Below are 72,089 nucleotides of genomic sequence, written 5' to 3'. Positions count from 1 at the left end.
AAGATAAAATAAAGGAAGAATGGTGAGACCCAAACAGTCAACTAAGACAATGATCAATCAGTCTAGACATGGATTAACTAACTCGGCCAGTCCCTGACATCGGTTTTCTAAACAAGGACCAAGGGTTACTTTTTAACAGGAGAAGCGAGCAGCTGAAAAGGCAAAAACATAATGTTTGCCGTGTCGCCTGAGTGAGTGCAACACAAAATGGCGGCTATCACAAAATGGCGGCTGACTACGAAGCGAAGTCGAAAATCACGGAACCTCAACTGCATTTCATATCAGGAGGATCAGGGTATTAAATCTACTGACAATAAACATAAAAACTCCTTTTTTAAGCAAAACTGAGATCACAGGTGGATTTCTTCTTCCACCTCAAGTTTCAGCAGGTACTGAGGTATTCTGGTTAAATTCTTCTGAGAGACCACCTTTACTGGTCCACCTTGTTGGTTCATTGGGAACGAAATGTGGACGGTAACTGTAAAATTAACTTGGTTACATAAGGAGACATACCAATCTTGCCCATTTCCCCAGGGCAACTCAAGCATATTAGTCCAAATACCTTATTATCTTTTTGCTGATGTATATTCAAGAACACCCTTTCCAGCCAGGGTACAGAGAAAATACAATTAAGCTTACTAAAAATATCACTACCTAACACATTTGTTGAGAAGGTTGAGCTAAGCATTAAGGAATGCAGGAGGGCGCTAATGGGCGCACTACAGAATGGCCGCCTGAAGGTGAGGCTCCTGTAGCCTGGATGGTGATCCGGCAATTATCCTGACGAACCGGTGACGGAATCGGTGGCAAACTGCATGAATCGAGACACCATAACCTTAACTGCCCTCGGTGAAAGTTTGGTGGTGATTGGACTACGGGTGCAGCTCAGTGGGTCGCTGAAGTTCAGCCGGACTTAGCACTGGAGGTCCAGGGTACGTTGCAGACGGCGATAAAATCCAGGAGAGGCCGCGGCTGCACACGTGGAGTGCAGGCCGCAGGGTCCGTGGACGGACGTGTGCTGGCGGCGGAGGACGCGGTGACCATGAGAGATAGCGGCGTTGCTGAACCAATCTGACCGGCGGGGTGATTACACCGCAATCAGGTAGAGCGAGCACGGCAAATCGGGTGCTGAAACCGGCAGGAGGAGAGACTGAACCGCCGATACATAAACTGCCGGGACTGAGCTGCGTACATTTCTGTGCCCGTCCGCAGCGCTGCACAACCGTAGGCGCGCCGAACTCGGGGTATGCAGGCCTGAGTGATTGAATACGTCTGCTGGGGACACAAAAGAGGCAGCACAGGTAGCGGGTGCAGACGGAGTGGAGGGATGGGGCCCGGGAGTGTTCGCAATTTCAAATATCAACCCACACGGAGGGAAAGAGCTGACGTTTATCACTGGCACTGGACTGATGGGAGGCTAACCTCCGATCCCTGATACTGGTTAGTGGAACGTGAAGGGTGCCTCGTACCGGGACTAGACAGCTCGGAAGAGGTGACGTGTGCCTGGCTTAGATCCATCTTTTTTTAAGTAACAAGGGAGACCCAACAGATAGCTAAGTACCATGGGTATAACAACGTTATAGTGAACAAAACGGTCCTTAGCTTATTTCAAGATCAACAAACCAATGCTGTATAGAAACACAATGGAAAACTATACGTGTTATAAAATTTCCAAACCCAGCCGGGAAAGGAGTTTATTTTATAAAGAAGCAATGTTCAATTCAGTAATACATTCGTAATCACAAGACACAAGCCTGTGTCGTACATGGAAAGAAGGAAACAGAAAGATAGCATAAGGGTGAAAGGGGTGTCTATCAGGCAAAGAGCGAGAGCAAAGACAGGGTACTGTTTATAGGTAAAAAATCAATCACAGTATCGCCTGGAGTGGAATATAAACAATCTTATTGATCAATGTTGTAAATATGAACCCACTCATGGGTGTCGACGTTTCGATCCCTATTGCTCAATAAGATACATGGGATCATCATCAGGACATTTGTAATGAACAAGACATGCCTGATTGTAAAAGAAGCCACGCAGAGAAATGACAAGGTGGTTTCTTCGGGGGTCCGGACGCAATAGGTAAGGCAGGATACTTAAACCGTATTGGTCGTTTCTAAACGCGGAGGTGGCGCTTGAGGTGCTCAAATTGGCAAACCAGCCGGAGTTTATTTTGAACAAAAGAAATAAAATAAAATAAAAAATATGTGTAGGTATCATGGACCGTACACGTGGGATCCCAACAATGGGGATTTGGTCGTCAGTCCCGATGAGGACTCGTCTTCCCGTGGCTCCTCGGTCGATGCCTCGGTCGATGCCGAATGCCATGATACCTACACATATTTTTTATTTTATTTTATTTCTTTTGTTCAAAATAAACTCCGGCTGGTTTGCCAATTTGAGCACCTCAAGCGCCACCTCCGCGTTTAGAAACGACCAATACGGTTTAAGTATCCTGCCTTACCTATTGCGTCCGGACCCCCGAAGAAACCACCTTGTCATTTCTCTGCGTGGCTTCTTTTACAATCAGGCATGTCTTGTTCATTACAAATGTCCTGATGATGATCCCATGTATCTTATTGAGCAATAGGGATCGAAACGTCGACACCCATGAGTGGGTTCATATTTACAACATTGATCAATAAGATTGTTTATATTCCACTCCAGGCGATACTGTGATTGATTTTTTACCTATAAACAGTACCCTGTCTTTGCTCTCGCTCTTTGCCTGATAGACACCCCTTTCACCCTTATGCTATCTTTCTGTTTCCTTCTTTCCATGTACGACACAGGCTTGTGTCTTGTGATTACGAATGTATTACTGAATTGAACATTGCTTCTTTATAAAATAAACTCCTTTCCCGGCTGGGTTTGGAAATTTTATAACACGTATAGTTTTCCATTGTGTTTCTATACAGCATTGGTTTGTTGATCTTGAAATAAGCTAAGGACCGTTTTGTTCACTATAACGTGGCTTAGATCCATCGGCAGGCGGTGGCACTCACAAGTATAAGCCTGGAAGCCCCCTGGACATGGCGGCTCATCAGGCTGACTGAGAGGTGACCAATTTGCGAGATCTGCGCCGTGTACTGGATGTCCTGTTGTACAGGTGGGAGCTGCTAGAGGCCTGCAGTAAATATCACTAGGCGCGTACATCTGTGCAGTTTGCTGTTCCCCCACTGGACTGGGGCCCTCAGAAGGGATTGAGAACTGTGGCTAAGAGTTTGCATACGGCGATTACTGCACCGGCAGAACCTGCACCTGGGAGGGCCACAGCAGCGGCAGTGAGTTGCATTATAAGGCGCAGGGCATACAATAGACAATCCACTTCGGATCCGATCTTGACTCTAACTCCTGAACCACGTACATTGCAGGCTGCGGCGCTCTATCCTGACATTCTCATCTAGCCCAGTAAAGCTCTGAGGAAAAAAACCTGGGAAGGCCGACGCAGAGGGAGTAGACGGGTCTGCGCATCACAGTCCACAGTTATGGGGCGACCTGACTCTCGTCAACCGAAACTTACATTTGACAATGCAAAGAAAGGCCCGAATGCCAGTCACGCCACTACATCGCCACGCGGAGATGATCAAGCGGCGGGAAGCTCATCCACCGCTGATTCGCACAACCAACAGCTACTACAAGAAATCAGGCAAGGGTTTGCTACAGTGGTGGACAAAGTGGACAAAATGTCGTCGGACGCCATAGTCCACAAAATGTATCAGCATGAAGAGCGCATTGTGGAAACGGAGCTGCGTATATCTGCTACTGAGGATGTCACGGCGGGGCACACAGCACAGCTAGCACGAATGGACAACTTGCTGAGGGTCATAGCAGCCAAAAACGAGGATTTAGAAGCCCGCAGCAGGCGCAATAATATACGCGTCACAGGTGTGCCAGAGTCCACAAATACTGGTCATATGGAAGACTATATTGAAAAACTGCTCTTGTCTGCGATTGGTGCTGAAGCCTTTTCCACCCAATTCATAGTTGAATCTCTCGGTCCCGTACTAAAACCTGGGACCCCTCCCAGACCCATAATTGCCCGGTTGCTGAACTATAGGGATCGGGATGTGGCACTTCGGATGGCTCGCACTAAACAAAATCTGACTTATGAGGGAGTGACGTTCTCCATCTATCCGGACTTCACCCCGATGGTCCAGGCAGAGAGGCGTAAATTCATAGAGGTGAAGAAAAAACTCAGGACGGCACAAATAGACTACGCATTACTATACCCGGCCCGGCTCAGAGTGACCCACCAAGGGAAGCGACGATTCTTCACTAATCCGCAGCAGGTGGACGACTATCTGCGATCACTGAAGACAGTGCAGCGCGGACCGGCGGGTCGGGGTCCGGCGGACCGCGCCCACGCACCGGAGACTGATGAGGAATCCTAAGGCTATTGGTCAAGACGGAGAGGTACCTCGCCGTGGCTCTACACTACGGTTTGGACATGGTTAGACTGTGGTACCGAGGGCTGAATACGTTTTGCAGTCCATGCAGACACCTGGTTCCGGGAATACTGGTGGTAAATTTTAATTCCAGGCCCCACCTCCCCTCCCCGGACTAGCCCGAAGGTCCCCCAGGTCGAAGGGCTGGGGGAGGAGAGGTGGCTGTGTGGCCAGCTAGAGTTGTTCCCCAGCGGGTGTTCCCCATAGTTGAGTAATTTGAACTGAATGTTGTTGATGGGTATGCAGGGTGGGGGGGGTTAATGAATGCTGGCCAGTTGGGGATGCTGCAGAGGGAGGGGGGAGGGGACGGGAAGATGAGCACGCAGGACGAGAATGCCCAGGGACATTGTGGTATTTGTTCGATAATGGGCGAGACTGAGTTGGGACTGTTTGGGGAGCGGACAACGGTAGGGGGGGATTATCTGACATGATTGGGGTATGTCAGTGGGAGGGGGGTGGCTGAGCGGGGTTTGTGATGTTATGGCACGAATTCATGCACAAGTACATATCTCTAGAAGAGTGAAAGTCTGTGGAGGCGGAAACATGATCGACCTCCTGCTGTGGATAGGATATTACATGTCGTCCAGCAAAGATGCATAGCAATGAGGTGGGGAAAATATCGATAATGTCCTGGAATGTACGAGGGCTGAATGACGCTAGGAAGGGCAGAAACGTCTTGGCATACCTAGATAGACACCATGTGCACATAGCTCTGTCGCAAGAGACACATATCCATCCAAGATCACGTCATACATTTGCGAGTAAGTGGGCGTCAATTAGGAAGTTCTCTTCATACTCTTCATATGCAAGGGGGACAGTGATATTGATAAATAAAACGGTGCAGTTTCAAGCGCTTGGTGACATGCTAGACCCGGATGGCCGATATGTATTGCTATGGGGCAGGCTTGGCACGGACACTATTACAATTGTAAATTGCTATGCCCCGAATGTGGACACACCTGGGTTTTTTACGACACTATGGGGGAAGGTGGTCAATATCGGATCCATGCACATTATATGGGGGGGGATTTCAACATAGCGTTGGTACCGGGTATTGACAGATCTGATGGTAGTCCACAATATAACAGGCAGGCCAGGAACGCGATGAGAGACATTATAGAGGAGGGTGGACTGATAGTTGGCGTTTTACACATCCCCTACGGACAGAGGGTACACATTTCCCGACACATGCTAACACATGGGCTCGGCTGGATTACTGTTTCATATCCAGAGGTTTGAGTGTGGATTTAGGGACGGTCGTTCATCTGTCCAGAACATATTCAGATCACTGCCCAGTGTTGGTGCAACTGAGCATACCTCGCTATGGTGTACGACGAGCGCCATGGCGTCTCCTGCCTACGGCATTGCTTGATACAGTCTTTAAGACTGAACTGGGTGAAAAGATTGCAGTATTTTTTCCCAGGAATAAAGGCTCCGTTGCTAGTGTAGAGACAGTATGGGAGGTGTTTAAGGTCACGGTCAGAGGTTACTGTATATCCAAGAGTTTCGGGGGGCTCAGAGACATTCAGGGTACTATAAAGAAGTTGGAGCAGGATTTGAAGGGATTGGAAGCACAGATGGCACAAGGGGCTGATACCAGCATACATAAGGAATTTAGGGACAAGCTGACTAAATATGAGGAAGAGGCAGCCAGGCAGGCAAAATTCAGAGGTAAGCACTGGACTGCGAGACGCTATCGCGAAGGGAGAGACCGGGCAAAGCGCTAGCAGCACTCACAAGGCACCCAAGGTTTGGAACACACATATTGGAGGTCAACACGCCAGAGGGCGGGTTATGTCAAGACACTAAGGGAATTCAGGACATATTCGTCACACACTATGAGCGGCTGTACACCACACAACAAACAGGAGACGTGCGAATTGGCGACTTCCTAGACGATATTGCAATTTGCTGGCTAAGCGACTTACATAGACATTTCCTTAGTGCTCCACTGGAGGTAGATGAGATAAGAGACGCGATAATGTCGCTAAACAATGGGAAAGCGACTGGGCTCGACGGCCTACCTGCTGAATTTTATAAATGTTACATAGACATTATGGCCCCTGTGCTGAAGGAAGTATTTGAGGAATCGTTGGAAATCGGAATATTGCCTTGCTCAATGCGTGAGGTTGTGATCATGTCCCTTCTGAAGCCTGGAAAGGATCCTGCGGAATGTAACTCATACCGACCACTGTCGCTCATTAATTGCGATGCAAAAATCCTGGCTAAAGTACTTGCGACTAGGCTGTCTCTCATTATGACGAGAATAGTGTTACCGGATCAGGCCAGATTTGTCCCTGGTAGATCCACCAGTCACAACCTACGCACCCTCTTCTCCCTCATTCAAACTATTGCTCCAAATATCCCAGTCGTGCCATCTTTCTTGACGCTACAAAAGCGTTTGATTCTGTTGAATGGAACTACCTTTTTACTATCTTACATAGAATGGGATTCCCCAAATTGTTTGTGGAGTGGGTACAGCTGCTATATACCAGACCCAAGGCAAGAGTGAGTATTAATGGTGAATTGTCCACACAGGTGTCTATCACTAGAGGTACTCGGCAAGGGTGCCCTTTATCCCCACTGCTTTTCGCTATCGTGATCAAATCGTTAGCTTGCCGCATTCGGCAACTGCATAAAGAAAGTGCGTTCAAGTGCTTCCAACGACAGATAGGGGTCTCCCTGTATGCGGACAATCTGACTTTATACGTCACGCACCCTCAAACCAATCTTAATCCTATATTGCGGGAATTCCTGGTCTTCGGACGCCTCTCGGGAATCCAAATAAATTCCGAAAAGTCGCAATTCTTTCCGCTTACCCCTGCGGTCACGCGTTTCCTCTTGGATTACCCGCTGGAATGGTGTAGCTCTGAGCTCCGCTACCTGGGCATCATGGTGTCCTTGGAGAAGGACGAAACTATTAGATTGAATTACGGTAAGGCTATTACCAAACTTGCGGAGAATGTTACCCGATGGATGTTGTTGCCACTGTCTATGGCGGGCAGAGCATCCCTCATAAAAATGGTGATACTGCCGCGGTTCTTGTATCTTTTCCAAAATATCCCATACTATCCTTGCGCATATATCTTTAAAACGCCGAGGGCAGAGCTTCTACGCCTGTTTTGGGGTGGTAAGCAACCACGGTTGAAATGGTCCATTATTACTCAGCCGTATGCCAAAGGGGGTTTTGACGTGCCGGATTTTGAAATATATTATATGAGTGCCCAAGCGCAATACGCATATCATTGGATTATTCCAACGCCATGTATGCCGCAGCTAGCGGCGGAGGACTGGATTGCTCGCCCTCTCCCTCTCAATGGCTTGATTCATGGCCCACAGAAGCATTGGAAACGCCATTCACTATGGTGACTTGCACGATAGACGCCTGGAGGAGGGCAGCGAGGACCCTGCATACCACATTACTGTACTCACCACGCATGCCACTTACGTATCATCCCCAGCTGACACTATTGCAGGAAAAGGGCTTTCAATTAATGTGTGGGCGACTTAAGATCACTACATGGGGAGGTCTGTTTCTGAATGGGCAATTTCTGACGCAGGCACAGCTGTTTCAGGAAGCGCAACCCACACCTTTGGAGGTCTTTTATTATGTTAGATTGAGACAGGGACTGAGGGACATACTAACACAATTCCCGGAAGAACCGGCCGTAACGTTGCCGCTACACTATATGCTGACAACATCGGATGGCCGTCAGTTGGTATCCAGACTGTATAGTACTATTAGAGCGCAGCGCACAGGTACTGAGAGTTCTGCATGCAGGGCATGGAGCGCGGACATAGGAAACAAGATATCTGAGGAACAATGGCAATACTGTAGTAACATCACTGCCAACATAGCGTCGAGCTGCAGGCTCAAAATTATTCATTTAACATTTTTGCAGCGGTTTTATTATACTCCAGCGAAAAAATTACGCTTTAAACTTTCAGACAATGATAGATGTGAAAGATGTCGTGCAGAGGGGGCGGGATTCATCCACTTGGCATGGGAATGCCCAGGGGTATACGAATATTGGGGTCAGGTACATGCAGCATTGCAGATTATGTTGGAAGGAGAGATTGATAAAGCCCCCCTCGTTATGCTACTGGGATATACGCGACTGACCCCCCAAGACCACCAGAAAGTTTCTTGACATTGCTTTACTGCTTGCAAAACGAAGGGTTGCATGTCGCTGGGGGAGGGGAAGAGCACCGAAATTTAAGGATTGGCTGAATTATGTCATATATTGCCAAGATCAAAATAATATTTATGCCGAATTACAGCCGGTTCAGAGCAAACCTAGCGACATTTGGGGCCCACTAAAACTGTATTTATTGTCACATGCAACACGACAGAATGAAGAAGACCTCAACGGCAATGAGGCTGTTGCACAGATTTAGAGCCGTGAGCCTTTCTAAACTATCAACTGCCGTGGAAAGGCCGCGTTGGCTGAATAGCAAACACACACTGCTATGTTTTCATTCGGGCATATGCCCAAGTACCCGATTAATCTTTCTTATGCCAGTTATTTAATAGTGTATATACAACACTATAGGATATCATGGATAGACTTGCATGAAGGGACAAGGAATGCTGAGCATTATTATTATGTATTGATGTACATGTGAACTACTGTACTAGCCATCCCCCAGAATTTCAAACCCAGCATATTGATCGTCCATATAAAAATGTCGTCGGTGTTGTAGTAGTACACCGATCCACTTTTTCCTCTGCAATTTCTAAGTTGTCAAATATAGCAAACATTGAGAGACTGTCCTTCACTATTGCCTTGGCACCTTACTATTTATCGGGGGTCCTAATTTATAGACCGCCAGACTGTCCAATGATTCCCTCTATCTACTTATAGACTTGCTAGGTCAGCTGTTGCTTCTCTAGTCTATTTTTATAGTGTTAGGGGATTTCAATTTACATGTATGTGATTTGAGTAGTAGGGCTTCTAAACAGTTTGTGACTGCTTTAGAAGGATTTAATCTAGAACAATTAGGGAGTGGCCCTACAAATAGGACAAGTCATAAACTGGATCTAATTTTATAAAATTTTTCGATGTTTAGGTTAAACCTGCCCTAATCAGGTGTGACCATTTTCTGATAACTTGTATGGTCTCCACAACCCGGTCCAATAGGTGGCAGGATGTATCACATAGAACCTTAAGAGCATGGCACAACATTTCAGAATCTCCCCTAGTTGAGGCTCTCCTATCCACCCATATCTTTTTAGCTGGGTATTTAAATATGGATGATGCTAGCTTTACTGGTTGGTTATCTTAGGCCTTAGTTTGTTTTGCCCCCCAAAAAAATCTACCTCTAGGAGATCTAAGCCATCTGCTCCATGGTTTTCGTCTGCCTAAAAGGAAGAAAAATATCAATGCAAACACCTGGAACAATAATGCACGAAATCTTATGAAAGAGATGCTAAAATTGTCTATAAAACGTCGCCCAAAGTTTTTGTACATCCATTTGTAGGGCCCCATAAGGATTGTATTCCCTCCACTATTGCCTCCGCAACTAATATATCTTGTGAACTTTTTAGAATTGTAAGTTCTTTTGTATCCTCCACGCCTCAAAAAAACTTACACCACCTGCCAGTTTATGTGAGGAACTCTCAGATTTCTTTTTTAAGAAAATCCAAGCAATAAATGATCAGTTTCCAATTCAAAGTTCGATTGATTAGGTAGAGGACTTCAGTCTACCTTCTGGTTCTCCACTAACTGCTTTTAACTATATATATTTAGAAGATTCTGCTGCCAAATTAGTTAAATACAAATCTTTAGACCAAAGCCCTCCCGACATCTTAAAGCTTGCGTTCACTCTTGTGAATCCCATCCTAAATAAATAGATACATACATCTCTGGAACTTGCTTTTGTTCTGAGGAGTTAGGAATAGGCTCTTTTGCTTCCTTTATTAAAGAAACCTAATGTAGGCCCTAATATATTAAGCACTTTTAGACCCATCTCTCTCCTACATTCAGTGGCAGAAATGTTGGAGAAGCAAGTTAATAGACAACTCTCCCACTTTTTTGGAATCCAATCACCTCTAGCATGATTCACTATCTGAATTCCATTCAGCATTTAGCACCAAATCCGCCTTGCTTAAAGTTACAGGGCCCGATTCACAAAGGTTAACAGAGACAAAAGTCTAAGTTTAGACCTAAAGTCAAACTTTACTAGAAGTAAAGTTAGACTTTTGGTCTAAGCTTGACTTAAGTTGTGGTCTTAATTTAACTTAGACCAAAAGTCTACCTCTACTGCTAGTAAAGTTAAACTTTAGGTCTAAACTTAAACTTTTGTCTCTGTTTACCTTTGTGAATTAGGCCCACAGAGTTTATTAAGGAGAATCTTGATCAGAACTCCTCGGCGATTGCGGTTTTACTTGATTTGTCCTCTGCGTTTGACACTGTCTCTCACGCATTCCTTCTAAATAGGCTCTGTAGAATTGAAATCCAAGGGCAAGCAGTTGGCCTGGCTTAAATTCTTTCTTGAACATAGGACACAGGTGGTAGTTCCTTCTCCTTATACTTCCACCTCCAAACCACTTGAGTGTGAAGTTCTTCAGGGCTCTGCTCTGAGCCCCACCTTCTTCAATGTTTATTTGGAGCCATTGGTGAATCTTGTTGAACTATGTGGCCTGCGTGTGATTTCATAAACTGATGACACACAACTCCGTCTGTCATTTCAGAAGAATGATGTGGAAGTTCTGAGCTCCTTTAAACAGTGTCTTAAGTCAGTCTTGGAGTGGATGAACAGTAATTGTCTGAAGCTCAATTCTGGTAAAACTATTTTTGAAAATTAACTCTTCCATGATTCTTGCAACTTGTGGCTATCCAAGCTAGGAACCACTCCTACGCCCATTCTGACAGCAAGAAATTTGGGTATTTAATTTGATTCTGATCTCTCTTTTGAACCCCAAAGCAAGTCAATTTCTTCTAGCTGTTTTGCTACACCCAAATCTTTGAAGAGAATAAGAGGATGCTGCGTGTGGTGCCTGAGGATACCTGTGAGATTAGTGTTCACTCTTTGGTGACCTCTTTATTGGATTGCACAAATAGCCCGTTCCTGGGCTTGCCAATGTATTTGATCCAGTGCCTTCAGATTATTCAAAACACAGCTGCCCATCTGATTCAGAAAATTCCTGCATATCTATCAGTGACTCCTTATTTAGGACAACTACATTGGCTGCCTCTACATAAAGTGATTCAATGTAAGGCTCTAACCCTTGCTTATAGAACAATTCAGCAAAAAGGACCTCTCTATTTAAGGAAGAGATTCAAAGCGTATCCTCAGTTGATAATCAAATAATCTAAAGCTACTTCAAATTCCCCAGGTTCACAAAGCTAGGTGAGGTAGGAGAACTTTTGTCTACCCCACTTCTAAGCTCTGGAACTCTCTTCCTCCTAGTTTTCGTCTCTTCTGAAAGTAGTTTTAGAAAACACTAGAATACTTTTTTTAAAATCCTGTCTGGGTGGTTTCTGATCTTGGGTTTGGCTTCTCGGTTAGTTTTAGTACTGTTCACAGACTGTGAACACGAGACGCTTCTTTGGAAGCTGCTGTGCACATCTAAATGCATTGTATTGTAATGCATCCTTAATTTCCCATCATTTTTAGGGGTGAATTTTGGCCACAACGACTTCTCTACCAAACTTTCTCTCACTTCACTCAGCCCTAACCAGTCACTGCAACTAATTCACATCTGTCCAGTTGGGTCTGTATACCTAAAACGCACTGTGCAATTCTTCTCGGAACTGAGTGGGATTTTCACAAATATTGAGGGATTGTTTCTTGATATTCATGAAATAGGATGGAGTCCATGAGACATGAACCATAACTCTGGTCAGTGGGTATTCTCGCAAGGGGAGAAGGGTGGGTGAGTATTGGCCCACATAGTTGCAGATATTTGGATGGGGAATAGAACTCCTCCTTCTGGACAGCTCTTTTGTGGGTCTGCCTCCAACTTTCTAATGGAATAGTGGAGCTTCATTTTTATTGGTCTTGACATTCTGGGATGGAACATGTGTGCACGCTAGACACATCTATAGTAGGGGAATCAGGCTCCAATCTGGTCGCTGTATTGCCAGCCAACTGTATTGCAATGCTCACTTGCATGTTACCTCCTTGTGCTTCAGTCACTGGCAGTCCCGCAGGCCCTGCTCCATTTCTGGGCACATCAACAGTTGCACTCCCAACCCCAACTGCCGGCATGGGCAACATTTCCAACAGATGCTCCTTCCTAGTGTCCTCACTTTTTGTCCCCTTCTCTGTGGTTCTGTAAACTGGGGAAATAGATATAGAGAGGCATGGGAGTTGGAGCACAAGCCCTAATTCTGTCCTTAAGGTGGCTAATTTGGTATTCCAACTTCTTTAGATTATCTCTCATACTCCTGACTTTGGATTCATATTTCCGTTTGTGTACCTCCTCATGTGACTGTATGAAGAGTCCCCATTGTCCAACATTGATCCCATATTTGAGATCCTTCAGGTTCTGTAAATTAGCTAATCTTTCTATGTCAAAGGTACCATGTTCCGGAAAAGATTTTTTTGAATACTCATTAGTGAGCCCAACACTCTTTTGTCAATATTTACATGTGAATTTACATGGTGTGAGCAGGGGTCCCATTCAGTAGGGGCTCACTATATTTTTATTGTCCAGCCCCATCACTGTTTTTTGCAATCCACCCACACTCGGGTAACAGGGGAAGTGTCTGCTGGCATTTTGCCCACAGCTCATCCTGTGGAGGAAGGTAGGGAAGGAAATGGAAACAGGGTTTAGTTCCCATCACTTATTATTATTTATTCTAACTGGTCTGGTGAAGGGAGGAAGGGGAGTTTTCATGCACTCACATCCATAGATTGCCTTGCATTTGATAAAGCAAGACCCGGAGGGGTTCATGAAGTGGGAGGAGTAGCTAGATCAGAGTGTCTCTTCCTCTTACTCATACTTCAAGAGTATGTGCACCAAGCCCTGGCACCCCTGCCCATCTTTCTCATTGCCACTCTATTTCTAGAACTCACTCGCTCTATTTAATGGGCTCGCAGTTCTACTCCCTAATATTCTCTGGACTTCTCCCAGTCCTACCCATTACGTTGCCTTTTATATTTCTATAGCATCTCCTACCTGGATGAAATTTGTACACACCCTTTGTAGGTTTAACATTTTTTTTTATTATGATCTCATGGTTTAATTTGCTATGACCACATCACAATTCATAATATCAAACATACATCTGTTACACCACCTACTTCTTTCTTCCACTGCGGTTACATTCCATGATACACGGCTTATTACATGTAATGTGGTGCTTTTCCTAAATATGTAAAGGAGAAAAACAAAGCTAAAAAAATTCAAACATTTCCCAATCCCCCCCCCCCCCCCCTTACCGGTTTTCTTAATATAGACTACAAATGTAGAACTTGTATACAGAGGTTTCTCTAAGCTACGTTTTCTTTTTTGTTGGGGGAATTATTCTGAATCTGTTAGCAGGAGAAGGCATAGATATTTGGGGCAAGTGATTTCATTGAATTCCATTGATAGGAGGGAAAGGAACAGTTTCCATACTTCTTTAAATGTAGATTTAGAGTTTATGAGAGTGGCCTTTATTCGCTCCATCCCAAGGACGTACCATATTCTTTGAAACCAGACTAGGTACGTAGGTACTGTTTGCGTCCCCCAGTGTGTCAACATGTATTTTCAATCGCGGCCCTCAGAGCCTGACCCATCTGTCTCTCCTTGCGAGATTTCAATGGAAATGTTAAAGGATTGGGCAATCCCAGTACTATGTATGCTGGAAATCTTGGGATCTGTGTAAAACTGCTGATCTATTTTGTCTAATACCTTGGGTCCCATCTTCCCCACACCCCCGCCAACAAGTAGGGCTACGATCTGAGTTTCCTTTGTTAAGGCGCACTGGCGTCAGGTACCAATAAGTATCTATTTTGGTGGCAGATTCTTTACTGGGCGTATTTTGCAGCATGTGTTTGGCCCTTTAGTAAATATCTTCCAACTCCTTACTCGATAGGTCCCTCCCTATTTCATTTGCCCAACGTTTCTGGTTCGGTGTGGGTTGCAGGTGGGCTGGTTGACGAAGCATAGCAAAGAGTTTGGAGATCAGTTTCTTATTGTTGTGTTTTGTGACCAGCCATTTTTCATATCTCGTCAACCGGCTACCAACTTGTGGATGTGTACTGGGATGGAGCAGCCAGTGTCTTAACTGCAAATAACTTTACCTTTCTGACTCTGGTAATGTGTGTTCCTGCCGTAGCTGTGGGAATGGAATAATCCCCTCAACATCGAACATGTGTCCTGCTGCCCTGCATGGCGTAGCCTGCCATGCTGCAAATCCCTTGCCCTCCATACCCGGGGAAAACTCCCTGTTCCCAAACAGTAGCGTCATAGAAGATGGAAACGTTGTGAGTTCCCTTCCAAGTGGCCACCCCATCCCACCCCTCCATCACTGACTTTGTAATCGGTGACCTCTGGAGACTCAGCGGCCTGTCTGATTTCTTTAGAAAAGGCACCTCCCACAGGGGGAGTCCTGCTATTGCCCTGTCCTGGAACAGGCAAGTGCGCCTAAAAGGGATTTATTCAAGAATTTTTAGTAATAGTAAATTGGGGTAAGTTCTATAAGAGTAACTTATAGTTCACTTTATTCAAGAAGCATTTGATCAAAGTATCAATGAATGAATCATCAAACAAAAGAAGAGAAAAATTAATAAAAAAGAAAATTACATATAACACGGGTGTTTATATTCAAAAGTTGATTTTATATTAATTCAAATTTTGTTCAATTGTGTAGGATACAAAAAAAAAACACAACACGATGTAGCCGGAAGTTAAATGTGATCAAATATTCTTCTCAGTTACAATTGTGGACACCTTTTCAAACAATTGTTTTTAAGGCAATTTGAAGAATTTTTAGAAAGCAAACATTGCGTGTAGTACATGCAACTGAGGAATAGGTGTTATAGTCGGCGTTTCGGTCTAATTATGCCACTGTCCGTTAGACCATCTTCAGGTCGTTGAAAATATTGATAGCTAAGACCCTTATTTTACAATAGGTAATGCTTTTGTAAAATATTTTTGGAACCTGTTTATTGGACAACGATGGCTTGGCCAGCTGCTGAGGGCTATGGGTTTGGTCTGTGTTAATGGTAGAAAAGAAATGGATCGGCAAGCAAAGCGCACTTTTAAAATAGGGCAGCAAATGTGCCCAATAGACTATGTTTTTATCCAGCCATGGTGCTTCCATTTAATACGATACTTTGAAATACTTAGGGTAGAGGGTAGTGATCATTTCCCACTATTGATGGAACTGCAGGTAATCAGGGACCCGCCGAGACAGAAAGTGTTACAAGTAGATGTTGAATATTCAAAGCGTATTACTACCCAGATTAGTGAAGAATATATAAAGAAACTGAGCGCCATCCAGAAAATAGTCGATCTAAAAAATCTACTACCAGGGGAGGCTATATCCTGCTATGAGGATATAATAAGGCAACTGGTAGAATGCCTCAGGATAAAAATCAAACAGGGAAACCAAGGTTTAGTAAGTAAAGCCAAATTACATCTAAATAATATACCATCTTTTGATTAAGACTGACGGAAAGTAAAGGCCCCTATTAGGCAATATGAAAGATGTCTTAGGCGTAGCTACAATGATGCAGCATCACTAGCACTTAAGAAGTTGCAGATAAAATACAAGGTAACTAGTAGAAAAAAAAAAGATCCTTTAAAGAAAAAAGCTGGAAGAACCTACTTGAGGCAATTGACGAAAAAATGTCAAAGGCTTTTGGAAAATGATACAGGAATGTACGGGGAAAGCGGTAGGGACCCTGCAATGTTCCGTCCCAGAGGATAATTGGGTAACTTACTTGAGGAAATCTATGGCAATTGGCCAAGGATGGGGGAAAAATCATCTACCAGCTGGCCAGGAGTTAGGGAAGAAGTAATAGTGCAGTTCTCCCCAGGCCATATTAAGACCATAATAGCTGGATTAAATTTAACACGTGCTGCCGGCCCAGATAATCTACCTGCAGTCATTATAAAAACTAATCCAGACTGGTGGGCAGATTTCTTCTCAAAGATGTTTTTGAGAATATTAAAGACAGGAATTATGCCAGATAGTTGGACAGGGGCTATCATTAGACTGATGCATAAAAAAGGTGATGTAAATTCCCCTTAAAATTATCGGCTAATAAATCTCCAGGATATTGGGGGAAAAAGTATTCTCCAAAGTAATCCTAGGTCTGCTGAGAAATTGGGCTGAAGATAACCTGCTAGTACCCCAGAACAGGGTGGATTCAAAGAAGGGCATTCAACGGTGGACCATTGTTTTGCCTTCTGAGCGGTGGCGCAGAAGTCGATAGAGCAGAGGGGTAATTTATTCTGCTGCTTTGTGGACTTCTGTGCGGCATTTGACCTTGTGGGTAGGGAGCAGCTATGGTCAACCTTGGTAGGTTATAAAATACACAATGATATGCTACCCCTTATACAGGCCTTACATACAGATAACTGGGCCTGGGTAATCTTGGATGAGGAGGGAGGATTGTCCGGGAGAATCCAGATTGGAAATGGCCTGAGGCAGGGGTGTGTATTAGCCCCTTTGCTTTTTTCCCTGTTCATAGACTTGACACTGCGATCCCAGATAATCGGTCTCACCGGCACCTGCTTCGGTTTGCTCCGGATGCTACGCAAGTTTCTGCCCATACTTTCGGAAGATCATAGGAAGATAACGGTGCAGGCTATAATTGGTTCGAGATTGGATTATTCGAACATTCTGTATCTCGGCCTGCCGGAGTATCTGTTACAACGACTGCAGGTGGTCCAGAATTCGGCAGCATGGGCCATTTTTGGACTATCAGGCCGTGCCAGAACCTCGGGTCTCCTGCAGTCACTACACTGGCTCCCTATCCGGAAGCGGATAATTTTTAAAGCCCTGACTTTAGCTCATAAAGCTCTTCATGCTTCAGGAGCAAAATATTTACAAAAGAGGGTAGTTTCTTACTACCCCACAAGATCCTTGAGGTCCGGATCTTTGTTCCTGGCCGCGGTCCCTCGTATTAAAAGGGCACGTATAGGAGGCCGATCTTTCAGACTGCTGGCTCCGCAGCTCTGGAATACTTTGCCAGTGACCTTGCGCAGTACTCCAAATTTACTGACGTTCAGGAAGGGCCTTAAAACCTGGCTTTTTACCTCTTAGATATTAGTCTTTTCGGTTAGTCTAAACTTCCCCCCTATTTTTCTGCTTTCTTTTTCTGTTATGTTGTGATACAGGTGTGCATTAAAGCGCTGGGACACTCTTTGAGTAGCCGTGCCCTATATAAGACAGATATAACATAACATAACATAACATAACATTTACCCCTGCAATTAAGAGAGGTCAGAGGGGCTAGCCCAAAATTAGGAGGTAATCCTATATGCAGATGACCTGGTGATTGTGGACCAGACAGAGATAGGACTTCAGAGAAAACTAAACATGTTTAATGAATACTGCATAAAGAAAAAATTAGTAGTGATCATGGAGAAGACCAAAATATTATGTTTCGGTAGAAGCAATACTAGGTTCCCTTGGTTCAAAATCAAAAGTAGGGAGGTAGAATTTGTAGATCCACTCAGCTTCCAGGCTATATAATAAAAAAAATCAACTGGGGAGTGGAACACTTGATATTACAGCACCAGGGTTCTTTGGAGACCTTCTTAAAAAACCCTCATATAGGCACGTAAGCTGTGTGGTGGTATATATTGATTCCCCACCATTATACGTAGCGTGGGTGCATCATTATAGGGTCTTTGTATAGTAGTATGCAACCTCCACCCGGAGGTAACCACTGGCTATGTAGCAGTGTTCAGAAAAAGTGCTCTCAAAAAAGATGTGTTAGTGAATATAAAAAATCCTTGGATCAACCAAAATAATTTTTTTTCACATTGAATAAAAGATGTTAACCTTCACGTCTTTCTATGGTTGTAGGTACTACTGACCTCACCAAACAGAAGGTGGAAAATATAACCACTGTTGTGCTACACAAATTGTACAAGTATTTTAACCTACATCTCGGTCCTGAAGAAAGCCCCCAGACCCGGCTGGGCATCGTGGGGCTGAAACATGTCGTTGATTGTAGAAAGGAGAGGAAGAAATACCATTAACCCTAATTGAAGCTGTGGGAGAGCTATAGCAACTCACCACCCAGGATCGAAATCGATCCCCCCTGCCAAAGTGGGCCAGCGTTCTTTCTAAGTATCCCCAATCCACCCAATCAAATGCTTTCTCTGAGTCAACCGCCAATATAAGTGCGTCCATATTTGTATGATGGGCCTTACCAATTACATGAAGAATCCCTTTGGTATTATCCCCACTTTGATGGCATTGGAAGAATCCTGCTTGATCTGGCTCAATTATAGCTGGTAATAGTATGCCTAATCTTGTAGCCAAGATACTTATGAACAATTTTAAGTCCCCATTGAGAAGGGATACGGGGCGGTAGGAGCCACATCATTTTTGGAACTCTCAGGTTTGGTTAGGACCACAACGGCCGCCTCTAAGATGTTGTAGGAGATCGATCCCGGACCCCCAAAGGAGTTAAATAATCGTGTCAGGATCGGAGCCAAGAGTTGGCAGAATGTCATGTAAAAAGCAGTCAAAAATCCATCCGGACCCAGCGATTTGAGAGGCTCAAGGCATGATATTGCCAATCCGTATAGGAGCATTAAGATAGTCAGCTTGATCGGTAGTTATCTTGGACGTGTGAGTTCCTTCAAAATATGATGAGATGTGGTGGTCTGCTAGGGTCTCCCCCTTATATAATTCCACATAAAAGTCCCGGAATGTTTGTGCTATATCTTCATCATATGTGAGTTCCTCCACACTGGGACCCCTGAGAAAATTAATCTTTGTCTGTTGGCTTCGGGCTCTAAGCTTCCTTGCCAGCAGACGCCCGGCTTGTCTTCCCCTATGTAATAGGAGTGTATTAAGCGCAACGCAGCATATTCAGCTCTTTCTTGATCTAGCTCCTCTAATTGCGCTCCCGCTGTTTTCAGCTGACGCCAGACACTTGGCACACCAGTATGTCTATATGCCCTCTTCAGTTCTTTAACTTGTGCCGTTAATTGCTCCCTCTTTTCCTTACGCACTTTATTTTCTGCTGTGGATGGAGCTATAATCTTGCCTCTCACCACCGCCTTCAAAGCCTCCCAGAGCGTAGAAATGGAGATGTCCGGGGATTCGTTTATCTCCAAATAATCCTTAATACATTGAATGAGTTGTTGTGTCACTTTTTCTTTGTGGGGCGTACTTTCTCTCAAGCACCAGTTCCCTGAGTGTTTCTGTTGTGGTGGCAACTGTAAAGTGACAGTCACTGCGTCATGATCAGAGAGCGCTGCTGGTCCTAAGTGCAATTCTTCTACCACCCTGCTAATTTCCTTCATGCCTAAGAAGTAATCGAGACATGCATAGGTCCCATGAGAAAAAAACAAATATTGTGAAGACGTCGGGTACCCCTCTCGACACAGGTCCACTAGTCCCATGGTCTGTAACCATTTACCCCCTTCCTGTGACATCTCTCTGGCTTGGGTGAAGCGACTTCCTGATCTAACCATGACTATATTCAAGTCACCCACCACCAATGTCATGCGTTTGTTTACTAATGACATCTAATATTGCTGCCTTCAGCTCCTGTCCCGAATTAGGTGTGTAAATCGACCCTATCACCATTGAGTGACCCCCTACATAAAATGTATGGGCTGCCCGGCGTACTAGTTCAGCATGTATGGCCACAGGACCCCGCTCACAGGCCGCTCCCTGTGTCTAATTATTTGTGCTATGGCTGGCGTCCTCGGCCCGTGCCTCGTCCCAAGGCCTGTGCTCTAGTTCTTTAGGCACCCACCAGCCCCGGCCTTCCACTCCCTGTAGGCCTCTTAACTGTCTGAGCAAGGAAGCCCGCCAAGGCCTCTTTCTCTCTCACTCTCTCTGGCCTGGCTGATGCTGGGTGAGACTCCGTTAGTGCTCTGGTACTCTTGGCAGTTATGGGATGGTGTTCTAGTGGACCAGACACAGAAATGCTCGGGCGTCCCTGTCATGAGCGCTGGAGTCGGTGTCGTTTTGGCTGCGGCCCAGTTCTTGAACGTGTCGCTCTGGCCGACCTCCACACCTATTCCTCCCTGACCTTCGTGGATTCTCCGGCAGCCTTTCCTCGCCCCAGACCTAAACTGAGGGACTGCACTGGAACGAACCTCCCTTACTTCTTTTCCGGTTGCTCGGACTCCAGGGTAGCTCTTCTGAAGCATTCTTTGCACCTCTCGTTGGGACCTCCATAGGGTCGTGCTAGATTCCTTGGTCAGTGTGTGAGGCAACTTGCACTGCTACAATGTCGGCTGGTGTTGCGACGGGCGGACGGAAGACGATCAAAGCACATCCTACCCGATCGCCATCTTGGCCATGCCCCACATGCACCTTTTTTGAAAATACATTAGCCACAAAACAAATCTAGACAAGTTATGCTAAATGTTAAGTGTAGTTAGACTGTACCTAGTGTTGGTTCGATTTGTGCTCATACTTTTTTCTAATGGACCAGGTCCAGTCAAGTCCAGCTGGGCTGTTCTCTGACTCCGTTCTCATGAAAAGCTTTTCCTTACCTCTGGTGTCTGGGGTTGTCATGTAGATTTCGGTCCAGTGCTCGCCTGCTTTCTTTCTGTTTGGGTGAATACCTCAACCACCTGGACCATCTGGTAAAAATAAAGAGCTACACATTGGGAAGCCCAATGCTAACATGCGTTTAACGCAAGATAGCAGCAGCACATCCAAATATTTAAGGCTCAATTGTCATTTCAACTGACCTTAGCAAAATTGAACTTATCAAAAATGTATGCAAAAACCTTATGGAAGGAACTTCTCCTCAAGGAAGCAGAGTAAGTCCTTGAGTAAAAGATATCATTCATAATCCAATACTGAGCTCATTAGTCTAAATAAATCACACTTCCAGCTGCTAGAATTAAAAGTGAAGTTACGCTTTCCAAAAATGTGCAAATGTACAGCTAGGAATTACATGGCTTGTGGGCCTATTAGAACCATGAAATTTAACAACCACGGTCCCTGCAAAGGCGAAAACGCGACATGATCTATTTAAGCCTCAAAGCTATCAGCCAATGAAAATCTGGCAAAATGGAACCAACGAGCAGGGATAAATGGAAGAAGTTTACACACGGATTTGATGGTTAAGAATGCAGAGGATACCACTTATGAAATCTGGGATTTGAAATTAAGCTTTTCATCTATTATGACCCCCAAGTTCTTGGCTTTTGCTACCGGTGTAGGCGGGGGACCCAGGGTTCTTGGCCACCAGACTGGTGACCATAGAGGAAAAAGCTTTCCAAAAAGCACCACCTCGGTTTTACCTGAATTTAACTTCAGGCAATGCCTACTCATGCAATTGCTTAGGGAAACCAAGCAATCATAAAGTTTGATTGAGTAGTTGACATCCTTGTCTATTCCACCTCCCCCAGCGAAGTTCAACAGACAGTGACCATGCATTGCCCGAATCGCTGGGGGCGCACCCCAGAACTTGGGGTAGTTGTCATGCCTGATCCAGATAAATGTGACGCCCAATATACTGAACTCCCCCGTAAATACCAAAATGGGGAAGCAGAAGTCTTGCAATTCTTCACTGCTACCGTCACTAGGTAGAGAATGTGCCTGGGACTGGAGCGCCTGTTTGTACCCTGGGGCAGAGTAAACAGACCAAAGAGGCAGCAATGAAGCAGAGGTGAACGAGGGGTGGAAGCGACCACTACCTAATCAACGCACAATGACAATCTCTGAGCATACTCCTGATCTCCATCCTGACCGCGGAGTCCGAGCACTATGTCTGACACCCGGTGGAGCTGCTCTGTTCAGCTATTGAGGAGATCGGTCTTGGTTCATCCCCTGACTGTCACCTACCCAGCCAGACTTTGGGCACACTTTTTCGCCCCGTCTCCCTGTCTCGCCCACCCCCCCATCGTATTTCTGTTACTCTGCTTTTTCCTTGTCTCCTATCTATCTGTTCCCATTCAGCATTCTTTCGTTCTTTGTCTACTTCCTTTGCTCCCATCCCCTCTCACCTGAATCTTTCCCCTTGCCCGCTACACCGTCTAGCCCCTGTCCTTTTATGCCCTTTGACTAAGCACTCCTTCTCCCCTTGTTGGGTAAAGATCCAAGATATATACGCTGGAGCCTCAGCATACCCACTGAGAGAGTCCACAGCGCCAAGGGAGCCACTCACAATTGAGGTATGGTATGGCACCCCTTGCCAAAGCCCTCCCCTTTTTGGGGAACGATCCAGTAAGTAGGCCTTGGAGTCTCAAAGACCCCTCTGAGAGAGTCCACTGCGCTTTGGGAGCCTCTCGCAACAGAGATGGGGAAACAATACTTCTCCCCCTGGGATCACAGCTTACTGGACTTTGGGGCACAGCTTTGACTCGTCTACCGGTTTGTGTCCCTGTCACCCTTCCCCTCCTGTTGCCATGCCGTGTCTCTAACCCTCCCCTCCTCTTTCCCTCCTCCATTCTCTGTCTACTTCCCCTGCTCCTTCCCCCACACTCCCTGGACTATCTCCCCTTGCCTGCTTTTTCCCTTACCTATATGTTCCTTTTTGTTTGTCTCAACCTTACTAGTCACTATGTTGCCATGCTCTAATAACTGTGTAACCTTTGTAAAGATGTGTGAGAAAGTGCCATCTTTCTTGCATTGGTATGCCACCACTTTTTCTGAACTGCTGATGTGCTTTGACTGAGTGTGCCCTGGGTTCCTGCCAACCAGGTACCCAGGGCCCGTGTTCCTTCCCTAAAACTATGCTGAAACTAAAAACCCAATTGGCATCTCTGGCCACCTGTCAGCCCCTAGTAAATGGTACCCTAGGTACCCAGGGCATGGTGACCAGAGAAGACCCCTGAGGGCTGCAGCACTTATTGTGCCACCCTCAGGGGCCCTGTACCCTGGCACCCACACACTGCCTTTGCAGGTTAAATGCCTAAGTACAGAACTAAACCAAGAGTTGGCATGGCACACATGCCTGTGTGCCATGCCCACAGAACCCACTGCCCTGGCATACTTCAGTCACCCCTCTAGCTGGGTGCCCTATGCCAGAGGTGTGGGCACAGGTGCATGAGCCCTGTGCCCCTACAGTACCCAAGGGGCATTCCTGGGCACTGTAAGTGCAGTGATGCCATTAAGGGTATATGGTGCTGGGAGGTTGTCATTACGAACTCCACAGCACCATAATGGCTACACTGAAGACTGACAAGTTTGGTACCAAACTTCTCAGCACATTAAACCCGCACTGATGCCAGTGTGCGATTTAATGTAAAATGCACCAGACGGCATCTTAGAGATGCCCTCTGAAACCCTAACCTACAATCCACGTCTGGGCTGAGTGGCTGCAGAGGCTGCCACACAGCAGACATGCTGCTGGACCCCTGGGTGGAGAGCCCCCCGCTCTCCTGGGCCTGCAACAATGCACGTCCTGGGTGAGGTGCTAGGTCTCATCCCCCAGGATGGGCAGGGGGAAGCTTCAAAGGCATGCCGCCTCTGTGAGCTTCTCCAAACCATTTGCTGTACCCAGCAACTGGCCCCCACCAGTTCTAACCCCCACTCTGACGGGAGGACTGGCAGGAAAATCTACATCAGGAAGGGGGGGGTGCCAGCCTGTACCAACATCACCCCTCAGGTGGGGGAGATGAGTTGAAGCACAACCCCGGGCTCCGGCCATCTTGTAGATGGGGAGCCCTGCCCAATCCCAGCTAGGCTCCTGCCCCCCTCCAACAGGAGAGGAGCAGGGTCGGGGGGGGACTCACCCCAGGACAGGGACCCATTGGTCCCTGTCCTTGCCCTACCTGTAATGCCCCTAAATTCAGTATTTAGGGGCTCCCAGAACCTTCCTTCCCCTTGCAACAACAGGACGACAAAAACTGACTTGGCCCCAGCCCTACCGGCCTGTCGATCCTGGAACCTGCTACTGCCTAATCCCGGCGATTAGGCAGGACACCCAGAGGACCTACCTGCCTAGACCCTCGTGAAGATTGGGACTCCCATCAGCAGAGGCTCTGCTGCAACAACCCCCCTGGTGCCTGACAGGAAGCTCCGGACCAGCCCACTCTTCACAGCCGAGCCCGGGCTGAGCCCAACCAAACCAAGACCATGAGGATGTCCCCCCTGCGACTGGGACCCGAAGTCCACTGCCCAAAGACTCTCCTCGATGAACCAGACGCCACCTGCCGACTCAGAACCAGGGGCCACCCCAACCGCGACCAGCTGAAGGTAAGCTTTCCGACACCCAAAGACACCCCTGCACCCGGCGCCCTACAGTTCCCTGTGCCTCCCTTTGTGGTACCTACCTGTGCTCCAAGATCCCAACTTACCTCTTGAAGTGCTGGTTGCCCCTGGAGGGTCTCCGTCCCCGAGCCTGCAGCCTTTGTTCCTTTTTGACCTTTCCCGTTGGATAACATTGAGCGCCCGACGGCTCAAAAACACCCTGCACCCAGTCGCCCGAGTGCCGCTGGATGTGCCACCTTTGTCCTATCCTACTTCCTCCCTTTGCCCTGAGCAAGTGACCAGGAGCCCAGCTCCCACAGCCGCGTTGCCTGCTAGCTAGCAGCCACCAACCGAAGACCCCCTTTCCCTCATTGGATATCATTGGGCCTAACTACCTCTGCACCCGGCCGCCCCTGTGCTGCTGGGGCTGAACCAACTGTACTTACCTGACCCTGAGGGACCCCTGAGTTTATGACCAGAACCTTAACTTCACCAGCCAAATACTCACCTGGAAAACGATAACTCACTTACCCGCCATTGGATAACATTGGCTAATTTTGACTCGAACATTTTCTAAGTGTGAAGTTTTGAAAACTGAAAATATGCATATAAAATCAGCCGAATTCCAAATTCCGAAGTACTCACCTGTGAGCAGGGGAGAAGCCAGTACTGTACATTGCAGCCTAGTACTGAACCTCAAAAGTAATCCTTACTGGGTTTACTAGTAATCTGTATTTTCTCTATAGGAACCCATTGTCTGCTTTTCTATGAAATTTCTTCTGTCTACTTTTGTAAACTTGCAATATTCTTTAAAAATCATACGAAATACTGAAACACAACTACCTACCTGTTTTAAGTTAAGACCCCAGTGCTGGCCCTAGGAGCCCAGTACTGTATTGCAAAAGTACCGCGATCGTACTTTACCTGCAACCTGAATTTTCTCCCATTGAATAACATTGCCAGATTTTCATTGAAAAGTTTCTAAGTGTGAACTTTTAAAACAGCTTTATATTCATGAAATTTCACTACAGTAACGAGAACGTTTTTGCTAACCTGGTTTCAGCTTAGACTCCAGGACTGAACCTAGGATCTAGTCCCGGAACTACTAAAGTAATCTGTACTGTAATCAACTGTACTTTTATGATAATAATCCATTGAGCTCAATGCTAAAGTGTGTCTAGACTTGAGTTGTCTTCAGCAACCCCTGTACCTATTGTGTTTACAAACTTTAGTGCTTCCTTGCAAAGTAATTACATGAGAGTACTCATATCTAGCCAAGTATATCTTTATGCCTGTTGGTTCTAAAAATAAAACAACTATATCTTTGGATATAAAAACTATTGGCCTGAAGTTCAGTCTTTGAGTGTGTGCAATCCTTTGCTAACTGATTGTGTACAACAAATGCTTTGCACTACCCTCTGGTACTGCCTTACTGCTTGACCAAGCTACCACTTTTGAGAGTAAGGTCAGTCCTGACTTTAACCTCTGTTATACCTTTGGGGTTTGTGGACTCTATACACACTGTACTTCATTATTGTCCAGTATATATAGAGCCACTTTCTCACATTGGTGGATCAGCGGTGGGATACAAACTTGCATTTGTTGGACTACTTGGTTACCATCTGATCACATGACAGAACTCAGAAATTGCCTTTAGAATTCTGAAATTGGTCTTTTCCAAAAATACTAAAAGTCTGGTAGGGCCTTGCTTAAGTCACATTAGAATTTAAAAAAAATAAAAGTCACTATAAGCTAGGGTAGAGGGTTAGAACTGTCAGGTTAGAATGTCTCAAAAGAACCCAGCTGTAAGTGAAGATAATGTGGACCTTGTGGAGGAACTTGACCTCACACCCTACTTGCACTTGGACTTCAAAGATTTGAGGGCCCTATGCAAAGTTAAAAAGATAGTTGTAGGTCTGCAACCAACCAAACAAGGGCTCCAGGAGTTCCTGGCTGAGTATTCAAAAGACCAACCCTCTGAGCAGGGTGACACCCATCCAGAGTAAGAAGGAGTGGAAGAGGAGGAGGATAATGGTCCCCCCACCATCCCACCATAGGGAGGAAAGAGTCCCTGTACCCTTCACTCCAAGAGTCAACCTCTGGGAGCCTGAGAACCACACAGGTGGACCGGGTCCCAGAGAACACATTGGGGAGAGCCCCGATGAAGAGGACAACTTCTTAGCAAAGTTGGCCAAGAGATTAGACCTAGAGACCAGACTCCTGGCTCTAGAAAAGGAAAGGAAAGATATGGGCTTAGCCCCCATCTCTGGTGGCAGCAATACCAATAATAAGGATAAAGAGCCATCTTATGATCCTAAAATCCCCAAAGGGATTTCCCTAAATTTGAGCAAGGTGATGATATCACCAAGTGGTTCGCAGCCTTTGAGAGTGCTTGTGATATCAGAGGATTAAAGAAACATCTCTGGGGGGCGCTCCTGTGGGAACTGTTCTCTGGTAACTGCAGAGACAGGCTTTTGACCCTCTCTGGGCCAGATGCAGGGTCTTATGACCTCATGAAGAAAACTCTGAGGGATTTGGACTCACTACTGAGGAGCACAGAATTAGGTTCATGAGGGCTCACAAAACCCAGACCCAATCCTGTATTGATTTTGTAGTCTACTCAGTAAGGACATTGGATGGTTGGTTAACTGGACATAATGTGCATGATTTTACTGGACTTTATAATTTGTTTATGAAGGAACACATTTTGAGTAATCGCACAAATGAAAAGGTGCTTCAGCATTTGGTAGACCAATGCTAATTCCTCCCCAAGAATTGGGAAAGAAGGCGGACCACTGGGTCAAGACTAGTGTGACAAGGAAAGCCACTGCGGGTGACCAAAAGAAGGTGGTCACAAAACCTCCCCAGGGGAAAGGTGGTGAGAATCCCCAAGATAAAAAGTCTGAGTCTTCCAAAGGGCCCCAAAAACCTGTATAAGTGGGTCCCAAACTACTCCCTATGTGCCTCAGCCCTATAGGGGAAGAAACGTTGACCCTAACAAGGCCTATTGTAACAACTGTAAGAAGTTGGGGCATTTAACTGTAGACAAAAACTGCCCATACAACAAAGCCCCTAAGGCACCCAGTACAGCTACTCTAGGGACAGTGAATCTACAGATGGGATCAGAGGAGTGCCCAGAGCAAATTGTGGGAATACACTCAAGATAGTCTAGTCTCCTTGGGGGAAATTGAGTTTGCCACTGTAGCTGGGTGGCCACCCAACTGTAAAAAATATTTGCAATACCCCTCCATTAATGGAACTAGAGTAGAAGCCCTGATGGATACTGGTGCCAGTATCACTATGGTGAAGGAAGCGCTAGTTTCCCCAGAGCAATACTTGATTGGGAAAACTTACCCAGTCACCAATGCTGACAGCATTACCACCCAACGCCCTATGGCTATGGTGACATTAGGGTGGGGGGAGGTTACTGGCCTGAAACTAGTAGTGGTCTCTCCACAATTGCCAGCTGACTGTCTGCTTGGAAATGATCTGGAAACCTCAGCCTGTGCTGAGGTTGAGCAAGTAACCCATGTAGCCATGCTGGGTATCCCTAGACTGGTGTGTGTGCAAACCAGAGCACAGAGCAAAAGGAAGGGTGAACAAGTAAGGTTGGAGCCTGAAAGTATGGCCCAACCAACCAAGAGAAAAAGCAAGGAGACTGGGGAACCAGCTTCTACACAGCCAACCTCTCAGGACCCCTCTCCTCAGGGGGAGGACTTGGATACCCTAGAGGGAACTGAGCACATGGAGCTTGAGCCTCACCAGGCTGGACTCCTGGGTCCAGGGAGACCCACTAGGGAAGAGCTGTCCTAGGGTCAGCGAGATGGCCCTACTCTTGAAAGCTTGAGACAGCAAGCTGCTGCAGAAGCAAAGGGAGATGTCAGTGGTACCCACAGAGCTTATTGGGAAGAGGGATTACTGTATGCTGAGGCAAGAAACCCCAATCCTGGAGCTACCAGGAGGGTGGTAGTGCCACAGAAGTACAGGGAGTTCTTCCTAACTTTAGCTCATGACATCCCCCTAGCTGGACACCTGGGGCAAACCAAAACTTGGGAAAGGCTAGTTAGCCACTTCTACTGGCCCCAGATGAACCAAAAGGTGAAGGAGTTTGTTAGCTCCTGTGTTACCTGTCAGGCCAGTGGCAAGACAGGTGGCAAACCAAAGGCCCCCATGATACCACTGCCAGTGGTGGGGGTACCCTTTGAAAGGGTAGGTGTGGACATTGTGGGTCCACTTGAGCCTTCCACAGCCTCGGGGAACAAATTCATTCTAGTAGTTGTGGTTCATGCTACTAGGTACCCTGAAGCAATTCCCCTTAGGGTGACTACAGCTCCTGCAGTAGCCAAGGCCCTCCTGGGTGTCTTCACCAGGGTAGGGTTTCCTAAGAAGGTGGTTTCAGACAGAGGTACCAACTTCATGTCTGCTTACCTGAAACACATGTGAAAGGAGTGTGGGGTGCAGTACAAGTTCACTACCCTATACCACCCACAAACCAATGGTCTTGTGGAGAGGTTCAACAAAACATTGAAAGGTATGACCATGGGGCTCCCTGGAAAACTCAAAAGGAGATGGGAAGTCCTGTTGCCATGCCTCCTTTTCGCTTTTAGGAACGTGCCACAGAAGGGAGTGGGATTTTCACCCTTTGAACTTCTGTTTGGTCATCCTATAAGGGGACCATTTTGTCTGGTGAAAGAGGGTTGGGAGAGGCCTCTCCAAGAACCCAAGCAAGACATTGTGGACTATGTGCTTGGCCTAAGGTCCAGAATGTTTGAGTACATGGACAAGGCATCCAAGAATCTTGAGGCCAGCCAGGAGCTGCATGAGCACTGGTATACCAAAAAGCTGCCATGGTTGAATTTCAACCTGGACAACAGGTGTGGGTTTTGAAGCCAGTGGCACCAAAGGCTCTCCAAGACAGATGGAGTGGCCCTTACCCTATCCTGGGGAAAAAGAGTGAGATCCCTTACTTAGTGGACCTAGGCACCAGCAGGACACCCAAAAGGGTTATCCATGTGATCCGCCTGAAACTCTACAATGACAGGGCTGACCTCACCATGCTGATGGTGACTGATGAGGAACAGGAAGCAGAGAGTGAACCTCTCCCTGATCTCCTCTCTTCCAGCCCAAAAGATGGGTCCGTGGATGGAGTGGTCTTTTCAGACACCCTCTCTCCCCAACAGCAGGCTGACTGCAAGCAAGTCTTTCAACAGTTTGCTAGCATCTTTTCCTTTGACCCCTGGTCTGACCAGCTGGTGTACCCATGATGTGTACACTGGTGACAGTAACCCTGTCAAAAACAAAATCTATCGACAATCAGACCAAGTCAAGGAAAGCATCAAAGCTGAAGTCAGCAAGATGCTGGAGCTAGGGATGAATGAACCCTCTGAGAGCCCCTGGGCTAGCCCAGTTGTTTTGGTCCCCAAACCTCATCAACAGGGTGGAACGAGAGAGATGAGGTTCTGTGTGGACTATAGAGGGCTCAACTCTGTCACTAAGACAGATGCTCACTCCATTCCAAGAGCAGATGAGTTGATAGACAAGCTAGGAGCAGCCAAATTCCTCAGCACCTTTGTCTAAACTGCAGGGTACTGGCAGATTGACATGGCCCCAGGAGCCAAAGAAAAGACAGCATTTACCACCCCTGATGGGCACTATCAGTTCACTATAATGCCTTTTGGGTTAAAGAATGCCCCTGCCACCTTCCAGAAGTTGGTGAACCAAGTCCTGACTGGATTGGAGTCCTTTAGTGCAGCTTATCTCGATGATATTGCTGTCTTTAGCTCCACCTGGCAGGATCACCTCATCCAACTTGGGAAGGTTCTACAAGCCCTGCAATCTGCAGGACTGACTATCAAGGCATCCAAATGCCAGATAGGGCAGGGCACTGTGATGTACTTGGGCCACCTTGTTGGTGGAGGCCAGGTCCAACCCTTACAGCCCAAGATCCAGAGCATCCTGGACTGGGCAGCTCCAATCACCCAGACCCAAGTCAGGGCATTCCTTGGCTTGAATGGTACTACAGAAAGTTTGTGAAGGGGTATGGGTCCATTGTGACTCCCCTCACAGAACTCACATCCTATAAAATGCCCAAGAAAGTGAACTGGACTGTTAGCTGCCAAAAGGCTTTTGATACCCTGAAAGAAGCAATGTGCTCAGCACCCATTCTAAAAGCACCAGACTGCTCCAAGTAGTTCATAGTGCAGACTGATGCCTCAGAGCTGGGGATAGGAGTGGTCCTCTCCCAGATCAATGAGGAAGGCCAAGACCAACCTGTTGCTTTTATAAGCAGAAGGCTACTCCCCAGAGAGCAGCGTTGGAGTGCCATTGAGAGGGATGCCTTTGCTGTGGTTTGGTCCCTGAAGAAGTTGAGGCCCTACTTGTTTGGAACTCACTTCCTGGTTCAAACTGACCACAGACCTCTCCGATGGCTAATGCAGATGAAAGGGGAAAATCCAAAACTACTGAGATGGTCCATCTCCCTACAGGGTATGGACTTTGAAGTGGAACACCGACCATGGACTGCCCATGCCAATGCAGATGGACTTTCCAGGTTCTTCCACTTAGACAATGAAGACTCCCTAGGGCAAGGTTAGTCTCATCACCTTTCGTTTGGGGGGGTTGTGTGAGAAAGTGCCATCCTTCTTGCACTGGTATACTCCCACTTTTTTCTGAACTGCTGATGTGCTTTGACTGAGTGTGCCCTGGGCTCCTACCAACCAGGTACCCAGGGCCTGTGTTCCTTCCCTAAAACTATGCTGAAACTAAAAACCCAATTGGCATCTCTGGCCACCGGTCAGCCCCTAGTAAATGGTGCCCTAGGTACCCAGGGCATGGTGACCAGAGAAGAGCCCTGAGGGCTGCAGCACTTATTGTGCCACCCTCTGGGGCCCTGTACCCTGGCAGCCACACACTGCCTTTGCAGGCTGAGTACAGAAATAAACCAAGAGTCGACATGGCACACATCCCTGTGTGCCATGCCCATAGAACCCACTGCCCTGGCATACTTCAGTCATCCTTCTAGCTGGGTGCCCTATGCCAGAGGTGTGGGCACAGGTGCATGAGCCCTGTGCCCTTACAGTACCCAGGGCCATTCCTGGGTACACTGTACAGAGTATATGGTGCTGGGAGGTTGTCATTACGAACTCCACAGCACCATAATGGCTACACTGAAGACTGACAAGTTTGGTTCCCCACTTCTCAGCACATTAAACCTGCACTGATGCCAGTGTGCGATTTAATGTAAAATGCACCAGACGGCATCTTAGAGATGCCCTCTGAAACCCTAACCTACAATCCACGTCTAGGCTGAGTGGCTGCAGAGGCTGCCACACAGCAGACATGTTGCTGGACCTCTGGGTGGAGAGCCCCCCGCTCTCCTGGGCCTGCAACAATACACATCCTGGGCAAGGTGCTAGGTCTCCTCCCCCAGGATGGGCAGAGGGAAGCTTTAAAGGCATGCCGCCTCTGTGAGCTTCTCCAGACCATTTGCTGTAGCCAGCAACTGGCCCCCACCAGTTCTAACCCCCACTATGGCGGGAGGACTGGCGGGAAAAACTACGTCAGGAAGGGGGGGGTGCCAGCCTGTGCCAACCCCACCCCTCAGGTGGGGGGGACGAGGTGAAGCACGACCGTGGGCTCTGGCTATCTTGTAGATGGGTAGCCCTGCCCAATCCCAGCTGGGCTCCTGCCCCCCCTCCCACAGGAGAGGAGCAGGCTAAGGGGTGTACTCACCCCAGGACAGGGACCCATTGGCCCCTGTCCTTGCCCTACCTGTGACGCCCCTAAATTCAGTATTTCGGGGCTCCCTGAACCTACCGTCCTCAGATCCCGACAGAAAAAAGTAGAAAGAAGATCAAGAGGAAGAAGACCCACCGTGCAGCTGCTAAAAACAGGACGACAAAAACTGACTTGGCCTCAGCCCTACCGGCCTGTCGATCCTGGAACCTGCTCCTGCCTAATCCCGGTGATTCCCGCGGCCAGCAACCTTAGAACACCCAGCGGACCTGCCTGCATGGACCCTCCTGAAGATTGGGACTCCCATCAGCAGAGGCTGTGCTGCAACAACCCCCCTGGTGCCAGCCAGGAAGCTCCGGACCAGCCACTCTGCATCCGCCAAGCCTGGGTCGAGCCCAACCGAACCAAGACCACGAGGACGTCCCCCCGGCGACTGGGACCCGAAGTCCAGTGCCCAAAGACCCTCCTCGATGAACCAGACGCCGCCTGCAGACTCAGATCCAGGGTCCACCCTAACCGCGACCAGCTGAGGGTAAGCTTTCTGAGACCCAAAGACACCCCTGCACCCGGTGCTTTACAGCTCCCTGTGCCTCCCTTTGGGGTACCTACCTGTGCTCCAAGATCCCAACTTACATCTCGAAGTGCTGGTCGTCCCTGTAGGGTCTAAGTCCCCGAACCTGCAGTCTTTGTTCCTTTTTGACCTTTCCCATTGGATAACATTGAGCGCCCGACGGCTCAAGAACACCCTGCACCCAGTCGCTCGAGTGCCGCTGGCTTTGCCACCTTTGTCCTTTCCTACTTCCCCCCTTTCCCTGAGCAAGTGACCAGGAGCCCAGCTCCCACAGCCGCGTTGCCTGCTAGCTAGCAGCCACCAACCGAAGGCCCCCTTTCCTTCATTGGATATCATTGGGCCTAACTACCTCTGCACCTGGCTGCCCCTGTGCTGCTGGGGCTGAACCAACTGTACTTACCTGACCCTTGGGGACCCCTGAGTCTATGCCCAGAACCTTAACTTCACCAGCCAAGTACTCACCTAAAAACCGGTAGCTCACTTATCTGCCGTTGGATAACATTGACTAATTTTGACTCGAAAATTTTCTAAGTGTGAAGTTTTGGAAACTGAAAATATTCATATAAAATCCGGCGAATTCCAAAGTACTCACCTTGCAAGCAGGGGAGAAGCCAGTACTGTACCTTGCAGCACAGTACTGAACCGCAAAAGTAATCCTTACTGAGTTTACTAGTAATCTGTATTTTCTCCATAGGAACCCATTGTCTGCTTTTCTATGACATTTCTTCTGTCTACTTTTGTAAACTTGAAATATTCTTTAAAAATCATACGAAATACTGAAAGGCAACTACCTACCTGCTTTAAGTTAAGACCCCAGTGCTGGCACCAGGAGCCCAGTACTGGATTACAAAAGTAACGCGATCATACTTTACCGGCAACCTGAATTTTCTCCTTTTGAATAACATTTATTTATTTATGCAATTTATATAGCGCACAAATACCATAAGGTGTCTCGGCGCTGTTCAGATCAAGTGCATAGAGGGATCAAGTTCTTACTGATTAAAAAGCCAAGTTTTTAATTGTCTCCGGAACGTCATCAGGGAAGGACAGGATTTTATATGAAAAGTTTCTAAGTGTGAACTTTTAAAAGAGCTTTATATTCATGAAAATTCACTACAGTAACGAAAACGTTTTTGCTAACCTGTTTTCAGCTTAGACCCCAGGACTGAAACTAGGATCTAGTCCTGGAACCACTAAAGTAATCTGTACTGTAATCAACTGTACTTTTATGATAACAATCCATTGAGCTCAATGCTAAAGTGTGTCTAGACTTGAGTTGCCTTCAGCAACCCCTGTACCTATGGTGTTTACAAACTTTAGTGCTTCCTTGCAAAGTAATTACATGAGAGTACTGATATCTAGCAAAGTATATTTTTATGCCTGTTGGTTCTAAAAATAAAACAACTATATCTTTGGATATAAAAATCATTGGCCTGGAGTTCAGTCTTTGAGTGTGTGCCATCCTTTTCTGACTGAGTGTGTACAACAAATGCTTTGCACTGCCCTCTGGTGCTACCTTACTGCTCGACCAAGCTACCACTTTTGAGAGTAAACTCAGTCCTGACTTTAACCTCTGTTATACCTTCGGGGTTTGTGGACTCTATTCATACTGTACTTTATTATTGTCCAGTATATATAGAGCCACATTCTCACAAGATGGAACCTGCAATTATTGTCTGATACTCTTGTAAAGAGCTCTGATACCTCCGGGTCGAGCCAGCACTATATAATACCTTTAAATAAATAAATAATGCTTAACACTACAGAGAGCTCCAAACTAACACGAAATTACATATATGTCTGCTTAAAAATATTGATACTGGGGCGTGGCCAAGATGGCGGCGGAGTAGGACGTGTCTTTTGTCCCCTCCGGCGCCGGGCCCTACACAGCATTGATTAGCGGGACCCCCGGAGTCCCTTCGGGCTGCTGATTGCTCCGGAGACCAAGCACGGCGGGGGGCCGGCAGTGGTGCGACCCTCGACGAAGCGGGAGCCGTCCTCGCGGTTCCAAGACCGGCGGAGGTGCCTGGGGCCCGAGCGGCGCCGAGAGCTGGGACGCACGAGGGCGGACCTGGGAAGCTTGCAGTGGAACTGACGGCGACGGCCGGCGAGTCTGCCTGGGCGCTGTGGTGCGGAGCAGCCGGGAGCCGTGGCCGCCGAGGGGACGCCTGACCGGTACTGCATTCCCGGATCCCCGGGTGGGGGCGGAGCCTAGCATTCGCGGCACCCGGAGCCTGGGCACGGCGAGCTGACAACTTGAGGTCGCGGTCTGCGGCCTAGCGCCGCGAGCGGTTGGCGCTGACCCCGAGGCCCACACGACTGGCGAAATTTGGCCCCTGACTTGCGGTGGATCTGGACTCTGGCATTTGGGGAGGTGCAGGTGGGCCCCGCGGGCTTAAGCGGCTGACCAGCTGGAGCGAGGCAGCAAAAGTGACAGTCCTTGACTGGTCCCCTGACCACGTGGAGGTCTGAAGCGTGGCGGCCTGACCCTCGAAGAGGCGCGACGCTGCAGGGGAGTGCCGGTGCAGGCCACAGGTGAGCGCGGCCTTCGCCACAGCTTTTGGGGCATCAGAGAGTCGGGCGACAGAACAATTGCTGCGGGGGGACCCATTTGGCGCTATACCGGTGGCAGGCGCTGCGAGCTGGGTTCCCCTCCCCCCCTTGCGTCACTTCACGGACCGGGCGGCTGCTCTGTCTGGACTTCCGGCTTGAGGTGGACCGTGGCTCTAGGAGGGGGTGTTGAGGGGAGCTGTCGGAGCCGGGGGATTCGGGCTGGTGACCCCCGAGCGGCAGTGGCGGTGGCCTGAAGCCGAGCTGTCTGCGCCCTGCGTCCTTGAGCTGCAGCATAGTCTATTGCCGGGGCGCCTCTTGGCGGGAAGCTCCATCAACGCCATCTTTACTGGGGGACTACTGCCTGCATCGTGACTCGGCTGGGTCGGACAGGCTAATCTGGCCTCCCCCACTCTTATGAGGCCTGGGCTGGCTCTTGGATGAGGCCCTGCACCGCACTGGACACCTCTTCTTTGCCCTGACACGGGGTCCATGGGAGCCTGATTCCCCCCGTCCCCTTTGCCTGGTGTGGAGAGCACCTCGGAGGAGCTTTGGTGAGGGGGCCCACCTGCGGAGAGGACTCTGTTGGTCTCCCGGGCGGTGAGGAGGGGGCCATACCCCTGGGCGGCCTGGCTGAAGGGAGGTGCTGTGTGTCTCGCTGCTCCGGAGACCCCATCACGGTGTTTCGCCTTTGGTTCCTGGAGTGAGGGGGACCGCCTTGACCCGCGCCACTACCGGAGTTCCGGGATGTCCAACGCACTACGTAAGGGGAAGCCGGGGAAAGATGGCGCCTCTAAATCCTCGCAACAGCCGGCCTCTCCCGGGGCAAGTGGATCGTCTAGGCAGTCGGACGATGAGGCGCCCGCCACCAAGGCCTTTATGACTGAGCTATTCGCCGCCATCAAGGAGGACATATCGGAGCTGCGTGCTCAATTGGCGTCGGACCTCCGAGAGGTACGGAGAGATGTAGATGGCATCGGTGAACGGGTGGCAACGCTGGAAGACCATGATTTGAGTGTGGCCGGTGACGTGCACCAGCTTCAGCAGGACGTCATCCGCCTCACTGAACAGAATCTGGATTTGCAGGCCCACTCTGAGGATTTGGAGAACCGGTCACGGAGGAACAACATCCGAATTCGTGCGGTTCCCTGGGAAGGTGAGGATGGGGATCTACGTGGCTATGTACAGGCCCTGTTCTTACAGATCTTGGACGAGGAGGATATGCAGGAAATAAGAATGGATAGGGTGCATAGAGTCGGTTTGCCTAGGAGAGGAGGGGGGCCCCCTCCGGACATCCTCGTTTGTGTGCACGACTTCCAGGTGAAGGAGCGCATCCTGCGGAAGGCCAGAGCCATCTCCTCCTTGCAATTTTGGGACCATCGTCCACAGCTTTACCAGGATCTGGCGGCATCGACGCTTCAGAAGAGGAGGGAATTCCGCCCGGTGACTGCCTTTCTACGAGAGCGCAACATCTCCTACTCATGGGGGCACCCCTTCCGTATCATATTCCGCTGGCAGAACCGGCTGGAGCAGATTCGCTCTCTTCAGACGGCTAAGGACCTGCTGGGCCTGGACGACATTCCTCCTTCCCAGGAAGCGCGTACCTCCGCATCGAGGAGACGGCATCGGTCGTCATCTTGGCATAGAGTTGGTGCGTCCCCGAGCCGGCGGCGGCCGGATAGCGCTGCTAGCATGCAAGAACGTGGCGATGCAGTGGCGTCAGTGGCCTCCGCCACGCTGGCTGATTCTCAGCAAAGCTCTGGAGCAGCGTGATCCCGGATCTGTGGCAGCCTGGCGCCGGAGGGGCTCTGGCCCTAAGGTCCCGGGGGTGCGTTTGTACTTTTGGAGAAGACACCCTGGACCGTGGCCCTGGGGGTCACCGAATTGGTGCCCCCTCCCCATTCCCAGTCCGGAAGGGATCTTGCGGACTGTGACCTACTGGAACTGTTGAGGACATTGTACTGGTTCAGTGCTTTCTGTTATTTTCTATTGTTGCTCAGTTTATGGGTGAGGGGCGGGAGGTGGGGGGTCCTGGGGAAGGGGGATTCGGGGGGGGGTGTTGGGGTTTGGGGTGGGGAGGGATGGGACGGTGGTGGCGTCCGAAAGCTGTGTGTGCGATGTACCGTTGGCCATGGAGGTGTTCTTCTTTAGCGTCTGTTGCAGGGGCCCTCTCGTTGGAGCGATCTCTGCCTTATACCTCACTGCGGGTTATTTAATCATTACTGGATGTTTGGTGATGGGAGACCTGGACCCTTTGGTTGGGCGGTGTGCTATTTCCCGGGGAGGGACATTGGCCTGGTCACCTGTATTGGTGTATTTATCCAGATGTCATCAGTGTGGTCTGCTTTGCGGGACGTCATGCGTGCCTGGCTCTGTGAGGCTTGGGAGTGCGGATCTGGTGGGGGGAGAGGGGTGGAGGGGGGGCTGGTGGGGGATGCTTGGAGATGGGCCTGGCCCGGGTGCATGTGGAGTAGTGGTGGCACTGATCGGGGAGTGGGAGCGGTTCACGCTGATAGGCTTGCAGAGCAGAGGCTCCCATCATCACTATGCCTATTAGTGTAGGAACCTGGAATGTGAAGGGTCTCAACTCCCCGCAGAAGCGCCAAAAGCTCTGGAAGTACCTGTTGGATCACCATCTGGATGTGGTGGCCCTCCAGGAAACCCACTTAGCTAGGAAGGATGAACTTAGACTTCGACACAAACAATTTCCCCTCATTTATAGGGCGTCAGCGTCCACCAAACATAGAGGGGTGGCCCTCCTGTTCAGAGCGTCCCTTCACTTTCAGCCTCTGGGGGTGAGCGGTGACAGGGAGGGTCGTTGGCTAATGGTGATGGGGTCATTGTATGGTCGACAGTGTACATTTGTGGTTGTGTATGCCCCTAATGCTGGACAGAATGGGTTTTTGCAGGAATTGCTGGACAAGGTAGGACACTTTGTGGAGGGGCACTTGATCCTCTTAGGGGACTTTAACATGGTGTGGGACAGAGACATGGACAGTACGGGAGCGCGCAGGGCAGACTCAGGGTTTTTTTCGGCTGAAACGCAACGACAAATAGAGGCTTTGGGGTTGGTGGACAGCTGGCGTTTCTTACACCCGCATACTAGGGACTATACATTTTTTTCCTCTGTCCATCGTTCTTATTCCCGTATAGATCATGTTTTTGTGAGTCAAGCTCTTAGGGGAGATGTCCGATTGTCCAGTGTCTTTCCGATCTCGGTATCTGACCATAGCCTGGTGGTTCTTGGATTGCAGTGGCATGTTGGAGGGGACGGTTGGCGAAAGTGGTACTTCCCGGCGGCATTAATACGGGATGAGGTGTCTTGTAAGGAGCTACGGAAGGCTATAGGGGACTTCATGGCACTTAACCCTCCTTCTGATACCTCGGTATATGTCACTTGGGATGCCTGTAAGGCCTCCTTGCGGGGCACCTGCCTCGCCCTAAATGCCAACCTCAATAGACTTCGGAGGGAGGAGAGGGAGGCCCTGGAAGCGGAGCTTGCGCTTTTGGAACAGGCGCATAAATCAAACCCATCTAGGGTGACCCTCCGGCCGCTGACGGCGGTGAGAGGGAAATTGAGGGCCCACTATAACAACCGGGCTGAGTTCACCCTCCTGCGCCTCCGACGCGTCTCCTACTCTCAAGGGAACAAGGTGGGGCGGCACTTGGCCCAGCAACTTCGCGATAAACGCGAGAAGGACTACATTGGGGGCATAAGGGACCACGCGGGTTCTGTGCGGCACAGTGATGCTGACAAGGCGGCTCTTTTTGGCCGCTTTTATGCTGATCTCTATTCAGGCGACTCCCTTGACCCAGAGGCTCAGTCTGGTTTTTTGAACGATCTCCCGATACCTCAGGTCTCCAGAGAATGGAATGACTTGCTGTGTTCCCCCGTCACTAGAGAGGAAGTTCTGGACGCCATCAAGGCTTTGAAACTTCACAAGGCCCCGGGCCCTGACGGCTACACTGCCCTGTTTTACAAGACGTTTGCATCGGACCTCTGTGACTACCTGTTCTCCCTTTTTAACGCCATGGCATCGGAGGGGCGAACGTCTGAGACTATGGCCGAAGCCTTGATCACCGTTCTTCCCAAACCGGGGAAAGATCTTACCAAGTGCGCTTCTTATCGCCCGATAGCGCTCCTTAACCTAGACGCTAAGTTATATTCATCTATAATCGCAGGGAGGCTGCAGGACTTGATGCCGGCCCTGGTGCACCCGGACCAGTCCGGGTTTATAAAAGGTCGGCAAACTCATGACAACTTGAGACGCGTGATCCATCTGATCGAGAAGGCTAATAGATTTCATATCCCGGCGGTGTTAGTGGGGCTCGACGCGGAGAAAGCCTTTGACCGCGTCGACTGGGGTTTTCTACATCGCACCCTGGAGGCCTTTGGGTTTTCACCCCACTTTATAAGAATGATTGAGGCTAATTACAGCACTCCTACATCTAGGGTGATGGTTAATGGCCATAGATCCGGGAGTTTCAATCACTCGCGGGGAACACGTCAGGGATGTCCTCTCTCCCCACTCCTCTTTGCTTTAAGTATTGAACCATTGGCTCTTGCGATTCGGGAGAGCGAACATATCTTGGGCCTCCCCTTCTCGGGTGAACAACATAAGATTTCGCTATTCGCGGATGACGTGCTACTCTCGCTCAGAGATCCGGTGCTATCGCTGCCCTATGTCCATGCGGTGCTCTCTGACTTTGAGATGGCGGCAGGTTTCAAAGTCAACCTCGCCAAATCGTATATTCTGAATTTGGCTCTTCCTCCCGAGGAGGTGCTCCGACTTCGAGCGCTTACTCCCCTGTCGTGGTCGACTTCCTCCTTGCTGTATCTGGGAGTGCGTCTGACATCTACCCTAGGCACTCTTTTTTCGGCCAACTTTCCACCGATGTTGACGGCGATACGCGCAGACCTTGAGAGGTGGAAGCCGAAGTACATTTCTTGGCTGGGTAGGATTCACACACTCAAGATGGTCCTCCTCCCGAAGCTTCTGTATCTCTTCCAGGCACTGCCCATACCGGTGGAGTTAGACTATTTCCGTCTGCTTAAGACTCTGATGTTGAAGTATGTATGGCAAGGAGGCCGGGCACGCCTTTACTATGCAGTGCTTCGCCGTCCGCGAACGGAGGGGGGAGTGGGGTTCCCGGACATGCACATGTACTATAAAGCGGTGCAATTGAGGATCCTGGTGGAATGGTCCCAACAGCTCTCGGAAAAGCATTGGCTCCATATGGATCGGTGTGTGGCCGGAAGATCCATTTGGGACCTGGCCTGGAAACCCAAGGCTGACCGACCCAGGAATGCATATATTAGCACTCCGACTAGCACGGTGTTAAAGGTCTGGGACACACTCAGTGGTGATGACCGGTGGACTACCTTCCCATCTCCATTTACCCCTATTCATTTCAACCCGGCTTTCCCTCCAGCCTTGAATGACGGACCCTTTGACGTTTGGAGGGAGGGTGGTTGCCGAGCCCTTACTCACCTGTTTCATGGGGCGACACCCCTCACATTTCAAAATTGTATGCGAGATTATGGGGTTCTGCCCACTGAACGCTTTCGACACCTTCAACTCTTACACTGGGCGACATCAACGGCGGTCGGGAACGCCGCTACTAGACCACTGACGAAATTTGAGGCTTTTCTTCTCCGCACGTCCACGATGAAGGGAACGATTTCCTTCATTTATGGGATGTTACTTGATACCGCGGTTTCCCCCCGCCCTCGTTACATGGACCACTGGGAGGCTACCCTTGGTAGGGACATTTCTGACAACGAGTGGAGGTGCCTCTGGCGAGATGTGGCAGCACATAATCATTCCACAGATCTCAGGGAGGCTCACTTTAAGCTTCTGTTTGACTGGTATCTCTACCCCTCTAAGCTACATCGGATCTTTCCGACTACCACGGATAGGTGCTGGCGGGGCTGCGGTATGCTGGGTGACTTCCGCCACATTTGGTGGGATTGCCCCACCGTCCGACCTTTTTGGTCCGAGATCCTGTCCCACATTAAGGATGTGCTGGGTTACCCGATTCCAAATTCAATAGAATATGTGCTATTGGGGCTTAGGGACCCATTGTTGGAACATCAGACTAAAGCTGATAAACGCATGGTATGGCTGTGTTTAGGGGCGGCCAAACTGACCCTGGCAGCCGCCTGGAAGAACCCGTCTGCACCGGCCATCTCGCTGTGGCACGCGCGGTTGTGGCGACTGTTGAGTATGGAGAGAATGTCAGATATATTTTTGGGGAATTTTAAAAATTTCATGTTTACCTGGGGTCCCTTGGTTAGATTCTTATCTCGAGGCCTACCTTCTGCGGTCTGCCCCTCAGCGCTTCGTGCATTACACCTCTTTCAAATTTAACCGCTTACATGTGTGACGCTGTGATGAATGGATGCTGGTCGCCGCCACCGGGGGAAGGGTGGGGGGTGGGGGGTTGGGGGAGTTTAGGGGTGTTGGGGTGGGGTTGTTGTTTATTCTTAGTTGCGACATACTTGCATGTGGAGACGACATGCGTGGCACTCCTGTATAACTGTGATCCTGGTTGGGGACCCCCCCCTTCCCTTGTGAATTATGGTCACCTGCTAAGGAGTTGACGCACCCCCCATTCGGTGCTGGTTGGCGAATAAGGACATTGCCATGGATGTCTAACAGCACAGTGAGCCATCATCTGTTACAGGACTTTGGTTTCTACAGCAATGTTTTCAGCACCCCCTGTGTGGGGATTTGTGGCGGATTGTCGCCTGTTCCTTTATCTTCTCCTCTCTCTCTCTCTTCTTCTTCTTGCTCTTCCTCACTTTTCTACTTCAATCTTGCATAAATAAAAATTTTATAAAAAAAAAATATTGATACTCATTGTCGTATATGTATAAGACAAAAACACTTTAATGCATAGGAATATGTAATTATAATACATAGGCGTACGTGATTAATTTTCACAAAAACACCCAAAAAGTACTTTAAGGCAAGTACCTATTAGGGCTCTTGGCGCCTAGTGTCAAAGCCCAGCTCACCTGAATTTCTGTTCAGTTCTGATGGAGGTTGAAGACAGTCCGACCCCACCCTGAAACTGCTTGTTCCAGCACACTAGTTTTAAACAGTGCACTAAGAACCAGAAGCTCTAGGGAAGGGGGAAGTGGATAAAATAAAAAAAGAGAGACAACACCGTTCTTGCGTTTCCACTGTTGAAGTGCTGCTAAAATCTGCGGCCCTCTCTGACTTCTGTAAAAACTGGTACCTAATGAAACATAAACAAAGAACAGATAAGTGCAACCTATCCCGAAATGTGTTGCTGACTAACCCTTAATCTATTGGAAATTCTCTTCTAAAAGTACCTCTTGGATCCAGGTCTCTAGCTTCCAGGTTTTGAATGTGTTACTGTTCTGGGATGTGCTTTCTATTACTGTAAAACTTCTATAAAATCAAACGAATATCATTATCAGAATTACCAACATCAAACATTCACCTTAATATAACTAAAGCCTAAGGGGCATATTATCAAGGGGGTTTATCTCCGCTTTTTTGGCTTTAAAAGCCAAGAAAGCGGAGATAAAATTATCTCCCTATTACCAAGCTGTCGCTAACACCAGTTAGTGACAGCTAATAGGAGATAGCGACCATCTTGGGCCCCGCTTTGCATGTCAGTGATATTTATCACTACTGACATGCAAAGTGGGCGTGCCAAGATGTTAGCGACTGGATACAGTCGCTAACATCGCTATCTCCTATTACCAACTTTTGGAGATATTCGCGCTAAGCGCGAATATCTCCAAAAGCTAACACCTGCCCTGAGCAGTTCTTCACCATGTTATCCAATGGGAGGTGGATAACATGGCTAAGAGCATTTGCTCGATAATGCATGAATATCGCTGACTTTTCAGCGATATTCATGCATTGCGGCCGTTTTTTATCGCATTTGCGATAAACCTTGCTAATAGCAAGGTTTATCTGCGATAAAAATCGCCGATGTGCGGCGATAATTTTTGTCTCTAAACAAGTTAGAGACAAAAATTATCGCTAGTTGTTGGTAATATGCCCCACAATTCTTAATAGCAAACTCACTTTTCACACATTTCCAGACTTTTTATAAAACAAATACTGTACTTTTACATCAAAATACAGCAGGTAATTTGTGCAAGTCCTTGATTTACTGTTTGCCTTGCTGTCAATGGTTTCCTATGTTCTAGCGCTACGAGGCCTTCGGGTAGTAATGCGCTTTACAAAACCCACTTTCATTTCATTTCATTTCATGTTCGATTCTTAAAAGTTCCATGTAAAACAATGTTTATATCACAAAGTTCCACAAAGAATTCTTGTAACAAAGGGTTTGAAATACAAGTTCGTGGGAGATATCTTGTTCCAAATTGTCTTTACATGAATCCAAAAATCGCCGTCAAAGTTCTTTCAGGTAATAAAAAGTTTTGCACTTACTTGTTGCTGAAAAGGGATACTGATCAGTCTAACCTTGTCCTCTTTCTCTTTTGCAGGTCGATTGCAGTGGACAGAAGAGGGGCTGTGGCAAGTAGGAGCCGGAAACCGGAAGAAGGAAGAGCCAGCAGCCGCGCCCGTTGAAGCCAATGAAGGTTTGGAGAGAGCAGGAGTGCCAGCGCCGAAGGATCTGTTCTCAGGTAAGTGGGAGGTAGACGAGCACAAGCACTGGGTGAGGCTCAGGGGCTGCCTTTTATAGACAGGGCTGGGTGTGGTTCGAACAGCTGGGTGTGGTTCGAAGAACTGGGTGTGGTTCTCACAAGCAGGTGTGCAGAGCTTCAGTTATTATGCTAATGAGTTGAAGTAACACATGGCCTAGGGAGGAGTGCTCTAAAGAAGCCTTGGTAAAAGCAAGGTCCAATGTGCAAACAGGACAGCAATGTCCAAACTTGTGAATACATTGAGCAACATACACAGAAGTCTAAGGGAGGGGGCTGAGATAACAAGAAAGGCTTTCAATAGTATGTTTAAAGAGAGCTATTACAGAGACCACTAGTGCAAAGAGAGGGGACATGCTCTTTGCTGTGCACAAACCCTAACACCTAGTCACAGACTGCACTTTGTATTATGTGAAGTACTTGAATTGTAGTACTCTGTCAAGGCATGGATGTGTGCACAGGTTCCTGTTCCAGTTCTGGGTCTAGGTCTGTCCAAGGTAAGGGTGATTCCTTCTTGAAGTCACAGTGCCTTTCCACAATATGTGTTATGTGTGAAAAGACAGGGTGGGTTGCAAACTGGAGAAAAAGCCAGTGGCACAAAAACCTCCAGGAAGCCGGATGGCTGAAGACTGCAATCCTCGAAGCTTGCTTTGAAAAAATATAGGACAAGGAGGTGTTGAACATGCTAAAAACCTCCATTGTTTCATTGCAACACAATGAAAAGGAAGGAAATCCTTAAATAGTGTAAAGACAGGAAAAATAAATGGTATGGGAATCACATAACAGCCATTGGAGATTAGGAAAAAGAAATAAAAAAGTGGTGCACCCTTTTTCCCCCCGGAGTTTTATATAGCGCAAACTTAACTCAAAGGTATCAGAGCGCATTACACGAGCACCAGTTGCGTTACAAACATACACATTAATTTTTTGTTCGGCATGGGGAGATTACGCGATTTTCCCATAATCACAGGATGCTGAGTGTCCCTGTCAAGACTCGAAGCCGGTTCCCCAGTGTCAAGGTCGACCGCTCTAGCCAATAAGGCCACATAACATAACGTGTATTTTTAAAGCGCACGTTCACCCATAGGTCTCTAGGCGCTGAATAACAGATGTTTATTGTTACCCAACTCAATGGTACTCATCATATTGACCTCAGATGGCTGAAAGGCTGAGTGGACCCGCTGGGATTTGACCCCGCGACCATGAGGTCGAACACAGGCCCCTGCAGTGGATGCATTAGTCCACTGAGCCACCTCTCCCCTTCCATAAAAGACTTCTGCAGACCCTTAGGCAAGTGTTAGCCCTCCTCCTCCAGGAAGGCAATGAGGCAGCTGGTGAGTCCTGACACCGGACCCTGTTCCCTTTCTCTACTCAATGAGGCACAACTCCATAATGGTGTATCCAGGAGGCTTCTAGATGGAGTTTCTGACATAGGAGCAGGAGTAGAGTATAGCAGGGACTGATCCCGTTCGTTTTGCTGGTTAAACTGAGCATGGCCATCACCTGAATTCCTGCTGAAACCTGCCAACACTGCGGTCTTCCTGCAGGAGCCATTCATGACTAGAGAAGCTGTCAGCAAGTGAGAGTGATACATTACTTAAGTACTAGAAGTGATATTCACTAACCTGAAGGATGAGAACTCCACCTTTCCTATCGTTTCTGTGTGGAGATCTCTGCCACTCTGGTTGAGTTCTCTGCACTTTTATGTTTACATTTTAGTAGTAAATGTCGGAGAGACAAAGGGGAGTTGCTGGAAAATGGAGAATACTGGCTACAAAATTGGAGGGGTTTAGGGCAAAGTAAGGATGGGTTTAGGGAGGAACAGACAACTACAAACACCCACTCATGATAGAGTAAGCCATTGATATTTAGAAACTATGCTTCTAAAGTTACTACAGCCCTAAAGGTGACAAAACAGATGTACATTGTGAGAAGTTGGCCTGACATATGCTGTCCACTATTCTAGTGGGCATCTTGCACCAGTCCAAACAACCCTTATTGATGGTAGGTTTAAACACAACCTTATGGAAAGCTATCCTAGTGGTAGTTGTGGAGAGCAGCCTTCAGGCTAAGTCTTGAAGGAATGTAAAGCATCTTGTTTTACCAGTCTATAATCTCATGAATGACCAAATGAAAGGAGAACCACACCAGGCATTTATATGTAAAATATATGTAATTATTCTAAACACATCCCTCTAGTCTCTTTATGAGGTTAGAGGCAAAAGTACATTCAGTAAACTTATTTAGCACACAGTAAATTAGCACAATATACGTGGAGCCCTAGGGGTGTTCTAAACCATATATTAAGAAAGTGGTATAAGAACCACGACTGACATAGAGACAAGGCCTAGCACTTTTAGAACTGCTGGGGCCACCAGGAACCACCCATGGTAGTGACACAGGGGACCCACGGGGGGAAGCGTGCAGTATCTAAATACAGCCGCGACCATTAACTTCAATGGGGAAAGTCGCGGTTGGAATTTTACAGATAAAGGACACTTAGAAGAGGACTTGGAGCAAACCCCTTTAGAACTAGACAGTTCTAGAGTCAAAACCCATGGAAGCATCGGAGTATTTGAGTTACCTCACCCAGGGAAGCCGGTGCATCTTTTGGTGATGGGTTTGGCATCGATTTCAATGGCGATCTGCAGCAAAGTGCTGCTGGAGTCTAAGTCGAAAGTGTCTGGAGGGATCAAAGCCTGGATCAAGGATGAGAAGAACCTGAAAGTAGAGGAGACAGAGTCTGGGTCACTTGCCAGTGACCAGGAAGGCGATGAGCAGATGCCCACCGATGTCGGGTGATTTAAGGTGAAGAAGGAGAAGCTTGACTCTTCAGCCACGAGGACCAGGAGGCATCAAGGATGACCAGGAGCTGGATTTGAGCTGTCCCACGAAGGATGTCGAGTGCTGCAGTGTCGGTTTCCAGATCATACCCAACGAGCCTTGGCAACAGCAACCAATGCAGAAAGCGGAGCTTAGCTTCGATGCAGACCAGCAAGGTCTCAGGGACCCACCACTTGGTGGGGAGTCAGGGCACATTAGGAGAAATCAGGGAAGCCCAAAAGAAAGTAGAGTTACCTTCGTGGGGACCCACCAGTCGACAGACCAGGGGTCGCAAAGGGGCTCAAGCAGAAAAGCTAGGAGCAGGCCCACGGAACACTTGTGGAGTGTAGGTCCACAATCTTCAGTGCAGATGGTGCTCGGGGCTTGGACTACAAGTAGGCCAATGCATAACTTCGGGAAAGCTTGGGAAGTTGATGCACTTGCAATTGTGCACGGTGTCCAGGAGTTCTGGTCCCACATCACTCGTGAGGGCTGCGGGTCTCAGCTTTGCTGGGATATCGTGTCGGCCTCTGAGAAGTCTGGAAGTCCATGTCCTGAGTCACAAATACTTCGGGGTCCGGCGGGAGCCTCGGAAATGTAGACCGGCAAGATGCTTCTTTCAATGAGTCAATCAATCATATCATTTGGAAAGCGCACTACTCACCCGTGAGGGTCTCAAGGCGCTGGGGTGGGGAATGCTGCTAGTGCTCCAAAAGCAGGTCTTGAGGAGTTTTCTGAAGGTCAGCAGGTCTTGGGTCTGCCGTAGGTGGATGGGGAGGGTGTTCCAGGTCTTGGCAGCGAGGTGGGAGAATGATATGCTGCCGGAGGTCGCTCTTTGGAAGCGGAGGACTGTGGTGAGGGTGAGGTCGGTGGAGCAGAGCTGGCGGGTGGGGGGTGTAGAAGCTGAGTCATCTGTTGAGGTACATTGGTCCGGTGTTGTGGAGTGCCTTGTGTGCGGGGGTGAGGAGCTTGATGGTTATCCTCTTGTTGACCGGGAGCCAGTGCAGGTCTCTAAGGTGGGGTGTGATGTGGCTGCAGCAAGGGATGTCGAGGATCAGGCGTGCAGAGGCGTTCTGGATGCATTGGAGCCGTCTCTGGAGTTTGGCCGAGGCTCCTGCATAGAGGGCGTTTCCGTAGTCCAACCTGCTGCTGATGAGAGCCTGGGTGACTATTATTCTAGTTTCAGTAGGGATCCACTTGTAGATCCTGCAGAGCATGCAGAGGGTATTGAAGCAGGAGGAGGAGACGGCCTTGACCTGTTTAGCCATGGAGAGGGTGGAGTCAAGGATGACCCCTTGGTTGCGTGCATGGTCGGTGGGTGTTATGGTGGTTCCCAGTGCGGTCGGACACCAGGAGTCATCCCAGGCCGAAGGGGTGGATCAGAGGATGAGGACCTCCGTCTTGTCCGAGTTCAGCTTCAGTCGGCTGTTCCTCATCCATTCAACGACGGCCTTCATTCCTTCATGAAAGTTGGTTTTGGTGGTGTGGGGGTCCTTGGTGAGGGAGAGGATCAGCTGGGTGTCCTTGGCGTAGGAGATGATGTTGAGGTCGTGCCGACGGGTGACGACGACGGGTGACGTAGGCGAGTGGTGCCATGTAGCTGTTAAACAGAGTTGGTCTGAGGGATGAGCCCTGGGGTACGCCGCAGATGATCTTGGTGGCTTCGGAGCGGAAGAGGGGAAGGCGGATGCTCTGTGTTCTGCCGGAGAGGAAGGAGGTGGTCCAGTCCAGGGCCTTCTCTTGGATCACGGCGTTGTGGAGGCGTGTTCGTAGTATGTGGTGGCAGACTGTGTCGAAGGTGGCTGACAGGTCCAGGAGGATGAGGGCCGCTGTTTCTCCTTTGTCCAGGAGGGACTTGATGTCATCGGTGGCGGTGATGAGGGCAGTCTCGGTGCTGTGGTTGCTGCGGAACACGGACTGGGAAGGGTCCAGGATGTTGTTCTCCTCGTGGTAGGGGGCCAGTTGTTCATTGACGGTGTTCTCGATGACCTTTGCTGGGAACGGGAGCAGGGAGATGGGCCGGAAGTTCTTGAGGTCCTTGGGGTCCGCCTTGGGTTTCTTGAGTAAGGGGTTGATCTCAGGGTGCTTCCAGCTCTCCGGGAAGGTTGCTGTCTCGAAGGAGGTGTTGATGACTTTCTAGAGATGGGGTGCGATGGCTGTGCTGGCTTTGTTGGAGATGTGGTGTGGGCATGGGTCTGAAGGAGATCCGGAGTGGATGGTGTTCATGATCTTGATGGTGTTGTCGTTGTTGATTCTTTGGTGCTGGCTTGAGCAAGGGAGTCACTCCTTGACCCCAAGGGAGATTCCTCAGTCCTCTAATCATTAGTAGTGTGTCTAAGTTCCAGGATTCAGCTACAGAGTTTCGTCTAGGTATAATCTAAAGTCCTGTTGCCATGGTCCCCTTACTTTTTTTTAAAACATCTTGTTATTAACAAAACCACAAGAAAACATCAGGTGAAATACATCGCTTCACATTTGTCTTGTATACTTTTCATACCACAGGATAATACATACAGAATAACATTTGGAATTCACGGGGACTCCTGTGCTACTGCTTCATCCCAAGCAATTGGAGGAACGCAAATATCACCACAATACCTATTCCAGGCTCCCCAGAACTTCCCCACTTGGTGGGACAGCCCCTGGCAACGTAGACCGACCTCTCCCTGTACATACACCAATCCAGGTCCTCCGTTCACTTCTCGACCCGGGTTTGGTTGGCTAGCACCCCACAACTGGGCAATGTTACGCTTGGCAATCATACATGCCAGGGTCGCCCACTGTCTCTCATTCACACTAAGATCCGTGGGTTCCCAGACATTTAAAACACACCTTTGAGCCTCCATTGTCATCTCCACCCCAGCACCTCTCGCATCTTACCTTGAATTTTACTCCAATAGTCGTGTATCACTGCACAGTGCCACAAAATATGCATGAAAGTTCCAAGCTTCCCGCACCCCCTCTGACACCCCCCGCCCTCCACCCGACCCATGTGGACCAACTGGGGCCCGTGACATATGACCTATGTAGGATCTTTAACTGGACCAGTCGGAGTCTCATCTGAACAGCCACAACCTTCGGAGAGGAGACAGCCTCCCTCCAGTACTCATCGTCTAATTCCAAGCCATCGGCGCCCCATTGTGCCCTATGAATTACCAGCGGGTCTTCCATGTTGTTAATAAGTTTTTTATAAATTAATGAAATGGTCTTAATGAGATGACCGTCCAACACTCGATCTTCCAGAGGGGAGGCCTCTGGGGGCGTAGTGCCTCTGGGAATATGAGCAAGCAGTGCGTGCCGGACTTGGAGGTAGCGATAATGCTCACTCTCCCGTAGATTATACTTTTCTTGGAGGGCACTGAATGTGAGAATTGCATCCTTTCCCCAGATATCCCTGATCTGCGTTATCCCAATGAAATTCCATTTATCAAACCCCTTTGTTTTTCATAGGCTGCCCAGCTTCTCTGAGTTCCATAGTGGAGTGGCAAGTGTGAGCTTTCCATCCCATTTAAGAAGTTGATTAGCTGCGTGCCACACACGCACTGCATGAGCCGACAGCCCAACAAGGGGAAATCGGCCGGCCCTGGCATATAGCGCCCTAGTGAAGTTGCCCCCCGGCACCAGTCCGCAGTCCATTGCATACCCAGGGTCTCCAGGAGACCCATAGATAGCGTGTTTCACCGCCGCTAGCTGGGATGCCCAATAGTACTTCCACAAATCTGGCAAACCAATTCCACCATCATATCAGGGAAGGGAGAGCTTAGAGAAGGCGATGCGCGGCTTGCCCTCCCAAAGAAGCTGTCTTTGAAGGGCCTCAATTTCCCTAAAGTAGGACGTAGGCACCGGGTCCATTGCATTCTGAAGCACGTACAAGAATCGGGAAGGGCCATCATCTTGAGGAGCACCGCCCTGCCCAAAAGGGAGAGCGGTAACTCTTTCCATCTCGCCACGTCCCTCCTATGCCGGTTCAGCTGGGGTTCTAAATTGTTTGCATATCTCAACCTTGGGTGTAATGTCACATAAACGCCGAGGTATCGGAACCCCATCGGTTCAACCCGTATCGGGCAAGAACTTGGCAGCACCGGAGGACTTCCCCTGAGGACAAAGAGCAGTTAATAGCAAAACGGGAGTATCTACCAAATATAACATGCACATCAAGAAAAACTGATCAGGGATTCCCTAGGACTGGTGAGGTACAGAAGGATATTATCGGCGTATAGTGAACTTTTATCCTCCCACTCCAGTGTCCAACGCCCTCTGATCGACCGGTCCCATCGAACCCATGCCGCCAACAGCTCAAGTGCCAGGGCAAATGAAAGTGGGAACAGGGGACACCCCTGTTTTGTGCCTCTACTCAGAGAAAAGTCAGCGTACTTCCGGTTATTCACCACGACCCTGGCTAGGGGGTCTGCATACAAGAGACGGACCCAGTTGATGAACTCAGGGCCGAAGCCCATCTTCTCCAGAACTGTGAATAAGTAGGGCCACTCAACCCTGTCAAAGGCCATGGTGACATCCAGAGACACCAGCACCGCTGGCTCCTGAATCTGTGGGGCACCTCCCAATATACCGTGAAGCCTTCACAGGTTGAGGGCCGTGTTTCGATGCGGCATAAAGCCTGACTGATCTGGATGAACCAGGGTGGTGATAACTTTGGCCAATCTCGTCGCCAGGAGTTTCACCAGGATTTTAGGCTCCGTATTTAACATCGAGATGGGCCCGTAGGAGGAGCAGTGCAACTTAGGTTTCCCTGCTTTATGAACAATGACGATATTAGCTACCCATTGATCGTAGGGGAGCTGACCCCCCTCTTTGCCCTCAACAAACATAGCGCGAAGAAATGGAGCCAGCCTATTTGCACTCAGTTTGTACAGTTCTACAGGGATGCCGTTTGGGCCAGTAGCCTTCCTGGAATGCACTCCCCTAATGGCTTGCGCCACTTCATCATTTGTGAGGGGAGAATCTACATATTTCTGGTCATCCTCCGACAGTGTGGGCATACGAATATCGCACATCATGGCCGCGTTGTCTGCCTCAGTGAAGCCCCCCGTGGAGGTGTACACTTCACCATAGTATTCCGAGAATTCATTGGCTATAAGTTGTGGGTCAGTTATCTTGTGGGAGTCACCTTTCTGCAACTCCGGCACTAGCCTCGACGCCCACTCTCCCCTCTCGAGCTACGCTATCAGTTTGCTAGCTCTGTCTCCGTGTTTGTATATCCTGCTCTGAGTGTCCGCGTGCTGTGATTTTGCCCTGTCACTAGCCAAATTCCTATACTCGTCCTGAAGGAGCCTCAACCGGTGTGTACCCTCGGGGGTCACATCCTTGGATACCTCAGTCTCCATCCTGGTTACCTCCGCTTCCACGCGGTCTACTTCCGCCCGACTTTCCCTTTTTTTCCCGCTATTAAAGATAAAGCCTCTCCTCGGATAACCGTCTTGTACGCCTCCCACAATGTCAGAGCTGAATCGACGGATTCCGCATTTTTGTGAAAATACCTCTCTGTGCACGTGGCAATTTCTTTTTTGATAGCGGGGTCTCTTAGGTGCCATGCTTTTATGGGGGCTATTCTTCCTATGTCATGTTGGTCAACCTCTACCCGAAGCCAAATCGGCGAGTGATCAGAGATTCCCCTACCCAAGTGTCGAACCTCTCGGACCATTGCTACCTGTGCCGCCGGTACAAGTACATAATCTATTCTGGATTTCTTAAATCTCCAACCATCAGTTAGCCCCGTTGTTTCTAAGAAATCAGGCAGCCACCTCTGGGACGGCCTCAAGGTTCGGGTCGGGTGCCTATCTACCTCACCATCTAACACCGCATTAAAGTCCCCTCCCATCACAAATAGACCCATGGGCAGAGTGAGGAAAATCGTGCCCAAGTCTCGGAAAGTATCAATTTGCAGGCCTGGTGGGACATAAACAGACATAAAAGTGACGGTTCTCCCCTCCCACAGCCCCGATATGCCAATATAGCTGCCTCTATGATTAGCCCATGTGGCCTGATGGACAGGGGAAAAGAGTTTTTCATTAGAATACCTGTCCCCCTGGATCCGGTGGTGAACCCAGAATAAGCCACCAGTTTGTACCCCCCCCCCCACCCTTGTGTAGAGCCATGCAGTGGTTACCAACAAGATGCTTCTCCTGCAACAGTACCACATCTGGGGCGTGAAGCCTAATCAGCTGGTTCACCATTCCCCTCTTAATTTTATCCCCAAGACCGTTCACATTCCAACTGAGCACAGTTACCCCCAATCCCCTTCTAAGAGTAGACATTATGGTGGTATGGAAGTAATCTTGTTATAGCTATGTCACCAGATGCATTAAAAACGCACAAAACATACACACCCTCAAACAGCGCAATCTTAAACCGAATAGAATACGCCAACGCTGGATCCCTCCCAGCCTCCCTGCACCCCTGCTCACGGCTTACACCCATCCCCAACTGGCAGTGTGCCTATCGCCCCACACTCAAACTCTTAACACTAAATAAATGTAGTAACTAAGAGGAGAATTGATAACCTAAGCTTCCTCCCCCAGCTCAACTTTAAACATTGGTCCTCTGTTTCGGATTCGCCCGCTCACCCTCAACTACTCCGCACCTGCAAGCAAAATACCATAACGGGCCCGGTCCCCCAATTGTACATATTCACAGTTCCAGATCGTGCCCTCCAAATTCACACCTGCCCCTTCTGCTCGCCTTCTCCCTCATGGCTGCGCCTTTCCATCTCATCTGGATGGAAGCTGTCTATCCAGTCTGCTGCAATCTTCGGGTTATCAAAGAACCAGGTTTTCCCTTCGGCCTCCACTCTCCATTTCGCCGGGAACATCATTCCGTACCGTATGTTCTTGTGTCTCAATTTCTTTTTCACGGGCAAGAAGCTTTGGCGCTGTTTCTGAACAAGTTGTGTTAAGTTTGGAAAGAAGGAGAGGGAGGCGTTTTCGTACCCGAGAGGCCCCCCTGAACGGGCCACCTGCAATATTGCATCCCGGTCCCAGAAGTTCAAAACACTCGCAATCATTGGGCGAGGCGGAACCCCTGCTCTAGGCCGACCCCCAGGCACCCTGTGTGCCCGTTCGACAGTGAATAAATTTCCCAGCCCCTTGGGTTTGAGGTGGTTGAGGATGATGTCCTCAACAAACAGGTCAGGGGCCGGATTCTACGCTTTTTCTCGGACCCCAAGGATGCGAATGTTGTTCCGTATGGCCCTCCCTTCGAACTCATCAAGCTTCTTGTCTGTCAGGGCACGGGAGGCTTTAAGATCACGTACCTCCTGCTGGAGCAAAGCCACATCGTCGATCAGGCTGCCCGTCTTTATGTCCAGTGATTTCACCTTCTCACCCGCTTTTGTGAGGTCTGCCCGGATAAGGTTGACTTCTATTGTTACCGTGTCCAGTTTGGTGTCTAATGATTCCATTTTCTGCCCTAATGATGCCTGGACACCTTCGATGGCCGCCATCACATCTGATAGTGTCAGTTCCGTTGGCGTTCCCAAAGAATCACCACTTGTCGATTGGGCCCGTTTTCCCTCCACAGGTGAGCCTCTTGGCATGGTGTATAGATCCAATTTATTTGACTGGACCTGCTTAGTTCCTGCAGAAGATCTGGGCAGATATTTGTCGGCTACCGCCTTGGCCGCCATGCTGGTCACTCCCCAATGGATCCCTTTGCTCCCAGGCTCTGCATCGACACGTAGGCTCCCAACCAGTTTGAGCCCCTCAAATGGACCACTCCTCCTCTGCCATCAGATATCCTTATCTGGGACCGGCCAAATTATAATAACCTTCCTGTGAAAAGTGACTGTTTGTGGCCCAGGAGTGGAGAGCTAGGGGCATCGCCGAAGTAAAGGCTAGGCAGATCACAATGTCCGTCGATCCAGGTACACACAAGGGCCCCCAATTGCAATGTGTGGCCCGGGCACCCTCGTCTGCTCTCCAAACACTGGACTAGAACAGTGACGCAAGTTCGAAGGGCAACAGCGATGGACAGGGGCAATGTCAACCCAGGGGCCATCACCCCGGGGAACCCCCCTTTAATATTTCACCGATGGGGCGAGGATCCACAGGGCCTGCAGAGGGGCCCCACACAGGCTGATGCCCCGACCGTGTCCACTGAGTCTCCCGGGGGCTCTCAATCAGCAGCTTCAATTACACCAACTCCGCAGCAAATCCCATAGAGTCCACCTCGCCCCCCCGCAACAGGTCTATCCGGCAAGTGTGAATAACAAGGGAGGGAATTGCCTCTGAATCCTCTAACACTTCCCTGTATGCGGGATCAAACTGCCCACGATCCCGCCGGTCACTAGCGGGTCCACCATGCCCCCGATGTGGTAAATAGGGCAATATTCAATGTAGGGTGGGGGGCCCGCCTGAGGGAGAGACCCGATCCACCTCCCTTGCCACACAAACAACCCCACCTCTCGTAGCGTCAGGTCCGTGCAGTGACGATCTCGCAGGCCACCTCTCATGCGTGGGGTCAGGGGGGGCGAACCGACCGGGCACCCCCGACCTCGGCAATTCCTCAGCTCCGCACACGTGCGGCCGCAATCCCCGGGGCTCAGCCGCACCGCCTCGCCGTTCTCTTCTTACAGGCCAGACCGGTGACTTCCAGTGTCCGGCCCGCTGTTGTTGCACTTCCCCCCGGGTGTCGGGCTCACTCGAGATCCCGGTGTCCGCAGCACCCCAGGCCGCGACTTTCCACTGGCGTATCTCCGGCAGCGGGGCCCAGAGAACAGCCGGTGCTGCAGCGTCTTCCCCCCCCGTCAGGTGGCGGGCACCGATTACAGGATTGGTGGCAGGATTATGGAGCTGGGGGGGCTAGCTACGCGGAGCTGAGGCCCTAGGCAGCCATCTTGCTCAACGCGTTGCTCCTCCCCCATGGGTCCCTTACTTATACTCAAGAAAGGGGTTGTACATACTCTGGGGACCCACCTATGGGAGGGTCTGGGAGGAGGGGTGGTTACACCCCTTTCCCTTTGTCCAGTTTCGAGCCAGAGCAGGGGCTGAGTGCCCTTGCAACCGTTTTGAACTGGGGTATGCACAGGGACACCAAGTGTGCCCCAGCACTGTCTGAAAAGCATTCTCTAAATGCACCCATCCAGCCCCAATACACTAAAGCCTGTCGGGGAGGTGGTTACACATCCCTGTAACAGGAAACCTATTGTTCAGGCTCCTCTGCCGGAGTTTCATCCAGCAGCAGGAGGTCAGACTTGTGTCTGTGGCTGCAGCATCCATTTTGTGATGCTAGGGTTCTGTTAAACTATTACCGGTTAGGTCAGTGTGTACATGTCTTCTCCCTCTAGAAGGGTGAAATTCTACCCCCGCCGCCAGGACTGGCGGGGGGTAGGATTCCAAAGTGTTTGACACCAAACACAACATGTTTCCATGCAGCCATTCCAAAGTTAGCATTTACCGCAAGGTTAAAATGCACTTAAGAGTATATGGTCTGGGTGCATCACAGAACAGCTTCAGAGAATAGATTCTGAAAGCTGCAGAGGGGTCCTGCTCATGCATGGGCACCCTCTCACAATAAAACCAAGCACTCTGCCTTCAGGATTGATAAGGCCTGGCATAGGAGTGACTGATAGGTTTATATATATCAGTGATTAAAGGTAGATATAGGTAAACTATATCTTAGTAAGGGGTGCATGCACAACCTTACCCAGGCTGCAGTAGCAGTCCTGTTGTGCCATTTTGGAAGGCTTCCCATGGGTGGCATAATACATGCTGCAGCCCCTGGTAGCTTCAGGGGTACCTATGACCTTAGGTACCATAATCTAGGGACTCACAAGGGTACCCCAGTAACCAATATGGAGTGTACCTAAAGTACATGAAATCATTTTAGAGATGAAGTAGCTAGGCTGGGGTCATGTATAGCAGGGCCCCAGCCAGACTAAAGTCGAGCAACAGGGAAACACCAGCAAAAAGTGGAGGTAACCATAGTAAGCAGATCCTACTCTCCTACAGACATGTTCTCCAGAACAACCTTGGAATAAATCAGGCACCACACATGGCCACTCACAGGTACTGTAACACACTCCCATAGAAAATAATGGAGGCAGAGGCTTAAAATATCACCAAATGGGAAATACTTTTAAATTAATTAAAATATTTGTTGTATTTATAAATTAATTATATATGCTTTAATTAATTATTTAATAGACATGTATTTAATGAGGTAAATTCCAGTAACATTTTATTTTAATAGTTCTAGGTTTATAATTAATACTTATAAATATGTACATGTTATTAAAAGATTGGAATATTTTTTAAACATGATACACTGTAATATTTTTTTTCTATACTATCCCATAGGGAGATCTCCACCAATGTGTGAAATGTTACTAGTTGTAACTTTACACTTGAAAATCCTGTTGGCAGATGCTCTACCAGTGGGTGGAAACATGTGAGTCTACTCTCAGATGTAAATCTATACTCAGTTATGGTGAATAGCAAAAAAGTGTAGGTTTACACCTAAGAGCAATAATAGATTTACACGAGTTAATCTAGATGTGTAAATTTACCTTTGTCAATCTAGTCCTGTGGATATATGCCACTATGCTGGGAAAATACAGGTGTCAAGGCTGATGCAACTCCTGGATAGGAGTTGTCCCCCTGTGCACTGCGTAAAGAAACCGAAGGTTTGGTTGAATCTTGATAAAAGGTGATGAGAAAGTCACACTGAGTTGTAGATAAATTTAATAAGCAATCTTTCATAAAGTTCCTTCTCGATTTAATAAATCATCATTGCATCATCATGATGTTTATGTGAGAATGTTCAAAACGTTCAAAATCATGTTTATTCCAATCTTATAGCTCATCCCAATGCATTTCGGACATAGCGTCTGCCCTTCGTCAGGGGACCATTCTGAAAATGAAGGTGACATGTACATAGGGTAAACACACATTACAACGCCTTTTTTACAACGCACTACCATTACAACGGAACTTTTACAACGCAAATACCATTACAACGCATTTATTTACAACGCATGTTTTTACAACGCAGGTACTTTTACAACGCATACCATTACAACGTAAGTATTGGTAAGTATATAATTATATTTAAAATGTTATATGTTAGGTTTTTTTTAAAGGGGTATTTTTAGGGTTTAGGGTCAGTTTTGGGTTTTTGGGTAAAGGGGTATTTTTAGGGTTTAGGGTCAGTTTTGGGTTTTTGGGTAAAGGGGTATTTTAAGGGTTCAGGGTCAGTTTTAGGTTTTTGGGTAAAGGGGTATTTTTAGGGTTCAGGGTCAGTTTTCAGTTTTTGGGTAAAGGGGTATTTTTAGGGTTCAGGGTCAGTTTTCAGTTTTTGGGTAAAGGGGTATTTTTAGGGTTCAGGGTCAGTTTTCAGTTTTTGGGTAAAGGGGTATTTTTAGGGTTTAGGGTCTGTTTTCAGTTTTTGGGTAAAGGGGTATTTTTAGGGTTTAGGGTCAGTTTTGGGTTTTTGGGTAAAGGGGTATTTTTAGGGTTCAGGGTCAGTTTTGGGTTTTTGGGTAAAGTGGTATTTTTAGGGTTCAGGGTCAGTTTTGGGTTTTTGGGTAAAGGGGTACAGGGTAAAAATAAAATAAAATTAAATTTAAATTAAATTAATTAAATGAAATTAAATTAAATTAAATTAAATTAAATACAATTACATTACATTATATTAATTTTAAATAATATACAATTAAAAAAAATATATATACTTACCAATACTTACGTTGTAATGGTATGCGTTGTAAAGGTACCTGCGTTGTAAAAAAATGCGTTGTAAATACATGCGTGGTAATAGTATTGGCGTTGTAAAAGTCCCGTTGTAACGGTATGCGTTGTAAAAACATGCGTTTTAACGTCATATATCCTGTACATAGGGTCTTAGATGGAAGAATCGCACAAAGTCTCAGATAAAAATAAAAATTAAAGTTAAAAAGAAAGTGTGAAAAAATGTTTGAAGGTTAATCAGGTTCATGCAAGATAATCAGCTGTAGCCATGTAAGTCAGTGAAAAGCTGCAAACAAGGTTAGACAATGTCAAACAATGCGCCAAAGTGATCATGAGTGAAGCAAAATTCAATCGATAGTGACCGAGTGTTATATGGAGTATGTATAAAAAACATAGAGACCCAAAGTGCGCTTCAGAGCCAGTGAATGATAGACCATCGGTGGTGGTTTTCCAAACGAAAAGTGGGATGCCTGTGAGCGAAAGTACGGTTGAACGGTAAAACGGAACTGGTGTGAATGAAAAACATGCGGGACTGGATACGCGATAATAAAGCAGAAAATGTAAATCTCACGTGTAAGAAAAGAGTAAACCGACTGTTGACACTGCCAAAATACAAAGAACCCACATGAATAAATGTAGGTTAACAATGCGCTTGACAGTTAAGAAGCGAGTCCTCGCGAAGAGGTACTTACTGTGTGCGGTTAACAAGGTGCACAAATGCTCTAACGGTGGCGAGGCCGGACCGGAGTGAACAGCATGTGGAAGACTGGGCCGGTGAAAAGAGAAAACTTAAACTAACAAGTACGCGGAAGTGGGTGTGAATATGAAAAGCGGACTAGTGAAAACGAGAAGTGTAACAGCCATCTTGAAATGGAGTGTGTAATAAAACGCTGAATTTAGAAAACTAGAAAGAGTATGTGCACAAAATACCACCTGTGTAAAAAGGCTAAAAATTAACGGCTGATTGCTGAAAGTGAGACAGTCAAGAAATGTAATTGAAGACAATAAACATAGAATACACAGCAAAACATGATTAATCAAGAAAACATTTGACGCAAAAGAAAATGAAAGACATTAGAGGTAACACAGAAATTCCATTCTGTCATTTAGCCCGTTAGGCTGCATCGTGCATAAATAACATATCCAAAAATTCTCTCTTTGAAGAAGTCTGTTTTTGTTGTGAATGCCTTCCACTTGTTTTATGACTTCAAGGATGAGAAAACGCAGTTGTGAAACATTGTGTCTTTTCTCTGTGAAATGTAAAGCCACAGTAGATTTTAAATTGTTCGTTCTAATGTTGCTTTTGTGTTCTAGAATGCGAACACGTATTTTCCTCTCTGTGTGGCCCACATAATATAGACCACATAGGCATTTAAGTAAATAAATGACATTAGGCGTGTTGCATGTCGCATTAACTCTCAGTTTTATGGAGGTGCCCTTCATGGGATGATGAAAAGAATTTCCTGGTATGCAGTTATTACAATTGCTACAATTATAACATGGTACTAGGCCTTTATAGTTGGTTGTCTGCTGGTCTCCGGCAGTGTTGTTGAGCAAATCTTTCAAATTTGGTCCTCTGGTGTATGAGAAAATTGGTTTGTGTTCAAAGAGACCTTTAAAATCAGGTTCTCTGCTGAGTAGGTGCTAATGTTTGAGGATGATGTTGCCCTACTTGGTACTGGTTGTTGAATATTTGGAAACCACTACAATGCGGTTGATATCTTTTTTCGGTTTGGCTGACAGAAGATCCCATCTGTTAAAGGCTTGACATCTGTTTTTGGAGGTTGCTAGAATCTCTTCCGTGTATCCACGATTTTTAAACCGACTAGACATCTCTTTGATTTGTTTGTCGCACTCTTCAGGATCAGATACAATACGTTTAACTCTCAAGAATTGAGAGAAAGGTAAGTTGTTTTTTAAACCTGGACGATGGAAACTGGTGGAGTGTAGGATACTGTTTCGATCAGTCTCTTTCCAAAATAGGTTGGTAGAGAATTTACCATGTGACAATTGTAGTTGGACATCCAAGAAGTTGATCTGGTGCTGGTGATATTCCCATGTAAACTGGATGCGGTCATGAATCTCATTCAGTTGGTGTAAAAACTGCATGAGGGTGTTTGCTGGTCCTGACCATAAAATAAAAATGTCATCAATGAAACGGAAGAAAATCTTGCCATGTTCTAACCAAATGGGTCTGTTGACGATATGTTGTTGTTCGAAATGGTGTATGAAGAGGTTGGCATAGGCAGGAGCCACACAATTGCCCATGGAAGTGCCACTTAGTTGTAAGTACCAATTGTCATCCCATTTGAAGTAACTCTGATAGAGTGTAAGCATCAGCAGTTCCATCAAAAGTATTTGCAGTTTAGGTTCAAGGTTTCAATGTAGTAAAGCTCGCTCAATAGCTTCTACACCAAGGTTGTGGGGGATTGAAGTGGACAGTGATTTTACATCTACTGTACGAAGCCAGAATTCATCTTCAGGATCAGTTTGGATGGTGTTGATTTTAATCAAGAAGTTGGTGGTGTCTCGGATATATGATGGGATGTTGACTACAAGAGGCTGTAAATATTTGTCAATAAACTTACCGATGGGTTCATGAATACTGCCTTTAGTAGAAACGATAGGTCTGAACGGGGGTTTCTGTAAGTTCTTATGAATTTTGGGTAACATATACAGTGATGGCGATTCAGGATTCTCTTGGATGAGATATCTTTTGGCTTTATCTGTAATGATCCCTTCGTCCAATGCTTTTTGTATGATGTTCAACAATAAAGCCTTGAATTCTTGTGTGGGATTATAATCAAGTCTGGCATAGGTGTTGGTGTCCGAAACATGTAGCATAACTTGTTCCAGGTAGCATGAACTGTCCATAATGACTAGAGCTCCCCCTTTATCTGCATTTTGACAGATTATAGAGTGATTATTAGCGAGTCTCTTTAGGATGCTTTTGTCTTTTTTAGTGAGAGTGCAATGTTTGGAGGTTTGTTGAAATTTGAGAGAAGTAATTTCTTGTCTCACCAAGTTTTCAAAAGTGTCAATAATCTTGTGGCTCACGGGAGCTAAAACGGTACTACGTGGCCTGAGGCCCATCAGCATGTCTTCTTCTTGAGTGGTTGCTTGGACAACGTTCTCAAAATATTTTCTCAGTCTGATGTTTCTCATAAGTTTAAAGAAGCTAATCTCTAGATCAAGTGTGTTAGTGGTGGTTGTGGGTACAAAGGTTTGTCCCTTTTGTAGAGTTTGTATTTCAAATTGTGATGACTGATGAGAGGAAATGTTGATCACCAGATTATTGAAATCAGTTATCTCTTCTTGCCCCGTTTGTTTTTGGTCTCTATAGGTTCTTTTGGTTTTTCTATGATTTTGCCCCCGCCTGGGTCGTCCTGCTCGTTTGGGCCTTCCTCCAAAAAATGAACCGCAGTGCTGGCTGTTGGGTGAGACTTTTCAACTCGTCCTTCCTTGTGTTGTGTGGTTCTGGATTGTATTTCTCCGTCCGAGGATGAGGTATCCGTGGCTGAATATGGGTTCTATGGCCGAGTTTCACGACGGCGGGCATACACTTCTGCCCAAGTGTACAACTCCCTGAGCTTGTAGTCGATGGTGTCTCTTTTGAACTTGCGGATTTTACATTCTTGAATTTCTTGTGTGTATTTGTTAAGTTGTACATTGATGTCATCTAGGGTTTTTGTGAAATCGGTAGCTTCCATGGTGTTGGTTAATTCTGTTTTGATGAGATCAATCTCAGCTGAGAGTTCTTCCAGGGCTTTTGATAGCTCCTCAATAATTAACAAAATCTTATTTGAAGTAACTTATCAATCTTAAAGAAGGAATATAATAACCATTGTAGAAGAGGCTGAGAGTGAGGGCTGGATAACAGCACATGAAGCTAATTTTCTCCAGACCAACAAACCTGTTATGCCATACTTTTACGTTCTGACAGCTATTTGTTAAAACTGGTCCTAGAGTTCTGTTTTTAACCTTTGATCGTGACAGACACCAATAAAATTTACAGTCTGATCACGCATCAATTTTACATTTTTTCACTTCACGTTTGCACTGCACTTATATATTGATCCCATATACTCTATCCTGCTCATCTTGGTAACCATACCTTTTGACATCCGAGAGCTCTGATATCTATAGAGCAAGAATGTCATTCCACACAAAAGGATACCCAAATGATGAAGCTAATCGCCAGGCTTGGTGAATGATGGGAATCCATACACATAAATGTTATGTTATTTTGATAAATTTGTTTGAATCTTGTTGAGTATTACCTTTCTTTCTCTTATCTCTAGATGCTGGTATATATTTTGTACTTACATGTCAGTTTGGGGCTGCATATTCCAGTTAGTCTTTAAATTTTGGCCTCTGACCCAATCTAAACTTTTTTGGGTGTCTCGGGATCTTCTGTCAGCCAAACCCAAAAAAGATATCAACCGCATGGTGGTGGTTTCCAAATATTCAACAACCAGTACCAAGTATTGCAACATCATCCTCAAACATTGGCAACTACTCAGCAGAGGACCTGATTTTGGAGGTCTCTTTGAACACAAACCAATTTTCTCATACACCAGAGGACCCAATTTGAAAGATTTGCTCACCAACATTGCCGGAGACCAGCAGACAACCAACTATAATGGCCTAGTACCATGTTATAATTGTAGCAATTGTAATAATTGCATACCAGGAAAGGCTTCAGGGACTTCAGTGTCTGCCCGTATTGCTGATTTGCACGTATCTGTAAGTTTCATTCGGACCTAGTTCATACTGTTGCTGTAGTTGAGTGAATGGAATCACCGTCCCCTTGTTCCACAAGTCTCCCACTGTAGATATTCCGATATTGTCCCATTGTGTAAAACCCTTACTACGTCTCAAGTGACCCAGTGTTTTGGCGTCCCATAGTGGGGTGAGCTTAGTGATCACTCCTTTCCATCCCATTTTCGCCAGTCCCGGTTACCATATTGTAGTCGAGTGTTTTGTGGGTCCTATCAGTTTCGCTGCCAAGCCTTTATGGTAGAGCACTGTCAGCAAGCTGTTTGTGCCCATCTGTGTTCTGTCAGCCCTATAGGCTGGGTCATCCTGGGGTGCGTGAATCCATTGGTTGATGGTTTTAAGCTGCGTTGCCCAGTAGTACATTTGCAAGTTCGGTAGTGCAATCCCTCCTTCATACCAGCTTCTGTTCAGCTTGATGTGTGCTATGCATGCTGGACGATTACCCCACAGTAGGTTTGAGACCATTGCTGTCACCTGTTGAAAATACCGCAGCGACACCAGGTATGGTGTGTTGTCAAGCGCATAAAGAAATCTCGGCAATGCCATCATTTTGTATAGCGCTGCTCTGCCCAGCAGCGTCAGGGGTAGAGTCGTCCAGTGTTTCACATCGCGTCGCAGACGTTCTAGTGGAGGCTTCAAATATTTGTCAAAGAACTCTACCGAGTTTCTAGTAATGTATATACCAAGGTATTTAAAGGAGTCTGCTGCTAACACTAGCGGTCATTCGGTGGCAAGGGAGGGTTCCGGTCCCCCCAGTACGTATAGTACTGATTTTGACCAATTTATTGTGTAGCCCGATGTTTTCTCATGAGCATTACAGAGTGCTAGAAGCTCCGGTATGCTACGTTCCGGGTCCGTCAGATATACTAACATGTCATCAGCATAGAGCGAGAGACGATCTTCCCATCCCTCCTTCCAGCTGATTCCCTTCAACAACGGGGCAGCTCTAATCAAGGTTGCTAGTGGTTCCAATACTAGTGCAAACAGTAAAGGCGACAGGGGATATCCTTGACGAGTCCCCCTCGCCAGTTGTATTGTGTGTGAGATATGGCCATTAGCCGTGATTTGAGCAATCGGGTGAAGAGATATTGCCACTCTACCATGTCGAATGCCATCTTCGCATCTAGTGATAGTATCACTGCCGATTCCGACAACTGCGGTGCCCGCGCCAGCACCCCATGAACGCACCTGAGATTGAGAGCAGTGTTCTGTTAGGCATAAAGCCCGATTGGTCCGCGTGGATCAATTGCGGGAGGTGGGACATCAACCTATTAGCTTGAAGTTTTGCCAGGATTTTTGCTTCTGCGTTTAGGAGAGATATCGGGCGGTAAGATGTACATTCTGTCGGTGGTTTTCCGGGCTTTGGAAGTGCCACAATCGTCACGGTTCGTTGGTCCAACAGGAGTTCGGTATTCGTCAGACTCTCTGTATACATTGCTAGTAACGGTGTGCTAAGCGTGTCAGACATAAGTTTATACCACTCTATGGGGATCCCGTTGGGGCCCAATGCTTTCCCGGATTGTACCGCATTTATGGCCAGCTGTATTTCGTCAGCCGTGAGGCCTGTCTCCAGCTCTGTGACTGCTTCCGACGTAAGTGTCCGGGTTACTATGTGGCTGAGGGAGTCCAATGCTATCTCCCTTCTCACTTCTCTGTCTGGGGTATAAACTGGGGTATAAACTGTTTCAAAGTATGCCGCTAGTGTGCCGACTATTTCCTCGGGGCGCGTCTGAAGTATCCCATCCTTCGTGTGCAGCTGTTGTATTCCTTTGGCACCTCCCCCTTTCTTGTCTAACCAGGCTAGCATTTTCCCGCCTTGTCTCCCACATCGTATATTCTATGTGTGGTTGCTGCAATACTGTCAACTGTCTGTCATTTTAGATGGTCCCTATATTGTTGTTGGCGTAGCTGTAAGGTGTGCATCGATTCTGGTGTGGGGTCCGCCATGTGTGCTATATTCGCTGTGTGTAGTGCTAGTTCCAACTCTGTCAGTTCTCGTTGTTGCGACCGTTTGTATCCAGTGATGGATGTTATTGCTTGACCCCGAAGGACCGTTTTGTATGCTTCCCAAAGAATTGAGGGAGATGTAACTGATGCCATGTTTTCGTCAAAGTAATGTTTTGTCGTTTTCTTAAGTTCTTTCCTAATGTTGGGGATCTCGAGATGTAATTGCAAACACAACAATGATGGACAGAATGTGGATCAATGTCACACATTCACCCCAGTCCAAAGATCTGGGCCCAAATCCATCGTTTTTCCACTCCACACCACCCTGGGTTAGACAATGGCGATATGCAAATCAGCGCTGACCCTGTGCCCCATGGGAACAGTCCAGTCCGAACTACAAAAGCCATGTCCTTCCCAGAACGGAAACAAGCATCCGAGGACCGGCCCGGTTTCGAGGTAACACCTCTCATCAGCCCGGCTAGCTTGATTCCAGTGGTGTGGAGTGCCTGGGACTCACGTCTGAGCATCCCCAGTACACTTAGAGCGGTAATTGCAAACACAACAATGATGGACAGAATGTGGATCAATGTCACACATTCACCCCAGTCCAAAGATCTGGGCCCAAATCCATCGTTTTTCCACTCCACACCACCCTGGGTTAGACAATGGCGATATGCAAATCAGCGCTGACCCTGTGCCCCATGGGAACAGTCCAGTCCGAACTACAAAAGCCATGTCCTTCCCAGAACGGAAACAAGCATCCGAGGACCGGCCCGGTTTCGAGGTAACACCTCTCATCAGCCCGGCTAGCTTGATTCCAGTGGTGTGGAGTGCCTGGGACTCACGTCTGAGCATCCCCAGTACACTTAGAGCGGTAATTGCAAACACAACAATGATGGACAGAATGTGGATCAATGTCACACATTCACCCCAGTCCAAAGATCTGGGCCCAAATCCATCGTTTTTCCACTCCACACCACCCTGGGTTAGACAATGGCGATATGCAAATCAGCGCTGACCCTGTGCCCCATGGGAACAGTCCAGTCCGAACTACAAAAGCCATGTCCTTCCCAGAACGGAAACAAGCATCCGAGGACCGGCCCGGTTTCGAGGTAACACCTCTCATCAGCCCGGCTAGCTTGATTCCAGTGGTGTGGAGTGCCTGGGACTCACGTCTGAGCATCCCCAGTACACTTAGAGCGGTACACTTAGAGCGGTAATTGCAAACACAACAATGATGGACAGAATGTGGATCAATGTCACACATTCACCCCAGTCCAAAGATCTGGGCCCAAATCCAGTTACCGCTCTAAGTGTACTGGGGATGCTCAGACGTGAGTCCCAGGCACTCCACACCACTGGAATCAAGCTAGCCGGGCTGAAGAGAGGTGTTACCTCGAAACCGGGCCGGTCCTCGGATGCTTGTTTCCGTTCTGGGAAAGACATGGCTTTTGTAGTTCGGACTGGACTGTTCCCATGGGGCACAGGGTCAGCGCTGATTTGCATATCGCCATTGTCTAACCCAGGGTGGTGTGGAGTGGAAAAACGATGGATTTGGGCCCAGATCTTTGGACTGGGGTGAATGTGTGACATTGATCCACATTCTGTCCATCATTGTTGTGTTTGCAGTTACCGCTCTAAGTGTACTGGGGATGCTCAGACGTGAGTCCCAGGCACTCCACACCACTGGAATCAAGCTAGCCGGGCTGAAGAGAGGTGTTACCTCGAAACCGGGCCGGTCCTCGGATGCTTGTTTCCGTTCTGGGAAAGACAGGGCTTTTGTAGTTCGGACTGGACTGTTCCCATGGGGCACAGGGTCAGCGCTGATTTGCATATCGCCATTGTCTAACCCAGGGTGGTGTGGAGTGGAAAAACGATGGATTTGGGCCCAGATCTTTGGACTGGGGTGAATGTGTGACATTGATCCACATTCTGTCCATCATTGTTGTGTTTGCAGTTACCGCTCTAAGTGTACTGGGGATGCTCAGACGTGAGTCCCAGGCACTCCACACCACTGGAATCAAGCTAGCCGGGCTGAAGAGAGGTGTTACCTCGAAACCGGGCCGGTCCTCGGATGCTTGTTTCCGTTCTGGGAAAGACATGGCTTTTGTAGTTCGGACTGGACTGTTCCCATGGGGCACAGGGTCAGCGCTGATTTGCATATCGCCATTGTCTAACCCAGGGTGGTGTGGAGTGGAAAAACGATGGATTTGGGCCCAGATCTTTGGACTGGGGTGAATGTGTGACATTGATCCACATTCTGTCCATCATTGTTGTGTTTGCAGTTACCGCTCTAAGTGTACTGGGGATGCTCAGACGTGAGTCCCAGGCACTCCACACCACTGGAATCAAGCTAGCCGGGCTGAAGAGAGGTGTTACCACGAAACCGGGCCGGTCCTCGGATGCTTGTTTCCGTTCTGGGAAAGACATGGCTTTTGTAGTTCGGACTGGACTGTTCCCATGGGGCACAGGGTCAGCGCTGATTTGCATATCGCCATTGTCTAACCCAGGGTGGTGTGGAGTGGAAAAACGATGGATTTGGGCCCAGATCTTTGGACTGGGGTGAATGTGTGACATTGATCCACATTCTGTCCATCATTGTTGTGTTTGCAGTTACCGCTCTAAGTGTACTGGGGATGCTCAGACGTGAGTCCCAGGCACTCCACACCACTGGAATCAAGCTAGCCGGGCTGAAGAGAGGTGTTACCTCGAAACCGGGCCGGTCCTCGGATGCTTGTTTCCGTTCTGGGAAAGACATGGCTTTTGTAGTTCGGACTGGACTGTTCCCATGGGGCACAGGGTCAGCGCTGATTTGCATATCGCCATTGTCTAACCCAGGGTGGTGTGGAGTGGAAAAACGATGGATTTGGGCCCAGATCTTTGGACTGGGGTGAATGTGTGACATTGATCCACATTCTGTCCATCATTGTTGTGTTTGCAGTTACCGCTCTAAGTGTACTGGGGATGCTCAGACGTGAGTCCCAGGCACTCCACACCACTGGAATCAAGCTAGCCGGGCTGAAGAGAGGTGTTACCTCGAAACCGGGCCGGTCCTCGGATGCTTGTTTGCGTTCTGGGAAAGACATGGCTTTTGTAGTTCGGACTGGACTGTTCCCATGGGGCACAGGGTCAGCGCTGATTTGCATATCGCCATTGTCTAACCCAGGGTGGTGTGGAGTGGAAAAACGATGGATTTGGGCCCAGATCTTTGGACTGGGGTGAATGTGTGACATTGATCCACATTCTGTCCATCATTGTTGTGTTTGCAGTTACCGCTCTAAGTGTACTGGGGATGCTCAGACGTGAGTCCCAGGCACTCCACACCACTGGAATCAAGCTAGCCGGGCTGAAGAGAGGTGTTACCTCGAAACCGGGCCGGTCCTCGGATGCTTGTTTCCGTTCTGGGAAAGACATGGCTTTTGTAGTTCGGACTGGACTGTTCCCATGGGGCACAGGGTCAGCGCTGATTTGCATATCGCCATTGTCTAACCCAGGGTGGTGTGGAGTGGAAAAACGATGGATTTGGGCCCAGATCTTTGGACTGGGGTGAATGTGTGACATTGATCCACATTCTGTCCATCATTGTTGTGCTTGCAGTTACCGCTCTAAGTGTACTGGGGATGCTCAGACGTGAGTCCCAGGCACTCCACACCACTGGAATCAGGCTGAAGAGAGGTGTTACCTCGAAACCGGGCCGGTCCTCGGATGCTTGTTTCCGTTCTGGGAAAGACATGGCTTTTGTAGTTCGGACTGGACTGTTCCCATGGGGCACAGGGTCAGCGCTGATTTGCATATCGCCATTGTCTAACCCAGGGTGGTGTGGAGTGGAAAAACGATGGATTTGGGCCCAGATCTTTGGACTGGGGTGAATGTGTGACATTGATCCACATTCTGTCCATCATTGTTGTGTTTGCAGTTACCGCTCTAAGTGTACTGGGGATGCTCAGACGTGAGTCCCAGGCACTCCACACCACTGGAATCAAGCTAGCCGGGCTGAAGAGAGGTGTTACCTCGAAACCGGGCCGGTCCTCGGATGCTTGTTTCCGTTCTGGGAAAGACATGGCTTTTGTAGTTCGGACTGGACTGTTCCCATGGGGCACAGGGTCAGCGCTGATTTGCATATCGCCATTGTCTAACCCAGGGTGGTGTGGAGTGGAAAAACGATGGATTTGGGCCCAGATCTTTGGACTGGGGTGAATGTGTGACATTGATCCACATTCTGTCCATCATTGTTGTGTTTGCAGTTACCGCTCTAAGTGTACTGGGGATGCTCAGACGTGAGTCCCAGGCACTCCACACCACTGGAATCAAGCTAGCCGGGCTGAAGAGAGGTGTTACCTCGAAACCGGGCCGGTCCTCGGATGCTTGTTTCCGTTCTGGGAAAGACATGGCTTTTGTAGTTCGGACTGGACTGTTCCCATGGGGCACAGGGTCAGCGCTGATTTGCATATCGCCATTGTCTAACCCAGGGTGGTGTGGAGTGGAAAAACGATGGATTTGGGCCCAGATCTTTGGACTGGGGTGAATGTGTGACATTGATCCACATTCTGTCCATCATTGTTGTGTTTGCAGTTACCGCTCTAAGTGTACTGGGGATGCTCAGACGTGAGTCCCAGGCACTCCACACCACTGGAATCAAGCTAGCCGGGCTGAAGAGAGGTGTTACCTCGAAACCGGGCCGGGACTCGGTTGCTTGTTTCCGTTCTGGGAAAGACATGGCTTTTGTAGTTCGGACTGGACTGTTCCCATGGGGCACAGGGTCAGCGCTGATTTGCATATCGCCATTGTCTAACCCAGGGTGGTGTGGAGTGGAAAAACGATGGATTTGGGCCCAGATCTTTGGACTGGGGTGAATGTGTGACATTGATCCACATTCTGTCCATCATTGTTGTGTTTGCAGTTACCGCTCTAAGTGTACTGGGGATGCTCAGACGTGAGTCCCAGGCACTCCACACCACTGGAATCAAGCTAGCCGGGCTGAAGAGAGGTGTTACCTCGAAACCGGGCCGGTCCTCGGATGCTTGTTTCCGTTCTGGGAAAGACATGGCTTTTGTAGTTCGGACTGGACTGTTCCCATGGGGCACAGGGTCAGCGCTGATTTGCATATCGCCATTGTCTAACCCAGGGTGGTGTGGAGTGGAAAAACGATGGATTTGGGCCCAGATCTTTGGACTGGGGTGAATGTGTGACATTGATCCACATTCTGTCCATCATTGTTGTGTTTGCAGTTACCGCTCTAAGTGTACTGGGGATGCTCAGACGTGAGTCCCAGGCACTCCACACCACTGGAATCAAGCTAGCCGGGCTGAAGAGAGGTGTTACCTCGAAACCGGGCCGGTCCTCGGATGCTTGTTTCCGTTCTGGGAAAGACATGGCTTTTTTAGTTCGGACTGGACTGTTCCCATGGGGCACAGGGTCAGCGCTGATTTGCATATCGCCATTGTCTAACCCAGGGTGGTGTGGAGTGGAAAAACGATGGATTTGGGCCCAGATCTTTGGACTGGGGTGAATGTGTGACATTGATCCACATTCTGTCCATCATTGTTGTGTTTGGGGATCTTGAGATAGCCAGGGTAAATGGGGTATATTCTCTTGCGAGATTTCTCCTGGCAGGAGAGAGTTAACAATATCGGGGAGTGATCTGATATTCCCCTGGGTTGGATGTCTACGTTGTCGATGTTTTGTATTCCATTTCCTAGCATCAGGAAGTAGTCTATCCGTGATAGACTATTGTGTACCGTGGAGTGGTAAGTGTACTGTTTCGTGGTGGGGTGCATGTGTCTCCATACATCTGTCAGTCCCATTGCCTCTATGAAGCCCTGGAACCGGGAGGATCCGGGTGTTTGGGGCCGTACAGGGAATCTATTTATTGTTTAATCTATCGTTGTGTTAAAATCTCCCCCTATAATAAGGTCGCCTGCTGGTAGATCTAAGATAAATTCTCCCAGTGCAGGCAGAGCAACTGACTGGAGCGCTGGAGGTATGTAAACTGATACTATATTTAGAAGTCTGCCTTCCCACTGTCCTTGGATAGCTGCGAATCGTCCCTGGTCATCCACCTTGCTTTGTAGGATGATGAACGGGGAGGCCTTCCTTACTAGGATGCCCGTTCCTCTCGAGACTGATGTGAATTCAGAATGCACTGCCATTTTGTATCCTCGTCTATCCAACGCCTGGTACGTCCTCCCTGTAAGATTCGTCTCCTGCAACAGGACCAGTGTTGGGCCTTGTTGCTTTATTGCCTGTAGCACCAATCCCCTCTTGATTTTGTCCCCTAACCCTCTCACATTCCATGTTAGGATCCGTAGGGGAGCTACCGGGGTCTTCTGCGTCACCCCATCATGAGTATTAGGTTGTGAGTTGTGCGTCATGAGGAATTTGTTTACGCGTGTGTTGTCGTGTCCAGATTACTAGTGTGCTGCGTCTGCCTCATAGTTGTGTCGCCAGTGTGTCTACTCCATCACATCCAGCCTTAATGTGCATAACCAAAAAAACAAGAACAAAACCTCCCCTCCCACCCCACCTCCCTACCTCCTTGCTTAATGGACATTGAAACGCCCCCCCCCTAACTTAGCAGAGTGCTTGTCCCATTCC

This window comes from Lissotriton helveticus, chromosome 4_1 (genome assembly GCF_964261635.1).
Source record: "Lissotriton helveticus chromosome 4_1, aLisHel1.1, whole genome shotgun sequence".
Classification (NCBI taxonomy): domain Eukaryota; kingdom Metazoa; phylum Chordata; class Amphibia; order Caudata; family Salamandridae; genus Lissotriton; species Lissotriton helveticus.
Note: the sequence above shows the minus strand (reverse complement) of the source record.